General features: G+C 48.7%; 1 protein-coding gene across 1 annotated transcript; it reads left to right on the top strand.

Moving 5' to 3' along the window:
* The first annotated feature begins 35,753 nt into the window (after positions 1–35,753).
* Positions 35,754–69,294, top strand: LOC140720436 (uncharacterized). Its single transcript, XM_073035287.1, has 10 exons — positions 35,754–35,820; positions 40,273–40,362; positions 44,997–45,176; positions 47,281–47,352; positions 49,741–49,860; positions 62,495–62,611; positions 63,815–64,030; positions 66,859–67,001; positions 68,630–68,694; positions 69,096–69,294. The coding sequence occupies exons 1-10, from the start codon at positions 35,754–35,756 to the stop codon at positions 69,292–69,294; spliced, it is 1,269 nt and encodes a 422-aa protein (XP_072891388.1).
* Positions 69,295–72,089: the final 2,795 nt, after the last annotated feature.

Raw genomic sequence — 72,089 nt, 5'->3', positions numbered from 1 at the left:
TCAATAGATACGGGTCAAATTCGACCTGGAGCAGCCTCAATGTACGATCATTTGTAGCACCTGTACAGAAGTATAAAACTTAAGGGTGTTTTTACTGTTGTCAAATGTCAGAACGGGTCAAACGTGACCGGCACAGTATGTAAGGGTTAAAAACAATCTGCGGTGCAGAGGGATTTGGGAGACTTCGTTCAGCTTACCCAAAAGTTTAACCTGCAGCTTGAGCCGGTGGTGATGAAGGCAAATACGATGACAGCATTCATTTCGAGAGGACTGGGACGTAAAAGCAAGGACGTCATTCTCAGGCTTAATACGTCACGGGCGAGGTCACATTTGGAGTTCTGTGAGCAGGTCTCGATCGCTTATCTCACAGGGGATGTGAGACATTGTAGAGGTTTCACGGGAATGATAACGGGATTGGACGTCGTATTATAGGAGGAGAATTTGACTGCTCCGGGAGACAGAACACCCACACACAGCGATTCAGGAACAGCTTCTTTCCCTACCCCATCACATCTTTCAATGCATCAACAAGAACTCGACATTTCTGCGGCGTTTATTAATATTTGCAAATAACATTAATGGTACATCTTTGCGCCGTACCGATGCTTCATAAGAACAATTTCCAGGGGTTATAAGCTTCAGATAATAATTGAAATAGCAATTCCGCTGGAAAACATCCGATAGGGTGTTAAGGACACTTGGCACGCTGGTCTTCACCAATCAGGGCACCGAATACAGGAGTCGGGAGGTTACGTTGCCTTGGTACAAGACGTCGGAGAGACCGCCCTGCTTTAGAAAAAAATGTCAGTGAACTGGATATATTGTACAGGGAGTTCTAAGGGGATATTGCCGAAACTCGGAGGACTGAGTTATGGTGGGAGGGAGGGAAGGTTGGGACATTATTCCCTGGAGCGTAGTTATAACCTTACAGATTTCCACAAACCTGAGAGGGGCAAAGACAGAGGGAATGCGCACAGACTTTCACTCAGGGTTGGGTTGTCAAGAACCAGACGGCACAGGATTGAGGTGAGAGTGGATGGAAAGCAGAAAGAGAGGGAAAGATCAGGGAGACCGAGGGTTTAGAAAGAACGGGGAAGGGAGGTAGAGAGTGCCTGGGGGAAGGAAGGGAAGAGAGTTGTAAGAGGTGGGTAGAGGGAGCAGAGAAAGTGCGTGCGGAGAAAGTTCGAGAGAATAAGGGAAGCTGAGGGGTAGAGAGGAAGGTCGAGGGAACTAGGAAGAGCGGGACAGAGGTAATAGCGAGAACGAAGGAGATAGACGGCGAGAGGGGTTTGTCGGTGTCTGGTGGGGAGAATATGATGGCGACAGAGGAGGAGATGTATGAGGGAGGGGCAGAGAGGGTGCGGAGCGAATTTGAAAGGATTTAGGAGTGATAGTGAAGGAGAGAGAAAGAGGAGAAAATGTGGTGGGTCACTTGATTCATGTCAACTCCACTGGCTGTTGACAGAGATCCTGGATCTTTTCAGGAACATCCAGGAACAAAGGTGCTGACTTCTCGCAGATGAAACGCCGGACACGATCACAAGGGCTACCTCTTACGTACGACTCGCAGTATATGCAGACGGACGGCCCCGGGGGCTCATTGTACAGGAGGGCCAAACCCACAGTCCTATCCAAGAGAGTTAAACAGTTTCAACAGAGACAAAACAGCTCCAGCAGAGAACCCGAGCCGAGACCGTCCACAAGTTAATCCCATGAAATCGTTCTCTCCTAACAGCCTGTGTCACTCCCCAAACTCATCCCACTGAACCATTCTCTGCTCACGGCCCCGTGCCGGTACCCAGACAAATACCCAGTTCCAATGTATCCCCACAGCCCTTTGTCCCCCAATCTAATCCCACCGAACCGTTTCCTCACCACAGTCCTCAGTCAGTCCCCATATGAATCGAACAGGTCCACCTTCTCCCCTCTGATCTGTCTCAGGCCCCGAACAAACCCCATTGTCCCACCGTCTCACCGCAGAGTTATGACTGTCTCGAAATGAATCCCGCTGTTCCACACTCTTCCCTCAGCCCAGTGACGGACCCAGATTAATCCCGTTGCCCCTTCCTCAACCCAGAGCTTCCTGTCTGTCTCCTAACATTTCCCACTACACTGCGCTCTTCCCTCAGCCTCTGGTCCGTCTCCAGGCTTACACCACTGGCACCCTCTCCCCCACATCCTTGCGTCAATTCACAAACTAATCCCGTTAACCCACTGTGTGCCACCGCCCTGTATCGATCTCCAAACAAATCCAGTTTTCCTTCTCCCGCCCCTCAGAACTAAGTCACTCACTAAACTAATCCCAGTGTTGTTCCCTCTCCTCACAGCCCGGCGAATATCTCCAAAATAACCCCACTGGTGCGCTGTCTTCAGCGATATGCGTCAGTACCAGAATAATTCCTGTGTACTGATCTTTCGCCGCTGCACCTGCCAGTTTCCGAAATATTCCCACTGTCCTGTCCTTCCCCGACAGACACGTGTCGGTCCCAAAATGTTCCCATTGTTCCATCCCACCCCATTGAATCACACAACCCTATACCTACGTCAATCTACAAACAAATCCCAAAGCCCCTCCCTGTTCCCACAAAACCATTTCATTAAGTAAACAAACCCCATCCCACACCCCAGTGATCAGTCCAAATCTCATCCGACTTCGCATTTTCCAATCCAGTATGAACGGGTTTTATACAAAACTCTGTGCGATACAAAGCTCTGGGAAAATAAATTTATTTCATTAATGCCAAGAATTGAAAATTATCTGCGTAGCTTCTGTCCGTTGATTACAACAGGAATCTGTGATGGTTGATTCACTCTGTGTCTGACCCCGGGAGTGTGTGATAGGACGGTGTGGACGGAGCTTCACTCTGTGTCTGACCCCGGGAGTGTGTGATGGGTCGGTGTGGACGGAGCTTCACTCTGTGTCTGACCCTGGGTGTGTGTGATGGAAAAGTGCGAAGGGAGTTTCGCTCTGTGTCTGACCCTGGGTGTGTGTGATGGAAAAGTGTGAAGGGAGATTTGCTCTGTGTCTGACCCCGTGAGTGTGGGCTGCGAGTGTATGGTGGGTATTCCTTCTGTGTTTGATTCCGGGAGTGTGTGATGGCACGGTGTGGAGGGAGCTTCCCTCTGTGTCTGACCCCGGGAGTGTGTGATGGGATAGTGTGGAGGGAGATTCACTCTGTTTCTGACCCCAGGAGTGTGTGATGATTCCTGTGTTACTGTGGGATCTTCTCGTGCTGTGACACATACCGCTTCATCCCTTGAATTGATTTCCAGCAGCCTTGAATCACGGTTCGAACATTCTTGAATCGATTTGCGGAAAGATGTTTCAAACTTGGATGCGTAATAACACCGATCTTTATTTGTGACCCAGTCCTCGGAACACGTTTGCTCTGAAAATCAGGAACAAGGAACGGTGACACACCCGGCTGACACACAGAGTAAATTTCCTTCCATGCAGTCCCATCACGCACACCTGAGGTCAGGCACAGAGTGAATCTCCACCAACACCGTACCATCGCACAAATTACAAGGATCAGGCGGAGTGAAGTTCCCTCCAAACCATCCATCACGCACTTCCGGTGTCAAGACACAGAGTGAATTTCGTACCACACTGTCTTATCGCACACGCCCGGGGAGAGACACAGAATCTCTAGTCAGGCACCGATTAAGGCTACCTCTACCCTTCCGCTGAAACACTCTCAAACTGATGCTCGCTCCACACCGTCCTATCATACACTCGGTGTGTCAGAAACAGAGCGATGCTTCCTCCACACCGTCACATCACAGACCCCTAGATCAAACACGGAGTGAAGCTCACTCCACTGCGCCTCGTCACGGAGCCTTTGGATCGGACCCAGAGTGAAGTACCCTCCACACTCTCCCATAGCACACCCCCGGGGTCAGACACAGAGTGAAGCTCTCTCTCTCTCTCTCTCTCTCTCTCTCTCTCTCTCTCTCTCTCTCTCTCTCTCTCTCTCTCTCTCTCTCTCTCTCTCTCTCTCTCTCTCTCCTCTCCACGGCCCCATCAGACGCACATGGTTTCAGACTGCACATTGCTCACTGTCAAATGATACGCTCTTGCGGACAGACATAGAGTGAAGCTCCCTCCACACCGTCCCATCACACAGAACTGACATTAGACACAGAGCGGATCCCCATCCAGGCACGCGTCAACGTTCTGGGTGTCAGACAAACACGAGACAAGCACTCACCCATCCCCCATAGACTCAGATTTATGTTCCCTGCACACCATCCGATCACACACTCACACGCTCAGACGCAGATTGACTCTCTTTCTCTACGGACCAATCACAGACCCCCGGGGTCAGACGTGGTGCGAAGCTCCCAGCACACTGCCTTTCATTCACGCCGGGGTCAGACGTGAAGTGAGGCTCCCTTCCACACTGTCCCAACACACACTTTAGGAGTCACACACAGAGATTAGCCCATTCTACAAAGCCTCATCACGCATTTCATGTGTCAGCCCCAGAGTGAATCTCTCTCTCCATGGCCACATCACTCATTCCAGCGGTCGGAAGTGGAGTGAACTTTCCTGCACACCGTCCTGTCACACTCTTTCGTGGTCAGATTCTGGGTGTTACTCCTTGTCCACCGTCTCATCACACACTCCCCGGGTCAGACACAGAGTGAATCTCCCTCCACACCGTCCCATCACACACTCCCGGTGTCAGACACAGAATGAATCTCCCTCCACACCGTTTCATCACACACTCCCTGAGTCAGACACAGAGTGAATCTCCCTCCACTCCGTCCAAGCACACACTTCCGGGGTCAGACATAGAGTGAAGCTCCATCCACACCGCCCCTCAGACAATCCCTGGGTCAGCCGGCAAAATTTATATCCCTCCACAGAGTCCAATCACACACAGCCTTGCTCATACACGCTGTGAATCTCTCTCTCCACGGCCCATCACACACTTCAGCGGTAAGACACTGAAAGAAACTCACTCTGCACACACGGCATATGTCAGAGGGAGAGTGATTCTCCCTCTACAGCTTCCAAACACACCACAGAGCCCAGTGTCAGACACAGAGGTTAGCCACCACCACACGGTCTCATCACACACTCCCGAGTCTAACACGAGTCCCCCTCCTTATGTCCCATCGCACTCTCTGGCGAGTCGCAGAATGTAGCTCTCTCTGTACCGTCTGACAACACCTCCTTGTGTTCACACAAGAAGTGAAGTTCCGCCCACACACTCACGGGGCAGACTCCCTCCACAACCTCCAATCACAGACTCCGGTGTCACATAGAATGAAGGTTACTCTGCACTGCCCCATCACAAACTCTTTGAGTCAGACACAGACGCTCTCTCTCCCTACGATCCCATTACACACTCTAGGAGTCAGACACAGAGTGAACCTCCCTCTGCACCGCCCCATTACTCACTCCCGGTGTCAGACACAGAGTGAAGCTCCCTCTGTACCGTCCCGTCACACAGAGTCCCATAACACACTTCAGAGTTCAGACACGGGGTGAAACTCTCTGAGCACTTCCCAACACATGTTCCCGCTGTCAGACACAGAGTGTAGCTGGAGCCATACCGATCGATCAAAGAATCCCCGAGTCAGTTATAGAGCGAAGCTGTAATGTTACGTCTCACAATCCCGTGTTCAGACACAGAGTGAATCCACATCCACAACGTCCCATCACACTCTCCTGGATTCAGTGACAGAGGGAAACTCCCTCCACGCAGTCCAATCACACTCATCGGGTAAAACACAGAGTGAATAATCTCCCATAACATCTCTTCACACACTCCCAATGTCAAGCCCAGAGTGACGCTTCCTCTCTCCATGCCTGCCCTGTGATGAGGAGCGGGTGAAAGAGGGGGATGATGACTCACCTCTTCTGCTGGTCAACAATTCACAGATTTGAGCCTTGGTTTCGTTGACAGATCTGTACTTCGTTTCCATCTCAGTGAACTGGTGACGGAGATCGCTGTGCATTCGTCTTAGAGACTGACGCATCTGTAATACTGAGTGAGATGGTGAAGGGTGTTTAGCGTTTACAGTGACACCTCACGCTACCGAACGGGTCACAGAGAGTGTTGTGTCAGTGTCACGGTGAAGGGTGTCACAGTGAAGGATGTGCTGGTGGCACAGTGTGAGGCGTCGGCGCCACCTTGAGGGGCGTGTCTGTGTCACTCCGAGGGGTATATCAATGCCCTGTTCAAGGTTTTGCTGTTACAATGGTGTCTTTGTCAGTATTGTGATTTTGATTGATTCCCTGTCTCAGCGCGGGGCATGTTCGAGCTGCTGTGGGGGACGAGTCGGGGCTACTGTGATAGGTGTTTCTGTGCAAGACGAGAGGTGTACCGGGTCACAATGAAGTATATTTCGACGTCACGGCGAGAGAAATGTCAGAGTGAGGGGTCTGGTAGTGTCACGGCGGGTGGAGTCGCTGTGTAATGTGTGGGTGCTGGTCTCATTGATAGGAGTGTGTCTGTGTCACTGTGAGAGGCATGTTATGGCCACGGTGTGTGTCCGATTGTCACGCTGAGGTGTGTGTTGGTGTGATGGAGAGGACTATATAGGTGTCATTGTGAACTTAGGTGTCGGTATCATGGTAAGGGGCTTTCCAGTGTCAGGGTGAGGGGTGGGTAATTGCCTCAGTGAGCGGTGCATCGGTGTTATGTTGAGGGGCAATACTGTCTCGGTAAGGGGTGTTACAGTGACGTGTGAGTTTTTATCACGATGCGGCGCGGAGCGGATCACGTTGAGGAGCGTGAAAGTGTCACACTGTACGTTACCTCAGGGTCACGGTGAAGAGCGTGTCGGTGTCACTGTGAGATGTGTTTCGGTGTCGCCTTGATGAGTTTATCAGTGACACGGTCAGGGGCATGTCGATGTTACAGTGAGGGGTGTGTTGCGGTCAGTGTGACTGCCGTGTGTGTATCACAGCGATGGTCGTGTCCGTGTCGCGGTCAGGAGATAATTTGTGTCTCGTTGAACGTCATGACCGTGACAGCGTTGTTAATGTTAATAGTGAATGGCGTGACTGTGTCAGGACGAGTCTTGATTTTGTTACGCTAATGGCCGTGTTTTTATCACGGTTCGGGATGTGTCCTTGTCATGGTGATGGGCTTTAATCGGTGTTACGGTAAGGGGAGTGTCGGTGTCGCTGTGGTTTTTTACAATAACAATTCATTCCACTCTCTTTATTTACTGTCTGACTCCACCCGGAGCCTGTTCCACTCACCGTGGATCGAGAGACCGACCACTATCACGATGAGGGCGGACGTAACTAGGCAGAGTAGGCAGATCAGACGGTACGGTCTATTTCCGATCTTCCCTTTCGACTGTTGTTCATGCGCAGCTATGGAGACACCACAAGATCATGACACCATAAGATATAGTAGCTCAAATAGGACATTCGGGCCATCGAGTCTGTTCCGTCATTCACTCAGGGGCTGATCGAATTCCTCCAGTCATCCGCGCTCCCCTGCTTTCTCCCCAGACCCTTTAAGCCCTAGCTAATCAATAGCCTATCCATCTCTGCCTTAAATGCACCCAGTGACTTGGCTTCACAGCCGCTCGTGGCAACAATTCTCACAGATTTACCACCGTCTGACTAAAGTAATTTATCTGCATCTCCGTTCTAAATGGCCATCCTTTAATCCTGAATTTGTGTCTTCTTGTCCTAGATTACCCTACTATTGAAATTAACTTTGCCATATCTAATCAGTTAATCTTTTAACATTCGGAATGTTTCCATGAGCTCCCCCCCCCCCCATTTTCCTGAACTCCAGGGAATACAGCACCAGAGATGTGCGATACCCTGTAGAGACGGTGTGAATACGCAGAGCCATTTTATCTCGTCTTGGAGAATCCAGGACCAGATCTTACATTTCGAAGCGGAGAGGAGAAAGAAGGAAAGACATTTAACTGGGGAGCCGAGTGACAACCCTTTGTTACCAAGATGGTGTCAGTCCATGGCACAAACTGCCAGAGGTAGTTGCCGAGGCAGATGCATTAGAAACATGGACACGGGATTTGACACGTGACCCCTTCAGAATGGCGTCTTTACTGTGAACTCTGACCTGTCTGTGTTGTGACTCGCAGCTCGCCGGGTCCCGAGACAATGGGAGGATCCTCACTGTCATCTTTCCCAATGTTCTGCTTTTTGTCGGTGGAGGTCTGACGGCCTGGGGAAGAAAGTGAGAGAATGAGAGAGAGAGAAATAGAAGGAGAGACCGGTAAATAATGGGGGAAGGGTGAGGACAGAGTGACAAAAAAGAGTGCCGAAAGAGAGAGCTGAGAGTTAGTGATTGGATGTGAAGGAGAGGTGGAAGTGAGGGTAGAGAGCCAAGGAGACAGAACAGGAGAGTAAGGATGAAAAGGATAAATGGAGTGAGGAGTGAGCGATTGAAGCGATGGGCGAAAAAATGGGAGTGGATGGAGGCGAGAAAGGGGAAAGACAGGGAGAGGAAATAAGTAAAGAGAGTGAGGCGGTGCCGGAAGGGGAGTGAGACTAGTGAGAGAGATAGCGACAGAAAAGGTGAGAGTGGGGATTAGGAGGATAAATTTGGGAGGCAGAGGGGTGCGAGACAAAGGGAGCGATAGAGAAAGGGAGTGAGGTTAAAGAGAGAGGGTTAAGAGCGAGGGGAGAGAGCGTGAGGGAGAGAGAGGCGGGTGAATACAGAGGGTCGAGAGGGTGTGGAGGGGTAGTGGATCGGAAAATTGGGGGAGAGCGAAACAGGATGAACGTGGAGAGAGACAGACAGGAGGGAGCGGAAGTGGAGGGACGAAGTGTCTTATACACTTGTGAGTATAGCACGTGACACATTGAGAGTGACGTCAATAATATGGACTCTGACCTGCTTGCGCTGGTACAATAATCTGATAAAAGCGTGTAGAGTCTATCTTTGAGCCGATGAAGCTTGTTTTCGTATCTTCCCCCGATGTGGGGGAGTATGTGTGGAGAGGGGGTGGCTTGTAAGTCAATTATCCAGGGTCGGTCGCAGTGGTTAGAAACGGGGATGGTGCTGGAGGACTGGCGTATTGCTCATGTGGTTCCATTGTTTAAAAACGGTTCTAACAGTAAACCTAGCCATTATAAGCCTGTCAGTTTGACGTCAGTGGTGGGACAATTAATAGAAGTATTCTTAGAGATGGTATATATTATTATCTGGATAAACAGGGTCTGATTAGGAACAGTCAGCATGGATTTGTGCGTGGAAGGTCATGTTTGACAAATCTTATTGAATTTTGGAAGAGGTCGCGAGTGACGTTGACGAGTGTAAAGCAGTGGATGTTGTCTATATGGACTTCAGTAAAGCCTTTGGCAAGGTTCCGCACGGAAGTTTAGTTAGGAAGGTTCAATCGTTAGGTATTTCCCCATGGGGATGAATAAAGTATCTATCTATCTATCTATCTATCTATCTATCTATCTATCTATCTATCTATCTATCTATCTATCTATCTATCTATCTATTAATATTAAAGTAGCAAAATGGATTCAACAGTGGCTGGATGGGAGATGCCAGAGAGTAGTGGTAGATAACTTTTCGTCAGGTTGGAGTCCGGTGACTAGTGTTGTGCCTCAGGGATCTGTACTGGGTCCAATGTAGTTTGTCATATACATTGATGACCTGCATGATGGGGTGGAAAATTGGATTAGTAAATATGCAGATGATACCAAGGTAGGTGGTGTTATGGATAATGAAGTAGGTTTTCAAAGCTTGCAGTGACATTTAGGCCAGTGAGAAGACTGGGCTGAACGATTGAAGATGGAGTTTAAAGCTGATAAGTGTGAGGTGCTACATTTAGGTAGGAATAATCAAAATAGGATATACATGATAAATGGTAGGCCATTAAGAAACGCAGAATAGAGTGATCTAGGAATAATGGTGCATAGTTCCCTGAAGGTGGAATCTCATGTGGATATGGTGGTGAAGAAAGCTTTTGATATGCTGGCCTTTATAAATCAGAGCATTGAGTATAGGAGTTGGGATGTAATATTAAAATAGTACAAGACATTGGTGAGGCCAAATTTGGAGTATTGTGTAAAGCTGTTGACACCGAATTATAGGAAAGATGTCAACAAAATAGAGTGAGTACAGAGGAGATTTATTGGAATGTTACCTGGGTTTCAGCACCTAAGTTACTGGCAAAGGTTGAGCAAGTAAGGCCTTTATTCTTTGGAGAATAGAATGTTGAGGGGGGACTTGATAGAGGTATTTAAAATTATGAGGGGAATGGATAGAGTGGACGTGGATAGGCTTTTTCCTACTTTGAAAGTAGGGGAGATTGAAAACAAGAGGACGTGAGTTGAGAGTTAAGGGGCAAAAGTTTAGGGGTAACACGAGGGGAGATTTCCTTACTCAGAAAGTGGTAGCTGTGTGTAACGAGCTCCCAGTAGAAGTGGTAGTGGCAGGTTCGGTACTGTCAGTTAATGTAAAATTGGTTAGGTATATGGACAGGAAAGGAATGGAGGATTATGGGCTGAGTGCGGGTCGGTGGGACTAGGTGAGAGTAAGCGTTTGGCACGAACTAGAAGGCTCCGAAATGTCCTGTTTCCGTGCTGTAGTTGCTATATGGTTATATATGGAGTCTTTATTACGGTAGCTGCATTAGCGACGCAGCGGGAAGTGTGGATAGAGTCCGTGGATTTGGGCCTGTTTGATCTGCTTGATGCAGGCTGACTGAGAACAAAGTGCCATAAATGACTGTTTGCCACTTGCTGGTCAGAGGACAATAAATGGATGCTGGCCTGGAGCAGAGCCAATGAAATCTTTTAAAGGTCAGACACGTGACCTGTAGCCAATGACACTGGAATTCAACAGGTGAATTTTTAAGAAATTAATATAAAACAAACGCTTCTACTCTGCTGGCGAGTGTAACTCTACGTGAGACCAACTATCGTGGATGTGGAGAACCCCAGGGACCCGTGGAGATTCTGACGCGGCTACGATGAACATGTGGCCAGCAGCAGAAACTCGCTTTCAACTGGTGAAATCTTTTCTGTTCTCCGACTGTGCATGGAAGGTCAGGGTGAGTTAGCCGGTGTGAACTCAAGGTATTTAGTGTATAAATTCACGTGCTTGATAAATTAGATAATCAAGACACTTGTCGGTAAATACGAGTCTGATCATTATTACAAGAGGGGACTCTTGTAACACATTGAACGGGAAAGAGTGCAGATGGAGATTTGCGAAAATACTGTCGGGACTCGATGGAGGGGTTACAAAGCGAGGTTAGGAAGGTTGGGGCAATATTTCCTGGAGTGCAGGAGTGGCGTTTCAGATGCATTTAAAGCCACGAGGTGCAGAAACAGTGTGAATACGCAGAGTCATTTGCTATCGTCTTGGAGAATCGAGGACCAGAGCTCGCAGGTCTATGCTGAGAGGAGAAACATGCAAACACATCTAATTGTGGAGCCGATTAACAACCTAATGTTAACCAGATGGTGGCCAGTCCATGGCACAAACTGCCAGAGGTAGTGGTCGAGGTAGATGCATTAGAAACTTGGACACTTGGGGGTATGCCACGTGACCCCTTCAGAATGGCGACGCTACTGTGAACTCTGACCTGTCTGTGTTGTGACTCGCAGCTCGCCGGGTGCCGAGGCAATGGGAGGATCCTTGCCGTCATCTTTCCCAATGTTCAGCTTTTTGTCGGTGGAGGTCTGACGGTCTGGGGAAGAAAGTGAGAGAATGAGAGAGAGAGAGAAATAGAAGGAGGACAGACCGGTAAATAAAGGGGGAGGGGTGAGAACAGAGACAAGAATATAGAGTGCGGAAAGAGAGGGCTGAGAGGTAGGAATTGAAGGTGAGAGAGAGGTGGAAATGAGGGGAGAGAGCCGAGTAGACAGAGCAGGAGAGTGAGGATGAAAGGGATAAATGGAGTGAGGAGTGAGCGATTGGAGCGATGGGCGAGAAGATGGGAGCGAATGGGGGCGAGAAAGGGGAAAGACAGAAAGATGGACGGAGTAAAGGGAGCGAGTTGATGCCTGACGGGGAGTGAGACTGGTGAGAGGGATAGCGAAAGAGAAGGTGAGTGTGCGGATTGGGAGGATAAATTTGGGAGGCAGAGGGTTGCGAGACAAAGGGAGCGAGAGAGAAAGGGAGAGAGCATGTTAAGAGAGAGGGGAGAACGTGAGGAAGACAGAGGCTTGGTGAATAGAGAGGGCGAGAGGGTGAGGAGGAGGAGGTGTGATCGGAAAATTAGGGGACAGCGAGAGGAGATGAACGGGGACAGAGAATGAGATAGGAGGGTGCGGAAGTGGAGAGACGAAGTGAGGGGAGTGAGGGAAAGAGTGCGCGAGGACAGCGAGAGCTGTAGAGAGTAGGAATGTGAAAGAGAGAGCAGAGAGTGTGGGGAAGGGGAGAGTGGGTAAAGGGAATTAGATAGGTGGGAAATGGCAATAGAGAGAGCAGTAGGCGTAGAAGGGGAGAGATGTGGAAAAGACAGAGAGAAGGTTTGGGAAAGGGGAGGAAGCGTGAGAGGAAGGGTGAGAGAAAGGAAAAAGTGGGCCAGAGAGGAAGAATAGAGGATGAGAGAGGATTAGCGTGTGAGAGATGGCGGAGAAAAGGGAGGCAGTGGAGAGAAAGGAGAGAGAGGGATGAGACAGTGGGGTTAGAACCGGGAGAGTGATGTACACATTTTACAAAGTTAACGTTCCTCACTGCCCTTGTAACTCTCCTCCCACCTCACCACTCCTCCCAAGGATCTTTCCTGCTCACCGGTCATGCCACAGCACCCCCTGCCCTCACACCACGTCCCCCCCACCACACAGCGTTCCCTCCTCAGCGTCCCGAGTTTAAACCCCTCTCACAGTACTCCCACCACACCACAAATCCAGGTGTTTGTGGGAGGGATCCCTGTATCAGAGAGTGTGTGAAGCTACCTCCTCACCTCCGCATCACAGACTACCGGGGTCAGACAGAGTGAAACTCCCGCTAAACTCTCACATCTTCACACTCCCGGGGTCAGACACAGTCCTGTTACCCATTCCCTGGATTAGACAGAGAGTGAATCTCCCTCCATCGTCCCATCACACAGTCCAGATTTCTGACACAGAGTGAATCTCCCTCCACACCGCCCATTACACACTCCGGGGTTCGGACACAGAGTGATGTTCTATCTACATCGTCACATCACACACTCCCGGGATCAGAAAGAGATTGAGCTCCCTCCGTCTCTGCCCCACTCACTTCTCGATGAAAACCGTGACTCCGGTTTAACGAGCTGCACATTCACGTAAGTCTCGCTGTGGTCCATCCTTTCGAGGATCCTCTGTGTCTCTGAGCTCAGCGAGGGGAAGTAACCGTTGTCAGAGGAAGCCCGTGTTGAGACGGGGATCAGACCGACTCAGACAAACACCAGATGAGCAGCTGATAAATAGAGGAGCCGTGAGCAGAGGGAGGAAGAGCTGGGGAAGACGAAGATTGAGGGTGCGAGAAGAGTTGGTCTGGACCGCTGAGAGTGGGGAGAGGGGTGAGGGGGAGGTCAGGGTTTGGCGGATAGAGAGACGTGGGATACTGGGTCAGAAAGGGGGAGCGCAATAAATAAGGGGATGGCGAGAGGTCGGGAGAGAGAAGAGTGTGGATTCCTACAGACAAATTAGGGTACAGCGTGAGAAAACGGGGGGCGAACTAACTGGGGAAAGCAGGAGAAGGAGAAGAGAGAGAGAGAAACGGACAGGGAGTGGCAACGGAAGAGGGGGCGGAAAGAAAGCGCTGCAGGGAGGGAGGAGAGATGCAGGGAAGGGACGATTGAGGGAGATGAAATTCTGAAAGTTGGAGGGACATAGGAAGAGAGGAAGGGAGAGAAAAAGGAATGGAACAAGGGAAGAGTGAGGCATGATTAGTGAACAGGGAGGGAAAGACGGACGGATATATTGTCACTCATTTAGAGCCTTTTTTGTCAGAGTTTTGCTCCGAATACCCCACCCCAACCCCAACCTCCAGTTGATTCCTGGTTTGAGCGTCAGCGCTCCCATTGCTCTGCTTATCGCCGGGGCTTCAGACCCTCTGTGCTCTGGAAACCACGTCCCCGGGACAACCCGAAACACCCACCAAGGTAGACGAACCCCCTCCCTCCGAGATGACGTCAAAACAATTTATTGCCATTTTCAGTCTGTGTAGTATAACCATATTACCAGAAACAATTACAACACGGAAACAGGCCATCTCGGCCCTTCTAGTCCGGGCCGAACTGCTTACTCTCACCTAGTCCCACTGACCCACGCACAGCCCGTAACCCTCCATTCCTTTCCTGCCCATACCTATCCAATTTTGCTTTAAGTGATAATACCGAAACTCCCTCTACCACTTCTACTGGAACCTCATTCCTCACAGCTCCACTCTCTGAGCAAAGAAATTCCCCCTCGTGTTACCCTTAAACTTTTGCCTCCTAACTCTCAAATCATGTCCTCTTGTTTGAAACTCCCCTACTTTCAATGGAAAAGGTCAATCTACGTCAACTCTATCTATCCCCCACATAATTTCAGATACCTCTATGAAATCCCCCCACAGCCTTATACGCTCCAAGGAATAAAGACCTAAATTGTTCAATCTCACACTTATCAGCATTAAACTCCATCTGCCATCGATCAACCCACTCTTCTAACTGCCCTAAATACCTCTGCAAACTTTGAAAACCTACCTCATTATCCACAACGCAACCTACCATAGCATCATTTGCAGATTTACTAATCCAATTTACCAGCCCATCATCCGGATCATTAATGTATATGACAAACAACATTGGACCCAGTACAGATCCCTGAGGCACAACACGAGTAACTGGCCTCCAACGTGACAAACAGTTATCCAACACTACTCTCAGGCATCTCCCATCCAGTCACTGTTGAATCAATTTTTATACTTCAATATTAATACCTAACGATTGAACTTTCCTAACTAACCTTCCGTGCGGAACCATTTAAAAGACCTTACTGAAGTCCATATAGACAACATCCACTGCTTTACCCTCGTCAACTTTCCTCGTAACCTCTTCAAAAATTCAATAAGATTTGTCAAACATGACCTTCCACGCACAAATCCATGTTGACTGTTCCTAATCAGACACTGTCTATCCAGATAATTCTATATACCATCTCTAAGAATATCTTTCCATTAATTTACCCACCATTGACGTCAAACGTACAGGCCTATAATTGATAGATTTACTCTTAGAAACGTTTTTAAACAATGTAACCACATGAGCAATACGCCAATCCTTCGGTACCAACCCCGTTTCTAATTACATTTGAAATATTTCTGTCAGAGCCCCTCCTATTTCTTCACTAATCTCCCTCAAGGTCCGAGGGAATATCCTGTCAGGATCCGGAGATTTATCCACATTTATATTCCTTAAAAGCACCAGTACTTCCTCCTCTTTAATCGTCATAGTTTCCATAACTTCTGTACTTGTTCCCCTTGCATTACACAATTCAATATCCTTCTGCTTAGTGAATACCGAAGAAAAGAAATTGTTCAGAATCTCCCCCATCTCTTTCGGCTCCACTCTGATTCTCTAAGGGACCAATTATATCCCTCACTATCCTTCTGCTATTAATATAAATGTAGAAACCCTCCGGATTTATTTTCACCTTATTTGCCAAAGCAACCTCATATCTTCTTTTAGCTTTTCTAATTTCTATCTTAAGATTCTTCTTACATTCTATATATTTCTCGATCACCTCATTTACTCCGTGCTGCCTATATTTATTGTGGATATCCCTCTTTTTTTCTAATCAATTTTCCAATATCCATAAAAAACCTTGGCTCTCGCAAACTTTTAACCATTCCTTTCAACCTAACAGGAACATAAAGATTCTCTACACTCAAAATTTCACCTTTAAATGACCACCATTTCTCTATTACATCATTCCCATAAAACAAATTGTACCAAACCTCTCCTTTAAAATCCTTTGGCATCGCCTCAAAGTTAGCCTTTCTCCAATCAAAAATCTCAACCCTGGGTCCAGTCCTATTCGTCTCCATTAATTATATTGAAACTAATTGCATTGCGATTAGTGGACCCGAAGTGCTCACCAACACATACCTCCTTCACCTGACCTATTTCATTCCCTACAAAAGATCCAACACTGCCGCTTCTGTAGTTGGTACCTCTATGTATTGCTGCAGAAAACTATCATGCACACATTTTACAAATTCCAATCCATCCATTCATTTACAGTATGGGCTTCCCAGTCCATGTGTGGAAAATTAAAATCTCCCACAATTACGACCCTGTGCTTACTACAAATATCTGCAGTCTCGTTACAAATTTGTTCCTCCAATTCTCGCTCCCCATTAGTTGGTCAATAATACACTCCTATAAGTGTTACTACGCCTTTCCCATTCCTCAATCCCACCCAAGTAGGTTCCTTAGAAGAGCTCTGCAATCTATCCTGCGAGAGCACCGCTGTAATATTTTCTATGACAAGCAACGCAACACCTCGCCGTTGTGTCCCTCCCATTCTATCACTCCCGAATCTACGAAATCCAGGAATATTTAGTTTCCAATCACACCCGTCCTGCAAACATATTTCACTAAAAGCTACAACATCATATTTCCAGGTATGAATCCATGCTCAAAGCTCATCCACCTTTCTTTTACTATGTTCCTAGCACTAACATAAATGTATTTAAATTTTCTCCACCTCTTCATCTCTGTTTATCTCTAACAGTACAAAGAACTTTACTGTCTTCTTTTTCTTCCTTCTCCCATACATCCGTTCCTACACTTTGGTACCCCTCCCTCCCATATCTAGTTTAAATCCACTGGAGCCTCTCTAGAAAACCTAACTACAAGAACATTTGGCTCCCTCCAGTTCAGATGTAAACCGTCCCGCCGGAACAGGTCGCAACTTCCATGGAAAACTGCCCAATTATCTATAAACCTGAAGCCCTGCCTCCTGCACCATGTCTTCAGCCACCAGTTGATCTGCACTATCTTAGTATTTCTAAACCCACCTGCACGTGGCACTGGTAGCAATTCTGAGATTGTTATCCTGTAGGTCCTGCACTTTATCTTGGCACGTAGTTCCCTGAACTCACCTTTCAGGACCTCCTCACGCTTCCGACCCACGTCATTGGTGCCTACATGGACCCCGACGTCTGGTTGCTCACCGTCCCTCTTGAGACTACAAATAAACCTGACATTTAGTTATGGAAGTTTACAGGAAACTAACACACGCTGCGCGGTGTCTGAGGTTTGACTCTCTTCACCCATTGGTACATAAGCTGGGGGTTGTCAGTATTTCAGAGAAGTATTGAAAGCGTGCGGCTACACTGACTGGGCCGGCATGCACAGAAAAATATATACATTGCAGTGACATCAACCCAGCAGTGGGAGTTCAGGGGCTCTCTTTAAAACACTCCATCCCCTTCTGTCTATAACTTCGCTTTCTGCGTCCCTCACTCTCCCCTCATTATCTCCCTATTTCTTTCCCATCAATGCCTCTAATCGGCTTCAATTTGGCTCCTCTCTCCAGCTCTCTCCTTTTTCCTCCACTCCCATCTCTCTCCTCTGCCTTTCTATCAAACTGCCTCCTTACTAAGCCTTCTCTTTTTGTCTCCCCATCCTCTCGACCCCACTTTGCCTCTTCCCGCTCACTCGCGCTCACCGGGAACGTTCACCGGACTGAAATGTGACCGGGCCAATTGTACCGTTCCCAGGAAAGGCGCCGCTCACTGGGCAGTGGGGATTAGTTACATCCTCCACAGTAATTAAGGGGAGAGGTGAAAGGAATTGGGGCTTTGGAAATGGAGGCGGGGGGGAGTTGCTAAGGGGGCAGGGCTGCGGAAAGCGTTGTTCTCAAGGGTGTGTGTGTGTGTGTGTGTGTGTGTGTGTGTGTGTGTGTGTGTGTGTGTGTGTGTGTGTGTGTGTGTGTGTGTGTGTGTGTGTGTGTGTGTGTGTGTGTGACTCGCGGGGTCAGACACAGAGTGAATCTCCCGCCACACCGCCCCATCGCACACTCCCGAGGTCAGACACAGTTTGACGATCACTCGACACGGTCCCATCACACACTCCCAGTTTCAGACACAGAGTGAACCTGCCGCATCACAGTCCGATAACACAGTAACGGATTCAGAAACATCGCGAATCTCCCTCATCATTCCCTTTCACCAATCACCAGTACTTCAACGTTCCTGTAGTCTCCAACAGTGCGTCTGTGTTAAAGATAATGAGTGTGTGTGAGACCAGAGGTAGAACTGAGTTGGGAGTAGTAGGAGAAGGCGTGCTGTGGATGGGTGGTGAGTTTGCAGTCACTGGGAGGAAATGGTGTGAAACCACACGACCGGCCTGTACACGCAGAGACGCAGAGAAGCTGAGAACCAAGAGATCGATATCCGGTTGAAGAGAGCAGAAATAACACCAACAGTGTGGAGGGTGCTTCAACATGTGTCTAACCCGGGGAGTGTGTGATGGGTCGGTGTGGAGAGAGCTTGTGAGGTCTCCATCTGTCTGTCAGTTTCTCTCTCTGAGGGTTTTGAGATAACTCCTTAACTCAGTCTTCTGGGCTGATGTCACTGCCATTTTTATTTTTTGCTGTCTGTATGACGGCCCAGTCATTGTAACCGCACGCTTTCAATACTTCTCTGAAATACAAAGAACCCCCAGCTTATGGTCCAATAGGTGAAGAGAGTCAAACCTCAAACACCGCTCAGCGTATTTCCTGTGATCTTCAATATCTAAATATCAGGTATCTTTGAAAAGTGCTGCAGTATTAAAAGTCAACTTGTTGCTCTGAGATTTCCTCGATGGGAGGGGGCTCGGTTACTTCGGTGGGTGTTGCGGGTCTATCCTATGGCCGTGGGTTCAAGTGCACAGATGGTCTGAATCAACTGGAGTTTGGGATAGGGAATGGGGGAGGGGGGTTGGTTGCAAATCTCTCGGACAATAAAGGCTCTGCATGAGTGACAATATATCCGTCCGTCTTCCCATCCCTGTACACTCGTCATCCCTCACTCTTCCCCCTCTTCCATTACTTTCTCTCTCCAATCTTCTCTTCCTATGTCCTTCCAACTTCCATATTCCATTTCCCTCTGACGTCCCCACCCTGAGTTTCCCCTCCCTCTCTCCCTTAGCCCTCCCTCTCCGTTTCTATCTCTCTCTCTTTCTCCTGCTTTCCTCCATTAGCTCGCTCTCTCTTTTCTCACTCTCTCCCCTAATTTCTCTCCAAGAATCTACCCTCTCTATTTCTACCCTTCTCTCCTCATTCTCAACCCACTTCTCGCCCTCCCCTTCTTTCATTCTGGTCCCACTTTATGACCAGGAATCCCACGCCTCTCTTTACGCCAAACCCTGACCTCCCCCTCACTCTCCCCTCCCTCTGTGTCTCCCCACTCGCACTTCCCCCCGCCGCTCTCATCTCTCCAGACCACCCCTTCTCGCACCCGCAATCTCAATCCTGCCCGGCACTTCCGCCCCCTGCTCTCGGCTCCTCTGTTGGTCAGCTGCTCATCCGGTGTTTGTTTGTGTCGCTCTGAGCCCCTTGTCAAAACGCTCTTCCTCTGACAACAGTTTCTTCCCCTCGCTGAGCTCAGAGATGCAGAGGATCCTCGACGGGATGGACGACAGCGCGGCTTACATAAATGTGCCACTCGAAAAACAGGACTCATCGTCTCCAGCGGGAGGTGAGTGCGGCAGAGACAGATGGAGGGAGTTTGAATTTCTTTCTAACTCGGAAATTGTTAATGGGACGGTGTTGAGGGAGCTTCACTCAGTGTCTGACCACGCTATTGTGTGATGGTACGGTTTGGAGGGAGATTCACTGTGTCTGACCTTAGGAGTGTGTGATGGGGCGGTGTAGATGGAGCTTCAGTCTGTGTCTGACCGCGGGACAGTGTACTGCGACGGAGTGGAGGGAGCTTCACTCTGTGTCTCACACCGGCAGTGTGTGATGTGACGGTGTGGAGGGACATTCACTCTCTGTCTGACCCCGGGAGTGTGTGATGGGACGGTGTGGAGATTGATTCGCTCTGTGTCTGACTCCGAGAGTGTCTCATTGAAAGATAGAAACATAGAAACATCGACAACCTTCAACTCAATATCGGTCCTTCGGTCGACAAGGTTGTGCGAAGTACGTCCTTATATTAGTAATTACTAGGCTCATCTACTATTTCACTCAGCTCCATGTACCTATCTAAAAACCGTTTAAAAGACACTACTTTATCCGCCTCCACCACCGTTACCGTCAGTCCATTCCACCCACTCACCACTCTGCTTAAAAACACTTTCCCCAGATATCTACTGTGTAACCATTCCCCATCGCCTTAAACCTGTGTCCTCTTGTGGCAACCTTTTCAGCCCTGGGGGGGGGGGGGGGAACAAAAAACAAAACCTCTGACTGTGAACAAGTTCTTATCTACTCATTAACTTGTAGACCTCTATCGGGTCACCTCTCATCTTCCTACACTCCCAAGTAGAAGAGGCCTAGTTCAATCAACCTATTCACATAAGGCATGCTCCCCAATCCAGGCAACATCCTTGTAAGTGTCCTCTGCACCATTTCTATGGATTCCACATCCTTCCTGTCGTACGTCCACCTGAAATGAACACAGTACTCCAAATGGGGTCTGACCGGGTTCCTATATAGCTGCAACATTTCCCCTCGGTTCCTTAATGCAATTCCACGACTGATGAAGGCCAATACACCATACGCCTTTTTAACCACAGAGACAACTTTCGCAGCTCCTTTGAGCATCCTATGGATTCAGACCCCAATATTACTCTGATTCTCCACAGCGCCAAGAGTCTTAACATTAATATTACATTCTGCCATCATATTTGACCTACCAAAATGAACCAGCTCACACGTACCTGGGCTGAACTACATCTGCCAGTCTTCTGCCCAGTGTTGCATCCTATCAATGTCCCGCGGTTACCTACGACAGCTCTCCATACCATCCACAACATCTCCAAGCTTTTTGTCAGCAGCAAAATTACAAACCCGGCCCTCCACTTCTTCATCCAGGTAAGTTATAAACATCATAAAGAGTATGGGTCCCAAAGCAGATCCTTGAGGCACTCCACTGGTGACCGACCCAAATGCAGAAGATGATCCTTCGATAACCACTCCTTCCTTCTTTGGGCAAGCCAGTTCTGGATCCACAAAACACGGTCACGTTGGACACCATGCCTCCTTACTTTCACAATAAGTCTTGCATGGGTTACCTTATCAAATACCTTGCTTAAATCCGTTAAAATCCATCTACAGCTCTTCCTTCATCAAAGTGTTCAGTCACATCCTCAAAAAGTCACATCCTCCTGGGACGGTGTGCATGGAGTTTCACTCTGTGTCTCAACGGGGGACTGTGTAATGGAACAGAGTGGAGGGATCGTCACTCTGTTTCTGTTCAGGGGCGTGTGTGATGGGAACGTGCGGAGGAAGCATAACTTTCTGTCTGATCCGGCGAGTGTGTGATGGGTCGGTGTCGAGGGAGCTTCACTCTGTGTCTGACGACGGGAGTGTGTGATGGGACGGTGTGAGGGAGCTTCACTCTGTGTCTGACGACGGGAGTGTGTGATGGGACGGTGTGAGGGAGCTTCACTCTGTGTCTGACGACGGGAGTGTGTGATGGGACGGTGAGAGGGAGATTCACTCTGTGTCTGACGCCAGGAGAGTGTGATGGGTCGGTGCGCAGGGAACATCATCCTGTTTCTGGCCCCGGGAGTGTGTGATGGGACGGCATGGAGGGAGATTCACTCTGTGTCTGACCCCGGGAGGGTATGATGGGACGGTGTGGAGGGAGATTCACTCTGTGTCCGACCCCGGGAATGTGTGATGGGTGGGTGTGCATGGAGTTTCACTCTGTGTCTCACCGCGGGACTGTGTAATGGAACGGAGTGGAGGGATCGTCACTCTGTTTCTGTTCACGGGCGTGTGTGATGGGACCGTGCGGAGGAAACATAACTTTCTGTCTGATCCGGGGAGTGTGTGATGGGACGGTGTCGAGGGAGCTTCACTCTGTGTCTGACGCCGGGAGTGTGTATGGGGACGGTGCGGAGGGAGATTCAATCTGTGTCTGACCCCGGGAGTGTGTGATGGGACGGTGTGGAGGGAGATTCACTCTGTGTCTGACCCCGCGAGTGTGTGATGGGTCGGTGTGGAGGGAGATTCACTCTGCGTCTGACACCGGGAGTGAGTGATGGGACGGGATGTAGGGAGATTCACTCTGTGTCTGACCCCGGGAGTGTGTGATGGGACGGTGTGGAGGGAGATTCACTCTGTGTCTGACCCCGGGAGTGTGTGATGGGATGGTGTGGAGGGAAATTCACTCTGTGTCCGACCCAGGGTGTATGGTATACGAGAGTGTGGAGCGAGATTCTCTCTGTTTCTGACCCAGGGAGTGTGCGATGGGACAGTATGGAGGGAGCTTGACTCTGGTGTTGATATATCTTTTTCTGTGCATCTGACACACAGCTCCTCCTCGTGAATTTAAATCAGAGTTAGGACAATGTTGCCATCTCTGGAAAATCGGACATAGGATCCATGACTCTCTCTCTCTGCTCAAAGTCCATTACATCCGCCGGTAGACCGACACAGAATGCAGATCTGTTCACACCGGCCCATCACACATTCCTGGCGTCAGTTGTAAAGTGAAGATCCATTCTGCACCGTCTAATCAAATAATCCTGATATCAGACATACAGAGAATTTCCGAACGCACTCTCCCAAAACACAATCCAGGGATCAGACAAGAGTCAAGATCCCAAGATACAATCGGAGCACATACAAACTGCTTTAGAGACAGAATAAAGTTGTTTCCGTATCGGTCCATCAAATAATCCTGGGGATAGATTCAAAGTGTAGATCTTTCCATACCGTCCCATCACACACTGCCGGGATCAGAGACAGAGTGAAGCCCCCTCCACACCGTCCCATCACACACTCCGGGGTCAGACACAAAGTGAATCTCCTTCCGCACTGTCCCATCACACATTCCCAGTGTCAGACACAGAGTGAATCTGCCGCATCACAGTCCGAATACACAGTAACGGATTCAGAAATAGAGCGAATCTCCGTCTTCACTCCGTCTCTCCCTCTCACCAATCAGCAGCACTTCAACGTTCCTGTAGTCTCCAACAGTGTGTCTGTCTCAGAGATAATAAATAGTGTGAGACCAGAGATAGAACAGAGTTGGGAGTAGGAGGAGAATGCGTGCTGTGGATGGGTGGTGAGTTTGCAGTCACTGGGAGGAAATGGTGTGAAACCACACGACCGGCCTGTACACACAGAGACGCAGAGAAGCTGAGAACCAAGAGATCGATATCCGGTTGAAGAGAGCAGAAATAACACCAACAGTGTGGAGGGTGCTTCAACATGTGTCTAACCCCGGGAGTGTGTGATGGGTCGGTGTGGAGAGAGCTTGTGAGGTCTCCATCTGTCTATCAGTTTCTCTCTCTGAGGGTTTTGAGAGAACTCCTTAACTCAGTCTTCTGGGCTGATGTCACTGCCATTTTTATTTTCTGCTGTCTGTATGACGGCCCAGTCATTGTAACCGCACGCTTTCAATACTTCTCTGAAATACTAAGAACCCCCAGCTTATGGTCCAATAGGTGAAGAGAGTCAAACCTCAAACACCGCTCAGCGTATTTCCTGTGATCTTCAATATCTAAATGTCAGGTATCTTTGAAAAGTGCTGCAGTATAAAAAGTCAACTTGTTGCTCTGACATTTTCTCGATGGGAGGGGGCTCGGTTACTTCGGTGGGTGTTGCGGGTCTATCCTATGGCCGTGGGTTCAAGTGCACAGATGGTCTGAATCAACTGGAGTTTGGGATAGGGAATGGGGGAGGGGGGTTGGTTGCAAATCTCTCGGACAATAAAGGCTCTGCATGAGTGACAATATATCCGTCCGTCTTCCCATCCCTGTACACACGTCATCCCTCACTCTTCCCCCTCTTCCATTACTTTCTCTCTCCAATCTTCTCTTCCTATGTCCTTCCAACTTCCATATTCCATTTCCCTCAGACGTCCCCACCCTGCGTTCCCCTCTCTCTCTCCCTTAGCCCTCCCTCTCCGTTTCTATCTCTCTCTCTCTTTCTCCTGCTTTCCTCCATTAGCTCGCTTTCTCTTTTCTCACTCTCTCCCCTAATTTCTCTACAAGAATCTACGCTCTCTATTTCTACCCCTCTCTCCGCATTCTCAACCCACTTCTCGCCCTCCCCTTCTTTCATTCTGGTCCCACTTTATGACCCAGAATCCCACGCCTCTCTTTACGCCAAACCCTGACCACCCCCTCACTCTCCCGTCCCTCTGTGTCTCCCCACTCGCACTTCCCCCCGCCGCTCTCATCTCTCCAGACCACCCCTTCTCGCACACGCAATCTCAATCCTGCCCGGCACTTCCGCCCCCTGCTCTCCGCTCCTCTGTTGGTCAGCTGCTCATCCGGTGTTTGTTTGTGTCGCTCTGAGCCCCTTGTCAAAACGCTCTTCCTCTGACAACAGTTTCTTCCCCTCGCTGAGCTCAGAGACGCAGAGGATCCTCGACGGGATGGACGACAGCGCGGCTTACATGAATGTGCCACTCGAAAAACAGGACTCATCGTCTCCAACGGGAGGTGAGTGGGGCAGAGACGGATGGAGGGAGTTTGAATTTCTTTCTAACTCGGAAATTGTTAATGGGACGGTGTTGAGGGAGCTTCACTCTGTGTCTCACACCGGGAGTGTGTGATGGGACGGTGTGGAGATTGATTCACTCTGTGTCTGACTCCGAGAGTGTCTCATTGAAAGATAGAAACATAGAAACATCGAAAACCTTCACATCAATATCGGTCCTTCGGTCCACAACGTTGTGCGAAGTACGTCCTTATATTAGTAATTACTAGGCCCACCTACTATTTCACTCAGCTCCATGTACCTATCTAAAAACCGTTTAAAAGACACTACTTTATCCGCCTCCACCACCGTTACCGTCAGTCCATTCCACCCACTCACCACTCTCTGCTTAAAAACACTTACCCCAGATATCTACTGTGTAACCACTCCCCATCGCCTTAAACCTGTGTCCTCTTGTGGCAACCATTTCAGCCCTGGAGGGGGGGAGAACATAAAACAAAACCTCTGACTGTGCACAAGATCTTATCTTCTCATTACCTTGTAGACCTCTATCGGGTCACCTCTCATCTTCCTACACTCCAAGTAGAAGAGGCCTAGTTCAATCAACCTATTCTCATAGGCATGCTCCCCAATCCAGGCAACATCCTTGTAAGTGTCCTCTGCACCATTTCTATGGATTCCACATCCTTCCTGTCGTACGTCCACCTGAAATGAACACAGTACTCCAAATGGGGTCTGACCTGTGTCCTATATAGCTGCAACATTTCCCCTCGGTTCCTTAATGCAATTCCACGATTGATGAAGGCCAATGCACCATACGACTTTTTAACCAAAGAGACAACTTTCGCAGCTCCTTTGAGCATCCTATGGATTCAGACCCCAATATTACTCTGATTCTCCACAGCGCCAAGAGTCTTAACATTAATATTACATTGTGCCATCATATATGACCTACCAAAATGAACCAGCACACACGTACCTGGGCTGAACTACATCTGCCAGTCTTCTGCCCAGTGTTGCATCCTATCAATGTCCCGCGGTTATCCACGACAGCCCTCCATACCATCCACAACATCTCCAAGCTCTTTGTCAGCAGCAAAATTACAAACCCGGCCCTCCACTTCTTCATCCAGGTAAGTTATAAACATCATAAAGAGTATGGGTCCCAAAGCAGATCCTTGAGGCACTCCACTGGTGACCGACCCAAATGCAGAAGATGACCCTTCGATAACCACTCCTTCCTTCTTTGGGCAAGCCAGTTCTGGATCCACAAAACACGGACACGTTGGACACCATGCCTCCTTACTTTCACAATAAGTCTTGCATGGGTTACCTTATCAAATACCTTGCTTAAATCCGTTAAAATCCATCTACAGCTCTTCCTTCATCAAAGTGTCGCATCCTCCTGGGAATGTGTGCATGGAGTTTCACTCTGTGTCTCACCGCGGGACTGTGTAATGGAACGGAGTGAAGGGATCGTCACTCTGTTTCTGTTCAGGGGCGAGTGTGATGGGACCGTGCGGAGGAAGCATAACTTTCTGTCTGATCCGGGGAGTGTGTGATGGGACGGTGTCGAGGGAGCATCACTCTGTGTCTGACGCCGGGAGTGTGTGAGGGGACGGTGTGGAGTGAGCTTCACTGTGTGTTTGACGACGGGAGTGTGTAATGGGACGGTGTGAGGGAGCTTCACTCTGTGTCTGACGCCAGGAGAGTGTGATGGGACGGTGTAGAGGGAACATCACCCTGTTTCTGGCCCCGGGAGTATGTGATGGGTCGGTGTGGAGGGAGATTCACTCTGTGTCTGACCCCGCGAGTGTGTGATGGGTCGGTGTGGAGGGAGAGGCAATCTGTGTCTGACCTTAGGAGTGTGTGATGGGGCGGTGTAGATGGAGCTTCAGTCTGTGTCTGACCGCGGGACAGTGTACTGCGACGGAGTGGAGGGAGCTTCACTCTGTGTCTCACACCGGCAGTGTGTGATGTGACGGTGTGGAGGGACATTCACTCTCTGTCTGACCCCGGGAGTGTGTGATGGGACGGTGTGGAGATTGATTCGCTCTGTGACTGACTCCGAGAGTGTCTCATTGAAAGATAGAAACATAGAAACATCGACAACCTTCAACTCAATATCGGTCCTTCGGTCGACAAGGTTGTGCGAAGTACGTCCTTATATTAGTAATTACTAGGCTCATCTACTATTTCACTCAGCTCCATGTACCTATCTAAAAACCGTTTAAAAGACACTACTTTATCCGCCTCCACCACCGTTACCGTCAGTCCATTCCACCCACTCACCACTCTGCTTAAAAACACTTTCCCCAGATATCTACTGTGTAACCATTCCCCATCGCCTTAAACCTGTGTCCTCTTGTGGCAACCTTTTCAGCCCTGGGGGGGGGGGAACAAAAAACAAAACCTCTGACTGTGAACAAGTTCTTATCTTCTCATTAACTTGTAGACCTCTATCGGGTCACCTCTCATCTTCCTACACTCCCAAGTAGAAGAGGCCTAGTTCAATCAACCTATTCACATAAGGCATGCTCCCCAATCCAGGCAACATCCTTGTAAGTGTCCTCTGCACCATTTCTATGGATTCCACATCCTTCCTGTCGTACGTCCACCTGAAATGAACACAGTACTCCAAATGGGGTCTGACCGGGTTCCTATATAGCTGCAACATTTCCCCTCGGTTCCTTAATGCAATTCCACGACTGATGAAGGCCAATACACCATACGCCTTTTTAACCACAGAGACAACTTTCGCAGCTCCTTTGAGCATCCTATGGATTCAGACCCCAATATTACTCTGATTCTCCACAGCGCCAAGAGTCTTAACATTAATATTACATTCTGCCATCATATTTGACCTACCAAAATGAACCAGCTCACACGTACCTGGGCTGAACTACATCTGCCAGTCTTCTGCCCAGTGTTGCATCCTATCAATGTCCCGCGGTTACCTACGACAGCTCTCCATACCATCCACAACATCTCCAAGCTTTTTGTCAGCAGCAAAATTACAAACCCGGCCCTCCACCTCTTCATCCAGGTAAGTTATAAACATCATAAAGAGTATGGGTCCCAAAGCAGATCCTTGAGGCACTCCACTGGTGACCGACCCAAATGCAGAAGATGATCCTTCGATAACCACTCCTTCCTTCTTTGGGCAAGCCAGTTCTGGATCCACAAAACACGGTCACGTTGGACACCATGCCTCCTTACTTTCACAATAAGTCTTGCATGGGTTACCTTATCAAATACCTTGCTTAAATCCGTTAAAATCCATCTACAGCTCTTCCTTCATCAAAGTGTTCAGTCACATCCTCAAAAAGTCACATCCTACTGGGACGGTGTGCATGGAGTTTCACTCTGTGTCTCAACGGGGGACTGTGTAATGGAACAGAGTGGAGGGATCGTCACTCTGTTTCTGTTCAGGGGCGTGTGTGATGGGAACGTGCGGAGGAAGCATAACTTTCTGTCTGATCCGGCGAGTGTGTGATGGGTCGGTGTCGAGGGAGCTTCACTCTGTGTCTGACGACGGGAGTGTGTGATGGGACGGTGTGAGGGAGCTTCACTCTGTGTCTGACGACGGGAGTGTGTGATGGGACGGTGTGAGGGAGCTTCACTCTGTGTCTGACGACGGGAGTGTGTGATGGGACGGTGAGAGGGAGATTCACTCTGTGTCTGACGCCAGGAGAGTGTGATGGGTCGGTGCGCAGGGAACATCATCCTGTTTCTGGCCCCGGGAGTGTGTGATGGGACGGCATGGAGGGAGATTCACTCTGTGTCTGACCCCGGGAATGTGTGATGGGTGGGTGTGCATGGAGTTTCACTCTGTGTCTCACCGCGGGACTGTGTAATGGAACGGAGTGGAGGGATCGTCACTCTGTTTCTGTTCACGGGCGTGTGTGATGGGACCGTGCGGAGGAAACATAACTTTCTGTCTGATCCGGGGAGTGTGTGATGGGACGGTGTCGAGGGAGCTTCACTCTGTGTCTGACGCCGGGAGTGTGTATGGGGACGGTGCGGAGGGAGATTCAATCTGTGTCTGACCCCGGGAGTGTGTGATGGGACGGTGTGGAGGGAGATTCACTCTGTGTCTGACCCCGCGAGTGTGTGATGGGTCGGTGTGGAGGGAGATTCACTCTGCGTCTGACACCGGGAGTGAGTGATGGGACGGGATGTAGGGAGATTCACTCTGTGTCTGACCCCGGGAGTGTGTGATGGGACGGTGTGGAGGGAGATTCACTCTGTGTCTGACCCCGGGAGTGTGTGATGGGATGGTGTGGAGGGAAATTCACTCTGTGTCCGACCCAGGGTGTATGGTATACGAGAGTGTGGAGCGAGATTCTCTCTGTTTCTGACCCAGGGAGTGTGCGATGGGACAGTATGGAGGGAGCTTGACTCTGGTGTTGATATATCTTTTTCTGTGCATCTGACACACAGCTCCTCCTCGTGAATTTAAATCAGAGTTAGGACAATGTTGCCATCTCTGGAAAATCGGACATAGGATCCATGACTCTCTCTCTCTGCTCAAAGTCCATTACATCCGCCGGTAGACCGACACAGAATGCAGATCTGTTCACACCGGCCCATCACACATTCCTGGCGTCAGTTGTAAAGTGAAGATCCATTCTGCACCGTCTAATCAAATAATCCTGATATCAGACATACAGAGAATTTCCGAACGCACTCTCCCAAAACACAATCCAGGGATCAGACAAGAGTCAAGATCCCAAGATACAATCGGAGCACATACAAACTGCTTTAGAGACAGAATAAAGTTGTTTCCGTATCGGTCCATCAAATAATCCTGGGGATAGATTCAAAGTGTAGATCTTTCCATACCGTCCCATCACACACTGCCGGGATCAGAGACAGAGTGAAGCCCCCTCCACACCGTCCCATCACACACTCCGGGGTCAGACACAAAGTGAATCTCCTTCCGCACTGTCCCATCACACATTCCCAGTGTCAGACACAGAGTGAATCTGCCGCATCACAGTCCGAATACACAGTAACGGATTCAGAAATAGAGCGAATCTCCGTCTTCACTCCGTCTCTCCCTCTCACCAATCAGCAGCACTTCAACGTTCCTGTAGTCTCCAACAGTGTGTCTGTCTCAGAGATAATAAATAGTGTGAGACCAGAGATAGAACAGAGTTGGGAGTAGGAGGAGAATGCGTGCTGTGGATGGGTGGTGAGTTTGCAGTCACTGGGAGGAAATGGTGTGAAACCACACGACCGGCCTGTACACACAGAGACGCAGAGAAGCTGAGAACCAAGAGATCGATATCCGGTTGAAGAGAGCAGAAATAACACCAACAGTGTGGAGGGTGCTTCAACATGTGTCTAACCCCGGGAGTGTGTGATGGGTCGGTGTGGAGAGAGCTTGTGAGGTCTCCATCTGTCTATCAGTTTCTCTCTCTGAGGGTTTTGAGAGAACTCCTTAACTCAGTCTTCTGGGCTGATGTCAATGCCATTTTTATTTTCTGCTGTCTGTATGACGGCCCAGTCATTGTAACCGCACGCTTTCAATACTTCTCTGAAATACTAAGAACCCCCAGCTTATGGTCCAATAGGTGAAGAGAGTCAAACCTCAAACACCGCTCAGCGTATTTCCTGTGATCTTCAATATCTAAATGTCAGGTATCTTTGAAAAGTGCTGCAGTATAAAAAGTCAACTTGTTGCTCTGACATTTTCTCGATGGGAGGGGGCTCGGTTACTTCGGTGGGTGTTGCGGGTCTATCCTATAGCCGTGGGTTCAAGTGCACAGATGGTCTGAATCAACTGGAGTTTGGGATAGGGAATGGGGGAGGGGGGTTGGTTGCAAATCTCTCGGACAATAAAGGCTCTGCATGAGTGACAATTTATCCGTCCGTCTTCCCATCACTGTACACACGTCATCCCTCACTCTTCCCCCTCTTCCATTACTTTCTCTCTCCAATCTTCTCTTCCTATGTCCTTCCAACTTCCATATTCCATTTCCCTCAGACGTCCCCACCCTGCGTTCCCCTCTCTCTCTCCCTTAGCCCTCCCTCTCCGTTTCTATCTCTCTCTCTCTTTCTCCTGCTTTCCTCCATTAGCTCGCTTTCTCTTTTCTCACTCTCTCCCCTAATTTCTCTACAAGAATCTACGCTCTCTATTTCTACCCCTCTCTCCGCATTCTCAACCCACTTCTCGCCCTCCCCTTCTTTCATTCTGGTCCCACTTTATGACCCAGAATCCCACGCCTCTCTTTACGCCAAACCCTGACCACCCCCTCACTCTCCCGTCCCTCTGTGTCTCCCCACTCGCACTTCCCCCCGCCGCTCTCATCTCTCCAGACCACCCCTTCTCGCACACGCAATCTCAATCCTGCCCGGCACTTCCGCCCCCTGCTCTCCGCTCCTCTGTTGGTCAGCTGCTCATCCGGTGTTTGTTTGTGTCGCTCTGAGCCCCTTGTCAAAACGCTCTTCCTCTGACAACAGTTTCTTCCCCTCGCTGAGCTCAGAGACGCAGAGGATCCTCGACGGGATGGACGACAGCGCGGCTTACATGAATGTGCCACTCGAAAAACAGGACTCATCGTCTCCAACGGGAGGTGAGTGGGGCAGAGACGGATGGAGGGAGTTTGAATTTCTTTCTAACTCGGAAATTGTTAATGGGACGGTGTTGAGGGAGCTTCACTCTGTGTCTCACACCGGGAGTGTGTGATGGGACGGTGTGGAGATTGATTCACTCTGTGTCTGACTCCGAGAGTGTCTCATTGAAAGATAGAAACATAGAAACATCGAAAACCTTCACATCAATATCGGTCCTTCGGTCCACAACGTTGTGCGAAGTACGTCCTTATATTAGTAATTACTAGGCCCACCTACTATTTCACTCAGCTCCATGTACCTATCTAAAAACCGTTTAAAAGACACTACTTTATCCGCCTCCACCACCGTTACCGTCAGTCCATTCCACCCACTCACCACTCTCTGCTTAAAAACACTTACCCCAGATATCTACTGTGTAACCACTCCCCATCGCCTTAAACCTGTGTCCTCTTGTGGCAACCATTTCAGCCCTGGAGGGGGGGAGAACATAAAACAAAACCTCTGACTGTGCACAAGATCTTATCTTCTCATTACCTTGTAGACCTCTATCGGGTCACCTCTCATCTTCCTACACTCCAAGTAGAAGAGGCCTAGTTCAATCAACCTATTCTCATAGGCATGCTCCCCAATCCAGGCAACATCCTTGTAAGTGTCCTCTGCACCATTTCTATGGATTCCACATCCTTCCTGTCGTACGTCCACCTGAAATGAACACAGTACTCCAAATGGGGTCTGACCTGTGTCCTATATAGCTGCAACATTTCCCCTCGGTTCCTTAATGCAATTCCACGATTGATGAAGGCCAATGCACCATACGACTTTTTAACCAAAGAGACAACTTTCGCAGCTCCTTTGAGCATCCTATGGATTCAAACCCCAATATTACTCTGATTCTCCACAGCGCCAAGAGTCTTAACATTAATATTACATTGTGCCATCATATATGACCTACCAAAATGAACCAGCACACACGTACCTGGGCTGAACTACATCTGCCAGTCTTCTGCCCAGTGTTGCATCCTATCAATGTCCCGCGGTTATCCACGACAGCCCTCCATACCATCCACAACATCTCCAAGCTCTTTGTCAGCAGCAAAATTACAAACCCGGCCCTCCACTTCTTCATCCAGGTAAGTTATAAACATCATAAAGAGTATGGGTCCCAAAGCAGATCCTTGAGGCACTCCACTGGTGACCGACCCAAATGCAGAAGATGACCCTTCGATAACCACTCCTTCCTTCTTTGGGCAAGCCAGTTCTGGATCCACAAAACACGGACACGTTGGACACCATGCCTCCTTACTTTCACAATAAGTCTTGCATGGGTTACCTTATCAAATACCTTGCTTAAATCCGTTAAAATCCATCTACAGCTCTTCCTTCATCAAAGTGTCGCATCCTCCTGGGAATGTGTGCATGGAGTTTCACTCTGTGTCTCACCGCGGGACTGTGTAATGGAACGGAGTGGAGGGATCGTCACTCTGTTTCTGTTCAGGGGCGAGTGTGATGGGACCGTGCGGAGGAAGCATAACTTTCTGTCTGATCCGGGGAGTGTGTGATGGGACGGTGTCGAGGGAGCATCACTCTGTGTCTGACGCCGGGAGTGTGTGAGGGGACGGTGTGGAGGGAGCTTCACTGTGTGTTTGACGACGGGAGTGTGTAATGGGACGGTGTGAGGGAGCTTCACTCTGTGTCTGACGCCAGGAGAGTGTGATGGGACGGTGTAGAGGGAACATCACCCTGTTTCTGGCCCCGGGAGTATGTGATGGGTCGGTGTGGAGGGAGATTCACTCTGTGTCTGACCCCGCGAGTGTGTGATGGGTCGGTGTGGAGGGAGAGGCAATCTGTGTCTGACCCCGCGAGTGTGTGATGGGTCGGTGCGGAGGGAGATTCACTCTGTGTCTGACCCCATGGGTGGAGATGGATCGGTGAGGAGTGAGATTCACTCTGTGTCTGACCCCGGGTGGGTGTGATGGGACGGTGTGGAGGGGGATGCAACTCTGTGTCTGACCCCGGGAGTGTGTGATGGGCCGGTGTGGAGGGAGATTCACTCTGTGTCTGACCCCGGGAGTGTGTGATGGGTCGGTGTGGAGGGAGATTCACTCTGTGTCTGACCCCGGGAGTGTGTGATGGGTCGGTGTGGAGGGAGATTCACTCTGTGTCTGACCCCGGGAGTGTGTGATGGGTCGGTGTGGAGGGAGATTCACTCTGTGTCTGACCCCGGGAGTGTGTGATGGGACGGTGTGGAGGGAGATTCACTCTGTGTCTGTCCCCGGGAGTGTGTGATGGGACGGTGTGGAGGGAAATTCACACTGTGTCCGACCCAGGGGGTATGGGATGCGAGAGTGTGGTGCGAGATTCTCTCTGTTTCTGACCCAGGGAGTGTGCGATGGGACAGTATGGAGGGAGCTTGACTCTGGTGTTGATATATCTTTTTCTGTGCATCTGATACACAGCTCCTCCTCGTGAATTTAAATCAGAGTTAGGATAATGTTGCTTTCTCTGGAACATCGGACAAAGGATCCGTGACTCTCTCTCTCTGCACAAAGTCCATTACATCCGCCGGTAGACCGACACAGAATGCAGATCCGTTCACACCGGCCCATCACACATTCCTGGCGTCAGTTGTAAAGTGAAGATCCATTCTGCAGCGTCTAATCAAATAATCCTGAGATCAGACATACAGAGAATTTCCGCACACACTCTCCCAAAATACAATCAAGGGATCAGACAAGAGTCAAGATCCGAAGATACAATCGGAACACATACAAACTGCTTTAGAGACAGAATAACGTTGTTTCCGTATCGGTCCATCAAATAATCCTGGGGATAGACTCAAAGTGGAGATCTTTCCATACCGTCCCATCACACACTGCCGGGATCAGAGACAGAGTGAAGCCCCCTCCACACCGACCCATCACACACTCCCGGGGTCAGACACAGAGTGAATCTTCTCCACACCGTCCCAACACACAGTCACAGGGTCGCACTCAGAGTGAATCTCCGTCAGCACTGTTCCATCACACACTCCGGGGTCAGACACAAAGTGAATCTCCTTCCGCACTGTCCCGTCACACATTCCCAGTGTCAGACACAGAGTGAATCTGCCGCATCACAGTCCGAATACACAGTAACGGATTCAGAAAGAGAGCGAATCTCCGTCTTCACTCCCTCTCTCCCTCTCACCAATCAGCAGCACTTCAACGTTCCTGTAGTCTCCAACAGTGTGTCTGTCTCAGAGATAATAAATGGGTGTGAGACCAGAGATAGAACAGAGTTGGGAGTAGGAGGAGAATGCGTGCTGTGGATGGGTGGTGAGTTTGCAGTCACTGGGAGGAAATGGTGTGAAACCACACGACCGGCCTGTACACACAGAGACGCAGAGAAGCTGAGAACCAAGAGATCGATATCCGGTTGAAGAGAGCAGAAATAACACCAACAGTGTGGAGGGTGCTTCAACATGTGTCTAACCCCGGGAGTGTCTGATGGGTCGGTGTGGAGAGAGCTTGTGAGGTCTCCATCTGTCTGTCAGTTTCTCTCTCTGAGGGTTTTGAGATAACTCCTTAACTCAGTCTGCTGGGCTGATGTCACTGCCATTTTTATTTTTTGCTGTCTGTATGACAGCCCAGTCATTGTAACCGCCCGCTTTCAATACTTCTCTGAAATACTAAGAACCCCCAGCTTATGGTCCAATAGGTGAAGAGAGTCAAACCTCAAACACCGCTCAGCGTATTTCCTGTGATCTTCAATATCTAAATGTCAGGTATCTTTGAAAAGTGCTGCAGTATAAAAAGTCAACTTGTTGCTCTGACATTTCCTCGATGGGAGGGGGCTCGGTTACTTCGGTGGGTGTTGCGGGTCTATCCTATGGCCGTGGGTTCAAGTGCACAGATGGTCTGAATCAACTGGAGTTTGGGATAGGGAATGGGGGAGGGGGGTTGGTTGCAAATCTCTCGGACAATAAAGGCTCTGCATGAGTGACAATATATCCGTCCGTCTTCCCATCCCTGTACACTCGTCATCCCTCACTCTTCCCCCTCTTCCATTACTTTCTCTCTCCAATCTTCTCTTCCTATGTCCTTCCAACTTCCATATTCCATTTCCCTCAGACGTCCCCACCCTGCGTTCCCCTCTCTCTCTCCCTTAGCCCTCCCTCTCCGTTTCTATCTCTCTCTCTTTCTCCTGCTTTCCTCCATTAGCTCGCTCTCTCTTTTCTCACTCTCTCCCCTAATTTCTCTACAAGAATAAACCCTCTCTATTTCTACCCCTCTCTCCGCATTCTAAACCCACTTCTCGCCCTCCCCTTCTTTCATTCTGGTCCCACTTTATGACCCAGAATCCCACGCCTCTCTTTACGCCAAACCCTGACCTCCCCCTCACTCTCCCCTCCCTCTGTGTCTCCCCACTCGCACTTCCCCCCGCCGCTCTCATCTCTCCAGACCACCCCTTCTCGCACCCGCAATCTCAATCCTGCCCGGCACTTCCAGCCCCCTGCTCTCGGCTCCTCTGTTGGTCAGCTGCTCATCCGGTGTTTGTTTGTGTCGCTCTGAGCCCCTTGTCAAAACGCTCTTCCTCTGACAACAGTTTCTTCCCCTCGCTGAGCTCAGAGACGCAGAGGATCCTCGACGGGATGGACGACAGCGCGGCTTACATGAATGTGCCACTCGAAAAACAGGACTCATCGTCTCCAACGGGAGGTGAGTCGGGCAGAGACGGATGGAGGGAGTTTGAATTTCTTTCTAACTCGGAAATTGTTAATGGGACGGCGTTGAGGGAGCTTCACTCAGTGTCTGACCACGCTATTGTGTGATGGTACGGTTTGGAGGGAGATACACTGTGTCTGACCTTAGGAGTGTGTGATGGGGCGGTGTAGATGGAGCTTCAGTCTGTGTCTCACACCGGCAGTGTGTGATGTGACGGTGTGGAGGGAGATTCACTCTCTGTCTGACACCGGGAGTGTGTGATGGGACGGTGTGGAGATTGATTCACTCTGTGTCTGACTCCGAGAGTGTCTCATTGAAAGATAGAAACATAGAAACATCGAAAACCTTCACCTCAATATCGGTCCTTCGGTCCACAACGTTGTGCGAAGTACGTCCTTATATTAGTAATTACTAGGCCCACCTACTATTTCACTCAGCTCCATGTACCTATCTAAAAACCGTTTAAAAGTCACTACTTTATCCGCCTCCACCACCGTTACCGTCAGTCCATTCCACCCACTCACCACTCTCTGCTTAAAAACACTTACCCCAGATATCTACTGTGTAACCATTCCCCATCGCCTTAAACCTGTGTCCTCTTGTGGCAACGATTTCAGCCCTGGGTGGGGGGGGGGGGGAACAAGAAACAAAACCTCTGACTGCGCACACGATCTTATCTTCTCATTACCTTGTAGACCTCTATCGGGTCACCTCTCATCTTCCTACACTCCCAAGTAGAAGAGGCCTAGTTCAATCAACCTATTCTCATAAGGCATGCTCCCCAATCCAGGCAACATCCTTGTAAGTGTCCTCTGCACCATTTCTATCGATTCCACATCCTTCCTGTCGTACGTCCACCTGAAATGAACACAATACTCCAAATGGGGTCTGACCGGGTTCCTGTATAGCTGCAACATTTCCCCTCGGTTCCTTAATGCAATTCCACGACTGATGAAGGCCAATACACCATACGCCTTTTTAACCAAAGAGACAACTTTCGCAGCTCCTTTGAGCATCCTATGGATTCAGACCCCAATATTACTCTGATTCTCCACAGCGCCAAGAGTCTTAACATTAATATTACATTCTGCCATCATATTTGACCTACCAAAATTAACCAGCTCACACGTACCTGGGCTGAACTACATCTGCCAGTCTTCTGCCCAGTGTTGCATCCTATCAATGTCCCGTGGTTACCTACGACAGCTCTGCATACCATCCACAACATCTCCAAGCTTTTTGTCAGCAGCAAAATTACAAACCCGGCCCTCCACTTCTTCATCCAGGTAAGTTATAAACATCATAAAGAGTATGGGTCCCAAAGCAGATCCTTGAGGCACTCCACTGGTGACCGACCCAAATGCAGAAGATGACCCTTCGATAACCACTCCTTCCTTCTTTGGGCAAGCCAGTTCTGGATCCACAAAACACGGTCACGTTGGACACCATGCCTCCTTACTTTCACAATAAGTCTTGCATGGGCTACCTTATCAAATACCTTGCTTAAATCCGTTAAAATCCATCTACTGCTCTTCCTTCATCAAAGTGTCGCATCCTCCTGGGAATGTGTGCATGGAGTTTCACTCTGTGTCTCAACGCGGGACTGTGTAATGGAACAGAGTGGAGGGATCGTCACTCTGTTTCTGTTCAGGGGCGTCTGTGATGGGACCGTGCGGAGGAAGCATAACTTTCTGTCTGATCCGGCGAGTATGTGATGGGACGGTGTCGAGGGAGCTTCACTCTGTGTCTGACGCCGGGAGAGTGTGAGGGGACGGTGTGGTGGGAGCTTCACTCTGTGTCTGACGACGGGAGTGTGTGATGGGACGGTGTGAGGGAGCTTCACTTTGTGTCTGACGACGGGAGTGTGTGATGGGACGGTGTGGAGGGAGATTCACTCTGTGTCTGACGCCAGGAGAGTGTGATGGGGCGGTGTGCAGGGAACATCACCCTGTTTCTGGCCCAGGGAGTGTGTGATGGGACGGTGTGGAGGGAGATTCAATCTGTGTCTGACCCAGGGAGTGTGTGATGGGACGGTGTGGAGGGAGATTCACTCTGCGTCTGACACCGGGAGTGAGTGATGGGACGGTATGTAGGGAGATTCACTCTGTGTCTGACCCCGGGAGTGTGTGATGGGACGGTGTGGAGGGAGATTCACTCTGTGTCTGACCCCGGGAGTGTGTGATGGGACGGTATGGAGGGAGATTCACTCTGTGTCTGACCCCGGGAGTGTGTGATGGGATGGTGTGGAGGGAAATTCACTCTGTGTCCGACCCAGGGTGTATGGTATACGAGAGTGTGGAGCGAGATTCTCTCTGTTTCTGACCCAGGGAGTGTGCGATGGGACAGTATGGAGCGAGCTTGACTCTGGTGTTGATATATCTTTTTCTGTGCATCTGACACACAGCTCCTCCTCGTGAATTTAAATCAGAGTTAGGATAATGTTGCCTTCTCTGGAAAATCGGACATAGGATCCGTGACTCTCTCTCTCTGCTCAAAGTCCATTACATCCGCCGGTAGACCGACACAGAATGTAGATCTGTTCACACCGGCCCATCACACATTCCTGGCGTCAGTTGTAAAGTGAAGATCCATTCTGCACCGTCTAATCAAATAATCCTGATATCAGACATACAGAGAATTTCCGAACTCACTCTCCCAAAACACAATCCAGGGTTCAGACAAGAGTCAAGATCCCAAGATACAATCGGAGCACATACAAACTGCTTTAGAGACAGAATAAAGTTGTTTCCGTATCGGTCCATCAAATAATCCTGGGGATAGACTCAAAGTGGAGATCTTTCCATACCGTCCCATCACACACTGCCGGGATCAGAGACAGAGTGAAGCCCCCTCCACACCGTCCCATCACACACTCCGGGGTCAGACACAAAGTGAATCTCCTTCCGCACTGTCCCATCACACATTCCCAGTGTCAGACACAGAGTGAATCTGCCGCATCACAGTCCGAATACACAGTAACGGATTCAGATAGAGAGCGAATCTCCGTCTTCACTCTCTCCCTCTCACCAATCAGCAGCACTTCAACGTTCCTGTAGTCTCCAACAGTGTGTCTGTCTCAGAGATAATAAATAGTGTGAGACCAGAGATAGAACAGAGTTGGGAGTAGGAGGAGAATGCGTGCTGTGGATGGGTGGTGAGTTTGCAGTCACTGGGAGGAAATGGTGTGAAACCACACGACCGGCCTGTACACACAGAGACGTAGAGAAACTGAGAACCAAGAGATCGATATCCGGTTGAAGAGAGCAGAAATAACTCCAACAGTGTGGAGGGTGCATCAACATGTGTGTAACCCCGGGAGTGTGTGATGGGTCGGTGTGGAGAGAGCTTGTGAGGTCTCCATCTGTCTGTCAGTTTCTCTCTCTGAGGGTTTTGAGATAACTCCTTAACTCAGTCTGCTGGGCTGATGTCACTGCCATTTTTATTTTTTGCTGTCTGTATGACCGCCCAGTCAGTGTAACCGCACGCTTTCAATTCTTCTCTGAATTACTGACAACTCCCAGCTTATGGTCCAATAGGTGAAGAGAGTCAAACCTCAAACACCGCTCAGCGTATTTCCTGTGATCTTCAATATCTAAATATCAGGTATCTTTGAAAAGTGCTGCAGTATTAAAAGTCAACTTGTTGCTCTGTCATTTCCTCGATGGGAGGGGGCTCGGTTACTTCGGTGGGTGTTGCGGGTCTATCCTATGGCCGTGGGTTCAAGTGCACAGATGGTCTGAATCAACTGGAGTTTGGGATAGGGAATGGGGGAGGGGGGTTGGTTGCAAATCTCTCGGACAATAAAGGCTCTGCATGAGTGACAATATATCCGTCCGTCTTCCCATCCCTGTACACTCGTCATCCCTCACTCTTCCCCCTCTTCCATTACTTTCTCTCTCCAATCTTCTCTTCCTATGTCCTTCCAACTTCCATATTCCATTTCCCTCAGACGTCCCCACCCTGCGTTCCCCTCCGTCTCTCCCTTAGCCCTCCCTCTCCGTTTCTATCTCTCTCTCTTTCTCCTGCTTTCCTCCATTAGCTCGCTCTCTCTTTTCTCACTCTCTCCCCTAATTTCTCTACAAGAATCTACCCTCTCTATTTCTACCCCTCTTTCCGCATTCTCAACCCACTTCTCGCCCTCCCCTTCTTTCATTCTGGTCCCACTTTATGACCCAGAATCCCACGCCTCTCTTTACGCCAAACCCTGACCTCCCCCTCACTCTCCCCTCCCTCTGTGTCTCCCCACTCGCACTTCCCCCCGCCGCTCTCATCTCTCCAGACCACCCCTTCTCACACACGCAATCTCAATCCTGCCCGGCACTTCCGCCCCCTGCTCTCGGCTCCTCTGTTGGTCAGCTGCTCATCCGGTGTTTGTTTGTGTCGCTCTGAGCCCCTTGTCAAAACGCTCTTCCTCTGACAACAGTTTCTTCCCCTCGCTGAGCTCAGAGACGCAGAGGATCCTCGACGGGATGGACGACAGCGCGGCTTACATGAATGCGCCACTCGAAAAACAGGACTCATCGTCTCCAACGGGAGGTGAGTGGGGCAGAGACGGATGGAGGGAGTTTGAATTTCTTTCTAACTCGGAAATTGGTTAAGGGACGGTGTTGAGGGAGCTTCACTCAGTGTCTGACCACGCTATTGTGTGATGGTACGGTTTGGAGGGAGATACACTGTGTCTGACCTTAGGAGTGTGTGATGGGGCGGTGTAGATGGAGCTTCAGTCTGTGTCTGACCGCGGGACAGTGTACTGCGACGGAGTGGAGGGAGCTTCACTCTGTGTCTCACACCGGCAGTGTGTGATGTGACGGTGTGGAGGAAGATTCACTCTCTGTCTGACCCCGGGAGTGTGTGATGGGACGGTGTGGAGATTGATTCGCTCTGTGTCTGACTCCGAGAGTGTCTCATTGAAAGATAGAAACATAGAAACAGCGAAAACCTTCACCTCAATATCCGTCCTTCGGTCCACAACGTTGTGCGAAGTACGTCCTTATATTAGTAATTACTAGGCCCACCTACTATTTCACTCAGCTCCATGTACCTAACTAAAAACCGTTTAAAAGACACTACTTTATCCGCCTCCACCACCGTTACCGTCAGTCCATTCCACCCACTCACCACTCTCTGCTTAAAAACACATACCCCAGATATCTACTGTGTAACCACTCCCCATCGCCTTAAACCTGTGTCCTCTTGTGGCAACCATTTCAGCCCTGGGGGGAAACAAGAAACAAAACCTCTGACTGTGCACAAGATCTTATCTTTTCATTACCTTGTAGACCTCTATCGGGTCACCTCTCATCCTCCTACACTCCCAAGTAGAAGAGGCCTAGTTCAATCAACCTATTCACATAAGGAATGCTCCCCAATCCAGGCAACATCCTTGTAAGTGTCCTCTGCACCATTTCTATGGATTCCATATCCTTCCTGTCGTACGTCCACCTGAAATGAACACAGTACTCCAAATGGGGTCTGACCTGTGTCCTATATAGCTGCAACATTTCCCCTCGGTTCCTTAATGCAATTCCACGATTGATGAAGGCCAATGCACCATACGACTTTTTAACCAAAGAGACAACTTTCGCAGCTCCTTTGAGCATCCTATGGATTCAGACCCCAATATTACTCTGATTCTCAACAGCGCCAAGAGTCTTAACATTGATATTACATTCTGCCATCATATTTGACCTACCAAAATGAACCAGCACACACGTAGCTGGGCTGAACTACATCTGCCAGTCTTCTGCCCAGTGTTGCATCCTATCAATGTCCCGCGGTTATCCACGACAGCCCTCCATACCATCCACAACATCTCCAAGCTCTTTGTCAGCAGCAAAATTACAAACCCGGCCCTCCACTTCTTCATCCAGGTAAGTTATAAACATCATAAAGAGTATGGGTCCCAAAGCAGATCCTTGAGGCACTCCACTGGTGACCGACCCAAATGCAGAAGATGACCCTTCGATAACCACTCCTTCCTTCTTTGGGCAAGCCAGTTCTGGATCCACAAAACACGGTCACGTTGGACACCATGCCTCCTTACTTTCACAATAAGTCTTGCATGGGTTACCTTATCAAATACCTTGCTTAAATCCGTTAAAATCCATCTACAGCTCTTCCTTCATCAAAGTGTTTAGTCGCATCCTCAAAAAGTCACATCCTCCTGGGACGGTGTGCATGGAGGTTCACTCTGTGTCTCACCGCGGGACTGTGTAATGGAACGGAGTGGAGGGATCGTCACTCTGTTTCTGTTCAGGGGCGTGTGTGATGGGACCGTGCGGAGGAAGCATAACTTTCTGTCTGATCCGGGGAGTGTGTGATGGGACGGTGTCGAGGGAGCATCACTCTGTGTCTGACGCCGGGAGTGTGTGAGGGGACGGTGTGGAGGGAGCTTCACTGTGTGTCTGACGACGGGAGTGTGTGATGGGACGGTGTGAGGGAGATTCACTCTGTGTCTGACGCCAGGAGAGTGTGATGGGACGGTGTCGAGGGAACATCACACTGTTTCTGGCCCCGGGAGTATGTGATGGGTCGGTGTGGAGGGAGATTCACTCTGTGTCTGACCCCGCGAGTGTGTGATGGGTCGGTGCGGAGGGAGATTCACTCTGTGTCTGACCCCATGGGTGGAGATGGATCGGTGAGGAGTGAGATTCACTCTGTGTCTGACCCCGGGAGTGTGTGATGGGACGGTGTGGAGGGCGATGCACTCTGTGTCTTACCCCGGGAGTGTGTGATGGGTCGGTGTGGAGGGAGATTCACTCTGTGTCTGACCCCGGTAGTGTGTGATGGGTCGGTGTGGAGGGAGATTCACTCTGTGTCTGACCCCGGGAGTGTGTGATGGGACGGTGTTGAGGGAGATTCACTCTGTGTCTGTCCCCGGGAGTGTGTGATGGGACGGTGTGGAGGGAAATTCACTCTGTGTCCGACCCAGGGGATATGGGATGCGAGAGTGTGGTGCGAGATTCTCTCTGTTTCTGACCCAGGGAGTGTGCGATGGGACAGTATGGAGGGAGCTTGACTCTGGTGTTGATATATCTTTTTCTGTGCATCTGACACACAGCTCCTCCTCGTGAATTTAAATCAGAGTTAGGATAATGTTGCCTTCTCTGGAAAATCGGACAAAGGATCCGTGACTCTCTCTCTCTGCACAAAGTCCATTACATCCGCCGGTAGACCGACACAGAATGCAGATCCGTTCACACCGGCCCATCACACATTCCTGGCGTCAGTTGTAAAGTGAAGATCCATTCTGCACCGTCTAATCAAATAATCCTGATATCAGACCTACAGAGAATTTCCACACACACTCTCCCAAAACACAATCCAGGGATCAGACAAGAGTCAAGTTCCGAAGATACAATCGGAGCACATACAAACTGCTTTAGAGACAGAATAAAGTTGTTTCCGTATCGGTCCATCAAATACTCCTGGGGATAGACTCAAAGTGTAGATCTTTCCATACCGTCCCATTACACACTGCCGGGATCGGAGACAGAGTGAGGCCCCCTCCACACCGTCCCATCACACACTCCCGGGGTCAGACACAGAGTGCATCTTCTCCACACCGTCCCATCACACACTCCTGGGGTCAGACACAGAGTGAATCTTCTCCAAAACATCCCAACGCACAGTCACAGGGTCGCACTCAGAGTGAATCTCCGTCAGCACTGTTCCATCACATACTCCGGGGTCATACACAGAGTTAATCTCCTTCCGCACTGTCCCATCACACATTCCCAGTGTCAGACACAGAGTGAATCTGCCGCATCATAGTCCGAATACACAGTAACGGATTCAGAAAGAGAGCGAATCTCCGTCTTCACTCACTCTCTCCCTCTCACCAATGAGCAGCACTTCAACGTTCCTGTAGTCTCCAACAGTGTGTCTGTCTCAGAGATAATAAATGGGTGTGAGACCAGAGATAGAACAGATTTGGTAGTAGGAGGAGAATGCCTGCTGTGGATGGGTGGTGAGTTTGCAGTCACTGGGAGGAAATGGTGTGAAACCACACGACCGGCCTGTACACACAGAGACGCAGAGAAGCTGAGAACCATGAGTTCGATATCCGGTGGAAGAGAGCAGAAATAACACCAACAGTGTGGAGGGTGCTTCAACATGTGTCTGACCCCGGGAGTCTGGGATGAGACGGTGTGGAGAGAGCTTGTGAGGTCTCCACCTGTCTGTCAGTTTCTCTCTCTGAGGGTTTTGAGATAACTCCTTAACTCAGTCTTCTTGGCTGATGTCACTGCCATTTTTATTTTTTGCTGTCTGTATGACGGCCCAGTCAGTGTAGCCGCACGCTTTCAATACTTCTCTGAAATACTAAGAACTCCCAGCTTATGGTCCAATAGGTGAAGAGAGTCAAACCTCAAACACCGCTCAGCGTGTGTTGGTTTCCAATGATATTCAATATCTAAATGCCAGGTTTCTTTGAAAAGTGCTGCAGTAGAAAAGGTCAACTTGTTGCTCTGAAATCTCCTCGGTCGGTGGGGGCTCGGTTACTTCGGTGGGTGTTGCGGGTCTATCCTATTGCCGTGGTTTCAAGTGCACAGATGGTCTGAATCAAGTGGAGGTTAGGAAAGGGAATGGGGGAGGTGGTTGTTTGCAAATCTCTCGGACAATAAAGGCTCTGCATGAGTGACAATATATCCGTCCGTCTTCCCATCGCTGTACACTCGTCATCACTCACTCTTCTCCCTCTTCCATTACTTTATCTCTCCCATCTTCTCTTCCTATGTCCTTCCATCTTCCATATTCCATTTCCCTCAGACGTCCCCTCTCTCCTCCCTCTCTTCCTTAGCCCTCCCTCTACGTTTCTATCTCTCTCTCTTTCTCTTGCTTTCCTCCATTAGCTCGCTCTCTCTTTTCTCACTCTCTCCCCTAATTTCTCTCCAAGGATCTACCCTCTCAATTTCTACCCCACTCTCCCCATTCTCAACCCACTTTTCGCCCTCCCCTTCTTTAATTCTGCTCCCACTTTCTGACCCCAGTATCCCACGCCTCTCTTTACGCCAAACCCTGACCTCCCCCTCACTCTCCCCTCCCTCTGTATCTCCCCACTTGCACTTCCCCCCGCCGCTCTCATCTCTCCAGACCACCCCTTCTCGCAACCGCAATCTCCATCCTGTCCGGCACTTCCGCCCCCTGCTCTCGGCTCCTCTGTTTGTTAGCTGCTCATCCGGTGTTTGTTTCTGTCGCTCTGAACCCCTTGTCAGAACGCTCTTCCTCTGACAACAGTTTCTTCCCCTCGCTGAGCTCAGAAACGCAGAGGATCCTCGACAGGAAGGACGACAGCGCGGCTTACATGAATGTGACACTCGAAAAACAGGACTCATCGTCTCCATCGGGAGGTGAGTAGGGCAGAGACGGATGGAGGGAGTTTGAATTTCTTTCTAACTCGGAAATTGGTAATGGGACGGTGTTGATGGAGCTTCACTCTGTGTCTGACCGCGGGAAAGTGTACTGCGACGGAGTGGAGGGAGCTTCACTCTGTGACTCACACCGGCAATGTGTGACGGGTCGGTGTGGAGGGAGATTCACTCTGTGTCTGACCTTAGGACTGTGTGATGGGACGGTGTAGATGGACCTTCACTCTGTGTCTGACCCCGGGAGTGTGTGATGGGACGGTGTAGATGGACCTTCACTCTGAGTCTGACCCCGGGAGTGTGTGATTGGACAGTGTGGAGGGAGATTCACTCTGTGTCTGACCCCGGGATCGTGTGTGATGGGACAGTGTGGAGGGAGATTCACTCTGTGTCTGACCCCGGGAGTGTGTGATGGGACGGTGTAGATGGACCTTCACTCTGTGTCTGACCCTGGGAGTGTGTGATGGGACGGTATTGACATTGATTCACTCTCTGTCTGACCCCGGGAGTGTCTCATTGAAAGATAGAAACATAGAAACATCGAAAACCTTCACCTCAATGCCGGTCCTTCGGCCCACAACGTTGTGCCAAATACGTCCTTACAGTAGTAATTACTAGGCTCACCGACTATTTCACTCAGCTCAATGTACCTATCTAAAAACCGTTTAAAAGACCCTACCTTATCCGCCTCCACCACCGTTACCGTCAGTCCATTCCACCCACTCACTACTCTGCGTAATACCACTTAGCCCAGATATCTACTCTGTAACCACTCCCCATCGCCTTAAACCCGTGTCCTCTTGTGGCAACCATTTCAGCCCTGGGGGGAAACAAAACAAAAAAAAAACCTCTGACTGTGCACACGATCATCTCTTCTCATTACATTGTAGACCTCTATCGGGTCACCTCTCATCCTCCTACACTCCAAGTAGAAGAGGCCTAGTTCAATCAACCTATTCTCATAAGGCATGCTCCCCAATCCAGGCAACATCCTTGTAAGTGTCCTCTGCACCATTTCTATGGATTCCACATCCTTCCTGTCGTACGTCGAGCAGAAATGAACACAGTACTCCAAATGAGGTTGACCTGTGTCCTATAAAGCTGCAACATTTCCCCTCGGCTCGGAAATTCAATTCCACGATTGATGAAGGCCAATACACCATACGGCTTTTAAACCACGGAGACAACTTTCGCTGCTCCTTTGAGCGTCCTATGGATCCAGACACCAATATCCATCTGATCCTCCACAGCCCCAAGAGTCTTACAATTAATGTTAAATTCCGCCATCATATTTGACCTACCAAAGTGAACCAGCTCACAAGTACCTGGGCTGAACTACATCTGGCAGTCTTCTGCCCAGTGTTGCATCCTATCAATGTCCCGCGGTTATCTACGACAGCCCTCCACACCATCCACAACATCTCCAAGCTTTTAGTCAGCATCAAACTTACAAACCCTCCCCTCCACTTCTTCATCCAGGTAAGTTTTAAACATCATAAAGAGTATGGGTCCCAAAGCAGATCCTTGAGGCACTCCACTGGTGACCGACCCAAATGCAGAAGATGACCCTTCTATAACCACTCCTTCCTTCTTTGGGAAAGCCAGTTCTGGATACACAAAACACGGTCACGTTGGACACCATGCCTCCTTACTTTCACAATAGGTCTTGCATGGGTTACCTTACCAAATACCTTGCTGAAATCCGTTAAACTCCATCTACTGCTCTTCCTTCATCAAAGTGTTTAGTCACATTCTCAAAAATTCACATCCTCCTGGGACGGTTTGGATGGAGCTTCACACTGTTTCTCACTGCGGGATGTGTAATGGAATGGAGCGGCGGGATCGTCACTCTGTTTCTGTGCACGGGCGTGTGTGATGGGAACGTGCGGAGGAAGCATAACTTTGTGACTGACCCCGGGAGTGTGTGATGGGAACGTGCGGAGGAAGCATAACTTTGTGTCTGACCCCGGGAGTGTGTGATGAGACGGTGTGGAGGGAGCTTCACTCTATGTCTGACCCCGGGAGTGTGTGATGGTACGGTGTGGAGGGAGCCTCACCCTGGTTCTGACTCTTACTGTTATACCCCCAGATGAACCTGATGTATCGTACGTGGAAATTCATTTCAAGACCCTCTCTGTTCCCCGTGTCCGGACAGGTGGAGGTCAGTTTCAAGTCTGAGGCAATGCTTGCGAGACTGGATGAGATGTGAGCTCTATGGGAGAGTCGGTGAGGAGGGAGCGCTCTGGGAAGGGTCGGGCAGAGCAACAGGCGGACCGGTTTTGAGGGAGGCCTGAGGAAAGGGATGAGGAGTTTCTCTGGGTGGGGTCGGTGCAGAGTATGCCATGAGATGTTTTGTGTGGTGGGAGAACGGTGCAGACGGTTAAACTGTGGGCGCTGGGGAGGGAGAGCTGTGTAGTGGGGAGGGGGTGGTGCGAGAGCAGGGAGTGCTATGGCATGGACGCTGAGCAGGAAACACCTTGGAGGAAAGGCAAGTAGTGAGGTGAGTGGCAAGAGGCGGTGAGGAACGGGAACTTTGTAAAATGTGTACAACACTCCCTTTTCTAACCCACTCTCTCATCACTCTCTCGCCTCTCTCTCTCCTGCTTGCCTCCCCCACCCCCCAACATATCTCAAACGCTAATCCTCTCTCATCCACTTTTCTTCCTCCCTGGCCCACGATTTCCTTTTATAACCCTCCCTCTCACGATCTCTCCCCTTTCCCAAACCTACTCTCTGTCTTTTCCACATCTCTCCCCTTCTACGCCACCTGCTCTCTCTGTTGCCATTTCCCCTCTATCTACTTCTCTTTCCCCACTCACCCCTTTCCCACACTCTCTGCTCTCTGTCTATCACACTCGCCCTCTCTACTGCTCTCGCTATCCTTGTGCACTCTTTCCCTCACTCCGCTCATTGCGTCCCTCCACTTCCGCTCCCTCCTATCTCAGTCTATCTCCCGGTTCACCCCCACTTCCTCTCCCCCAAAGATCGCGCTCTCTCCCACTTTTACCCTCCCATCACTCACCCCTTCTCTCCCCGACTCTGTCGCTGTCTCATTCATCCCTCTCCATGTAACCAGATAAGCATATAACAATTACAGCACGTTAACAGGCCATCTAGGCCCTTCTAGACCGTGCCGAACGCTAAATCGCAACTAGCCCCACCGACCTGCACTCAGCCCACAACCCTCCATTCGTTTCCTGTCCATATACGTATCTAATGTTACTTTAAATGACAATATGGAACCAGCCTCTGCAACATCTACTGCAAGATCATTCCACACAGCTAACACTCTCTGAGTAAAGAGATTTCTCGCCCCCCCCCCGTGTTACCCCTCAACTTTTGCCTCCTATCTCTTATTTCATGTCCTCTTGTTTGAATCTCCTCTACTCTCAATGTAAAAAGCATATCAACGTCAACTCTATCTATCCCCCTCATAATTTTGAATTCCTTTATCAAGACCCCCTCCACCTTCTACGCTCCAGGAAGAAAGGCCTAATTTGTTCAAACTTTCTCTGTAACTTAGGAGTTAAAACCCTTCCTATTTCCTACCAAAATGTAACACCTCATACTTAACAGCATTAAACTCCATCTGCCATCTTTCAGCCCATTCTACTAACTTGCCTAAATCTCTCTGCAAGCTTTGAAAACCTACTTCATTATCCACAACGCAACCCACTTTAGTATCATCTGCATACTTACTAATCCAATTTACCACCCCATCATCCAGAACATTAATGTATATGACAAACAACATTGGACCAGGTAGTGTACCCTGAGGCACACCAGTAGTCACCGGCCTCCAACCTGACATAGTTCACCACCACTACTCTCTGACATCACCCATCCAGCCACTGTTGAATCCAGTTTACTACTTCAATATTAACACCTAAAGATTAAAACTCCCGAACTAAACCTCCATGCAGAACCTTGTCAAAGGCCTTACTATTGTCCATATAGACAACCCAACTGCTTTACCCTCGTCAACTTTCGGAGCAAACTCTTCAAAAAATTCAGGAAGGGTTGTCAAACATGACCTTCCACGCACAAATCCATGTTGTCTGTTCCAAATCAGTGCTCCGTCACCTGACCAATCATTCCCTAACAGGAGATCCAACACTGCACCCACTTCACACATCACCTCACACCCTATTCTCCCTCCATCAGTCTCTCTACACTTTCTCACCCTGTTCTCTCTCCCCTCCATTCTTTCCGATATTCCCGCGTATATGCCTCATCTATCACCCTGTTGCACCCTGCCATCCGTCCCAATCACGCTGTATTTCCTGTGTGGTCTTCCCTCTCAAACCTCTCTCCCTCAACTCTCCATGCTTCTCGGCCCTTTCTCTCTCCCTCAACTCTCCCTGCCTCTCCTCACTTTTTCTCTTCCTCAACTCTCCCTGACTCTCGGCCCTTTCTCTCTCCCTCACTTATCCCTCTCTCTCCCTTCGCTTTCTACCCCTCTCTCTGCCCTCTCTTCGACCTCAAACCCCATTCTCTACCGGTCTCTCCTCCTTCTATTTCACTCTCTCACATTCTCTTTCTTTTCCAGACGGTCTAACATCCACCTACTCAGTGCTGAACCTTCGGAACGACGAAATTCGCATCGATGATTATGAAGATCCTCCCAGCGCCTCGGGTCCCGCCGAACTGTCAGTGACTGCACAAGCAGGTCAGAGTTCACATTATTGACGTCACTCTGAAGGTATCAAGTGCTACACCCACAAGTGCATCAGTTATAATACATCTGCATTGACCGCTTCCTGTGGCAGCGCGTTGTCACGTGTCGCAGATTAAATCGCTTTCTGCTAATCTCTGACATGTGCGCTTTGGTCCTCGCTTCTCCAGGCCCAGAAAAAAAAAAATGACAGTGCGCATTCACGTTGTCAGTGCCCACTTAGTCTTATACACCTCTGTAAGGTCAGCCCTCCGTTCCAAAGCCTGACTGATCTCCATACCGGAGTTCCGCGAGTCCTGGAAACATCCTCAAAAGTCTCCCTCTGCTCTCTTCCCAGCTCAGTGGCATCTTTCCTACAGCAGGGCGACCAGAACTGAACACCGTACTCCAAGTGCGGCCTCAGCGACGACTTGTGCAACTGCAACGTGACCCCATTAACCCTGTACTCGGTATCCTGACTGATGAAGGCGAGCGCGTCAGGTGCCTTCTTTACGCTGTCGCCTATCTCTGACTTCACCGGGGCGCCCGGTCCCTCTGTTCTACAGCACACCCCAGGGTTCCTGCGGAAAACTTTGAAAGTTATACCCTGGTTTCCCTTCCTGAAATATGATAGGCCATACTTCTACTGCTTGGTCCTCTTCCCTTGCTAATCGAGATCCAACAGTAAGAGATAACTGACTCCACTGTTTAACACGCCACAAACGTTAATGTCGTACCAACCGTGTCTTGTATCATCTGCTAAGAATGGACGATATATTTGACAATGACGACTGATCCCATCACCCAGCCCCTGGCGAACACCGCTAGTGACGGGCTTTCTGTCTGAGAATCGAAATTCAACCCTAAATCATATAGCTATATATAACCATGTAACAGCTACAGCATGGAAACAGGCCATCGCGGCCCTTCTAGTCTGTGCCGAACGCTTACTCTCACCTTGTCCCACTGACCCGTACTCAGCCCATAAGCCTCCATTCCTTTCCTGCCCATATACCAATTCAATTTTACTTTAAATGGCAATATCGAACTTGCGTCTACCACTTCTACTGGAAGCCCGTTCCACACAACTACCACTCTCTGAGTAATGAAGTTCCCGCTTGTGTTACCCCTATACTTTCGCCCCTGAACTCTCAACTCATGCCTCTTGTTTGAATCTCTCCTACTGTCAATTTAAATACCCCTATCGTTCCCCCTCAACCTTCTACGCTCCGAGGAATAAAGACCTAACTTGTTCAAACTCTCTCTGTAACTTAGGTGCTGAAACCCAGGTAACATTCTAGTAAATCTCCTCTGTACTCTCTCTAATTTGTTGACATCTTTCCTATAATTCGGAAACGAGGACTGTACACAATACCCCAAATTTGGCCTCACAATTCCTTGAACAATTTTAACATTACATCCAAACTCCTATACTCAATGGTATGATTTATAAAGGCCGACATACCAAAAGCTTTCTTCACCACCCTATCCACATGAGATTCCAACTTCGGGGAACTATGGACAATTATTCCTAGATCACTCTGTTCTACTGCATTCCACAATTCTTCACCACTTACCGTCTATGTTCTATTTTCATTATTCTTAACAAAATGCATCACCTCACACTTATCACCATTAACAGTAGTTCTGACTGGAAGGTGTGGAGTGAAGTTCAGTCTGTGTCTGACTCCGGGAGTATGTGATGGGATGATGCGAAGGGAGATTCACTCTGTTCTGCTGCATTCCTCAATGCCCTTCCATTTACCATGTATGTCCTATTCGGACTATTCCAACCAAAATGTAGCACCTCATACTTACCAGCATTAAACTCCATTTGCCATCTTTCAGCCCATTCTTCTAACTTGCCTAAATCTCTCTGCAAGCTTTGAAAACCTATTCCATTATTCACAACGCAACCCACTTTAATATCACCTGCATACGTACTAATCCAATTTACCACCCCATCATCCAGATCATTAATGTATATGACAAACAACATTGGACCAAGTAGTGAACCCTGAGGCACACCATTAGTCACCGGCATCCAACCTGACATAGTTAACCACCACTACTCTCTGACATCACCCATCCAACCCCTGTTAGACCCATTTTAATACTTCAATATTAATACCTAACGATTGAACATTCTTAACTAACCTTCAGTGTGGAACCTTGTCAAAGGCCTTACTGAACTCCATATAGACAACATCCACGGCTTTACTCTCGTCAACTTTCCCAGTAACCTCTTCAAAAAATTCAATAAGATTTTTCAAACATGTTCTTCCACACACAAATCTATGTTGACTATTCTTTATCAGACACTGTCTATGCAGGTAATTATATATACAATCTCTTAAAATACTTTTCATTAATTTACCCACAACTGACGTCAAACCTACAAGCCTATAATTGCAAGATTTACTCTTAGAACCGTTTTTATACAATAGAAGCACATGAGCAATACGCCAATCCTCCGGCACCATCCATGTTTCTAATGACATTTTGAAATATTTCTGACAGTTCCCCTGCTATTTCTACACTAAATTCCCTCATGACCCTTGGGATAATCCTGTCAGGAACAGGAGACTTATCCACTTTTATATTTTTTTAAAGCGCCAGTACTTCCTCTTCTTTAGTAATCATAGTTTCCATAACTGCCCTACTTGTTCCCTTCAGCTTACACAATTCAATATCCTTCTCCTTAGTGAATACCGAAGAAAATAAATTGTTCAAAACCACCCCCATATCTCTTGGCTCCACGCGTAGCTGTCCACTCTAATTATCTAAGGGACCAATTTTATCCCTCACTATCCTTTTTGCTATTAATATAACTGCAGAAAACCTTTGGTTCCTTCTCACAGTATTTGCCAATGAAACCTTATAGCTTTCCTAATTATTTTCTTAGGATTATTTTTACATTATTTATATTTTTGGAGCACATCATTTGCTCCATGCTGCCGATGTTTATTGTAGATCTTTCTCTTTTTCCGAAACAGTATTCAAATATCCCTTGAAAACCACGTCTTTCACAAACTGTTTACTGTTCCTTTAATCCGAACAGGAACATTAAAATGCTGTACCCTCTAAATTTCACCTTTAAATGACCTCAATTTCTCTATTACATCTTTCCCATAAAACAAATTGTTGCAATCCACTCGCTCTAAATCATTTCTCATGTCCTGAAAGTTAGCCTTTCTCTAATCAAAAATCTTAACCCTGGGCCCAGAAATATCCTTATCCATAATTACATTGAATCTAATGGCATTGTGATCACTGGACCCGAAGTGCTCCCCAACACATACCTCCGTCACCTGGCCTATGCTATTTCTTAAAGGGAGATCCAACACTGCCCCCTGCTCCAATCCTTCAGACTCGCATTTATCCTCCACCTCATTCCATTCCATCTCTCACTTCCGCGTGGCACTGGCAGTAATCCCGAGATTACTACCTTTGAGGTCCTTCTACTCAACACCCTTCTTAACTCCCTTTGTTTTCCTTTCAGGAACTCTTCCCTTGTTCTCTCAATGACATTTGTACCTACATGTACCACGACATCTGGTTCCTCACCCTCCCATTTCAGGAAACCTTGGACACGATCAAAAACATCCCGGACCCTGGCACCAGGGAGGCAAACTATTATCCGGGTCTCCTGACTGCGTCCACAGAATCGCCCAACTGACCCCCGAACGATCGAATCCCCTTTTACTACTGCCTTCCTCTTGCTTTCCCTACATTTCTGAGCTGCTAGGCCGGACTCTCTGCCGGAAGCACGGCCACATTTGCTTCCCCCAGGTTGGCTGCCCCCCCCCCAACAGTACTTAAAACAGGAATACTTATCTTCAAGAGGTACAGCCACTCGTGTACTCTCTAGTACCTGACCCTTCTCCTTCCCTCTCCTAACCGTGACCCACTTGTCTGCCTCCCAGTGCCTTGTGCGATCACCTGGCCAGACGAAGGTCATCGAGCTGCAGCTCCAGTTCCCTAACACGGCCCCTTAGGAGCTGCAGCTCGGCGCACCTGGCGCAGATATGCACGTCCGGGAGGCTTGGAGACTACAGGACCTCCCCCATTCGACACCTAGAACACCAAGCTGCCATCACACTCATAATTCCCCCTTTCCTCAAATAACACGCAAAATTGAAAACTAAACCTACCTTGCCTCGCCCATTTCTGCCTAAGACCGTTGAGCCAAAGCCCTTAAGTTTCACTCTGCTCCCGGCTCACTCCGCTGCCCGCTGTATAAGGCTGCGTTCCTTTTAAATATTCCTCGCTTCACTGCCCGACGTCACAGCCCTGCGCAATCCCGCCTCTCTTAAACCAAATAAGAAGAAAAACAATCAAAGTGGCTCCATCAGCACTCCCGTTCTGATTCTGAGACTTTCTTTTCGAAATTCGTAGACTTACTTCTTCAAATGTACGGCAGAAATGTGGCAAATGTTGAGGGAATATTCGCATGGCCGAGTTGCGTTCCAATGAGACAGGGAAAGTGTGGTATGGTACAGGAACCGTGGCATAGAAAGGCTCTTCAGGATCTCGTCATGAAGAACAGAGAAGCTTACGGAAGGTTTAGAAAACTAGGTGATATTATCCAGGTCTCTGAACTGTGCACAATACTCCAAGTGGTTCCTGATCAGGTTCATATATAGCTGTAACATTGCCTCTCGGTTATTGAATTCAATGGCATGGTTGATGAAGGCTAATATACCTAATGCCTACTCAATGACAGAGACAACATGCGCAACTCGCAACTGCTTTGAGCGTCCTATGGAATTGGGTTCCAAGATCCCTCTGATCCTCCACACGACCAAGAGTTTTACCATTAATGCTATATTGTGCCATCCTTTTTGACCTACCAAGATGAACCAACTGACACTTATCTGGGCTGAACTCCATCTGCCACATCTTCGTCTAGTATTGCATCCTATGGATCTCTCATTATACCCTCTGACAGCCCTCCACACTATCCAAAACATCCCTATCCTTCGTTTCATCGTCGTTTACCAGCCCACCCTTCAAGCTTCTCATCAAGTTCATTTGTAAAACACACGAAGATAAGGGGTCCCTGAACAGATCTTTGAGGCACACCACAGGTGACCAACCTTCCTGCAGAATATAGCTCGTCTAAAACCACTCTTTGCCTTCTGTTGGAAAGCCAGTTCTGGATCCACAACGCAACGTCTCCTTGGATCCCATGCGTCCTGACGTACTCAGTAAGCCTTGCATGGAGGCCGGTGACCAGTGGTGTGCCTCAGGCGTCTGTTTTCGGAACGCTTCTCTTCGTTACTTTGATAAATGCCCTGGATCAGGAAGTGGTGTGATGGGTGAGTAAATGTGCTGATGACACAAAGGTTGGGGGTTTTGTTAACAATATGCAGAGCTGTCAGAGGTTGAAACGGGACATTGATAGGGTGCAAAACTTGGTGGAGAAGTGGCGGGTGGAGTTCAAACGTGATAATAGACAATAGATTTTCAAAGGCCTTCTGAAAATCGAGGTACACTACATCCACTGGATCTCCCTCGTCTAACTTCCTGGTTACATCCTCGAAAAACTCCAATAGATTAGTCAAGCATGATATGCCCTTGGTAAATCCATGCTGGCTCGACCCAATCCTATCACTGCTATCTAGATATGCCACTATTTCATCTTTAGTAATGGACTCTAGCATCTTCCCTACTACTGATGTTAGTCTGAGAGGACGATGGTTCTCTGTTTTCTCCCTCCCCGCCTTTCTTAAAAAGTGGGATAATATTAGCCAATCTCCAATCCTCAGAAACTGATCCTAAATCTAAGGAACATTGGAAAATGTTACCAATGCATCTGCAAATTCCAGAACCACCTCCTTCAGTACACTAGGATGCAGACCATCTGGACCTGGGGATTTGTCAGCCTTCAGTCCCATCAGTCTACTCATCACCGTTTCCTTCCTAATGTCAATCTGTTTCATTTCCTCTGTTACCCTATGTCCTTGGCCCATCCATACATCTGGGAGATTGCTTGTGTCTTCCCTGGTCTTATATAAGCGGGATAAGCGTGAGGTAGTCCATTTATCTCGGTCTAATATGCAGGCAGAATATAGTGTTAATTGAAACTCTCTTGGCAGTGCGGAGGATCAGAGGGATCTTGGGGTCCGTGCCCAGAATTCTATCTCCTTTAAACTAACATTGTAGAGGGACGGGACAGACACGTTAGGAAAGCGTTTAATTGGAGTAAGGGGAAATATGAAACTATCTGGCAGGAACTCGGAATCAACTCCTGAAAAACCAACTAAGGGAACTGGAGCTGGAGCTGGATGAACTTCGGATCATTCGGGAGGCAGAGGCAGAAATAAACAGGAGTTAAAGGGAGATAGTCACCCCTAGGAGTCAGGAGAGATGTAGCTGGGTGACTGACAGGAGAGGGAAAGGGAATAGACAGAATGAGCAGAGCACTCCTGTGGCCGTTCCCATCAACAATAAGTACACAGTTTTGGATAATGTTGGTAGCGACAACCTACCAGGTACAAGTTGCAGTGCATGCGACTCTGGCACCGAGGCTTGACGCTCAGCTCAGAAGGTAAGGAGGGAAAAGAGGAGAGCAGTAGTGATATGGGAGTCGGTAGTTAGGGGGACAGATAAGAGGTTCTGTGGAAGAGATCGAGAATACCGGATGGTCTGTTTCCTCCCTGGTGCCAGGGACCGCCATATCTCGTATCAAGTTCTCAGTATTCTCAAGCGGGAGGGTGAGCAGCCGGATGTCGCGGTCCATGTAGGGACCAATGACATGGGAAAGAAGAGTGAGGAGGTCCTGAAAGATGAGTTTAAGGAGTGACGCGCCAAGTTAAAGGACAGGACCTCCAGGATAGCAATCTCAGGATTGTTACCAGTGCCATGTGCTGGTGGGTTTAGAAATAGTAAGATAGTGCAGATCAACACGTGGCTGAAGACATGGTGTAGGAGGGAGAGCTTCAGATTCATAGATAATTGGGCAGTTTTGCAGGGTAGGTGGGACCTGTTCTGGCGGGACGGTTACATCTGAACTGGAGGGGGACAAATATTCTTGCAGTCAGATTTGCTAGACAGGCTCCAGTGGATTCAAACTAGAGGCCAGTGGGGAGGGGAACCAGAGTTTGGGAACAGATGTATTCGAGAAGGAAGAAAAAGAAGATAGCAAAGTTGTTTGCACAGTTAGTGATAAACAGAGAGTAAGAGGTGGAGTATTTTGTAAATACATTTACTTTAAAGCTAGGAGCATTGTAAGTAAGGTGGATGAGTTTAGAGCATGGATTGTACCTAGAAATATGATGTTGTCGCTATTAGCCAAACATGGTTGCAGGAGGGTTGTGATTGGCAACTAAATATTCCTGCATTTCGTTGCTTCAGGTGTAATAGAATCATAGGGACAAGAAGGGGAAGTGGTCAGAGAAAATATTACAGTGGTGCTCTGGCAGGATAGATTAGAGGGCTCGTCTACGGAGACTATTTGGTTGGGGTTGTTGATGGGAAATGTGTAGTAACGTTTGTAGGGGCGTATTATACAACAACTAATGGGGAGCTAGAACTGCAGGAGCAAATTTCTAAGGAGATAGCAGATATTTATGGTAAGAAAGGGCTGTGATTGTGGGAGATTTTAATTTTCCACACATAGAATGGGAATCCCATTCTGTAAAACAGCTGGATGGTTTGGAGTTTGAAAAATGTGTGCAGGATGATTTCTTACCGCAATACATAGAGGTACCAACCAGAGGAGGGGCAGTTTTGGATCTGCTGTTAGGAAATGAGTTTGGTCATGTGTCGGAGGTAGGTGTTGGGGAGAACTTCGGGTCCAGTGATCACAATGCCATTAGTTTCAATACAATTTTGTAGAGGGATAGGACTGGAACCAGGGTTGAGATTTTTGATTGCAGAAAGGTTAACTTTGAGGAGATGCGAAAAGATTTAGAAGGAGTGGATTGGGGCAATTTGTGTAATGGGAAGATATAATAGAGAAATAGAAGTCATTTAAAGATGAAATTTTGAGTGTACAGAATCTTTGTGTTCCTGTTCAGTGGAAAGGATAGGTTAACATTTGAGAGAACCGTGGTTTTCAAGGGATATTGGAAACGTGGTTTGGAAAAAAGAGGGAGATCTACAATAAATACAGGCAACAATAAATACAGGAAGCATGATGCAATAAGGTGCTCTAGGAATATAAAGAATGTAAATAGAATTTTAAAAACAAATTAGAAAAGGTAAAAGAAGATACAAAGTTGCTTTGGCAAGTAAGGTGAAACTAAATCCAAAGGGTTCTTCAGTTACATTAATAGCAAAAGTATAGTGAGGGATAAAAATGGTCCCTAGAGAATCAGAGTGGACAGCTATGTGAGGAGCCAAAAGAGAACAATTTCTTTTCTTCGGTATTCACTAAGGAGAAAGATATTGGTTGTGTAATGTAAAGGGAACAATTCGGGTAATTATAGAAACTATGATAATTAAAGAAGAGGAAGTACCTGCGCTTTTACGAAATATAAAAGTGGATAAATCTCCTAAACCTGACAAGATGTTCCCTATCACCTTGAGGGAGATTAGTGTAGAAATAGCAGGGACTCTGACAGAAATATTTCAGATGTCATTAGAAAAGCGGATGATGCGGGGAATTGGCGTATTGCTCATGTTGTTCCATTGTCTAAAAAGTGATCTGAGAGTAATCCTAACAATTATAGGCCTGTACGTTTGACGTCATGTTGGGTAAATTAATGAAGTGTGTTCTTAGAGATGGTATATATAATTATCTGGGTAGACAGTGTCTGATTAGGAACAGTCAACATGGATTTATAGTGGTTGTTGTATATATGGACATCACAAGGATCGGCACGGAAGGCTGGTTAGGGAAGTTCAATCGTTAGGTATTAATATGGGAGTAGTGAAATGGATTCAACAGTGGCTGGATGGGAGATGCTAGAGGGTAGTGGCGGATAATTGTTTGTCAAGTATGAGACTGGTGACTAGTCGTGTGTCCCAGGGATCTGTACTGTGCCTCGGGGATCTGTAATTTCATGGTGTGGTAAATTGGAGAGGATACTAAGATAGGTGGCGATGTGCATAACGAAGTACGTTTTCAAAGCTTGCTGAGAGATTTAGGCCAGTTAGAAGATTGGGCTAAAAGATGACAGATGGAGTTTAATGCTGATAAGTGTGAAGTGCTACATTTTCGTAGGACTAATCAAAACAGGGCATACATGGTAAATGGTAGGGCATTGAAGAATGTAGTAGAACAGAGTGATCTAGTAATAATGATGCATAGTTCCCTGAAGGTGGAATCTCATGTGGATAGAGTGGTGAAAAAAGCTTTTGGAACGCTGGCCTTTATAAATCAGAGCACTGAGTATAGGAGCTGGGATGTAATGTTAAAATTGTACAAGGCATTGGCGAGGCCGAATTTGGAGTATTGTGTACAGTTCTGATCACTGAATTATAGGAAAGATGTCAACAAAATAGAGAGAGTGCAGAGGAGATTTACTAGAATGTTACCTAGGTTTCAGCACCTAAGTTACAGGGAAAGTTTGAACAAGTTTGCTCTTTATTATACGTAGCGTAGAAGGATGAGGTGGGACTTGATAGAGGTATTTAAAATTACGAGGGGGATAGATGGAGTTGACGTGGATTGGCTTTTTCCATTGAGAGTAGGGGAGATTCAAACAAGAGGACATGAGTTGAGAGTTAGGAGGGAAAAGTTTACTGGTAACACGAGGGGGACTTTCTTTACTCAGAGAGTGGTAGCTGTGTGGAACGAGCTTCCAGTAGAAGTGTTAGAGGCAGGTTCGGTATTGTCATTTAAAGCAAAATTGGATAGGTATATGTACAGGAAAGGGCTGGAGGGTTATGGACTGAGTGCAAGTCGGTGGGACTCGGTGAGAGTAAGCGTTCGGCACGGACTAGAAGGGCCGAGATGGCCTGTTTCCGTGCTGTGATTGTTATATGGTTATATTGATAAGGTTGAAAGCGTGCGGAGAAGGTTTACAAGGATGTTGCTAGGACTTGAGAAACTGAGGGGAGATTTGATAGAGGTGTATAAAATTATGATGGGTATAGATAGAGTGAATGCAAGCAGGCTTTTTCCACTGAGGTCAGGGGAGAGAAAAAACCAGAGGACGTGGGTTAAGGGTGAAGGGGGAAAAGTTTAAAGGGAACATCGGGGGGGGGGGGCTTCTTCACGCAGAGAGTGGTGGGAGTGTGGAATCAGCTGCCAGATGAAGTGATGAATGCGGGCTCACTTTTAACATTTAAGAAAAACTTGGACGGGTACATGGATGAGAGGGGTATGGAGGGATATGGGCCAGGTGCAGGTCAGTGGGACTAGGCGGAGAAATGGTTCGGCACAGCCAAGAAGCTGAACTTTATAAATTAGTTCATTGAATCAGATATAGGAGTGGGATGTAATGATAAATTTGTAAAAGGCTTTGGTAAAGGCCAAATTTGGAGTATTGTGTGCATTTATGGTCACCGAATTATGGGGAAGTTGTCAACAAAATGTAGAGAGTACAGAGGAGATTTACTAGAATGTTACCGGGGTTTCAGCACCTAAGTTACAGGGAAAGGTTGAACAAGTTAGGTCTTTATTCTTTGGAGCGTAGAAGGTTGAGGTAGGACTTGATAGAGGTATTTAAAATTACGAGGGGGACAGATGAAGTTGACGTGGATTGGCTTTTTCCATTGAGAGTAGGGGAGATTCAAACAAGAGGACATGAATTGAGAGTTAGGAGGGAAAAGTTTACTGGTAACACGAGGGGGACTTTCTTTACTCAGAGAGTGGTAGCTGTGTGGAACGAGCTTCCAGTCGAAGTGTTAGAGGCAGCTTCGGTATTGTCATTTAAAGCAAAATTGGATAGGTATATGTACAGGAAAGGACTGGAGGGTTATGGACTGAGTGCAAGTCGGTGGGACTCGGTGAGAGTAAGCGTTCGGCACGGACTAGAAGGGCCGAGATGGCCTGTTTCCGTGCTGTGATTGTTATATGGTTATATTGATAAGGTTGAAAGAGTGCGGAGAAGGTTTATAAGGATGTTGCTAGGACTTGAGAAACTGAGGGGAGATTTGATAGAGGTGTATAAAATTATGATGGGTATAGATAGAGTGAATGCAAGCAGGCTTTTTCCACTGAGGTCAGGGGAGAGAAAAAACCAGAGGACGTGGGTTAAGGGTGAAGGGGGAAAAGTTTAAAGGGAACATCGGGGGGGGGGGGGCTTCTTCACGCAGAGAGTGGTGGGAGTGTGGAATCAGCTGCCAGATGAAGTGATGAATGCGGGCTCACTTTTAACTTTTAAGAAAAACTTGGACGGGTACATGGATGAGAGGGGTATGGAGGGATATGGGCCAGGTGCAGGTCAGTGGGACTAGGCGGAGAAATGGTTCGGCACAGCCAAGAAGCTGAACTTTATAAATTAGTTCATTGAATCAGATATAGGAGTGGGATGTAATGATAAATTTGTAAAAGGCTTTGGTAAAGGCCAAATTTGGAGTATTGTGTGCATTTATGGTCACCGAATTATGGGGAAGTTGTCAACAAAATGTAGAGAGTACAGAGGAGATTTACTAGAATGTTACCGGGGTTTCAGCACCTAAGTTACAGGGAAAGGTTGAACAAGTTAGGTCTTTATTCTTTGGAGCGTAGAAGGTTGAGGGGGGACTTGATAGAGGTATTTAAAATTATGTGGGGGATAGATAGAGTTGACGTTCGTAGGCTTTTTTCCATTGAGGGTAGGGGAGATTCAAAGAAGAGAACATGTTGAGCGTTAAGAGGCAAAAGTTTAGGGGGTAACACGAGAGGGAACTTCTTTACCCAGAGAGTTGCGGCTGTGTGGAACGAGCTTCCAGTAGAAGTGATAGAGGCAGGTTCGATATTGTCATTAAAAAAATGGATCGCCATATGGACAGGAAAGGAATGGTGATGACTGGATGTGTGCAGGTCGGTGGGACTGAGAGTAAGCTTTCAGCACGGACTAGAGGGGCCGAGACGGCCTTGTTCCGTGCTGTAATAGGTGTATGTTTATATGGTTAATTGGTAACAGCTGATTGCAGGAAAATATACAGCAGGAATGTCGCAAATGTATCTTTGTGCAAGATACCAGAAAGGTGATCTTGTGTGCGCCTTATTTTTAATAGAATATGCTGACATTACAGAAGGTCCAGAGAGATTCACGAGAATGATTCCGGGAATGAAAGGGTTACCGTATCAGGACAGTCTGGCAGCTCTCGGGCTTATTCCCTGACGTTCAGGAGTTTGGGGGGGTGGGGGGAATTTATAGAAACGTTAAAAAGCCTGAAGAGAGTAAATATTGGAAGTTATTTCCAATGGTAGGATAGTCTAAGGCAAGAGGACACAAATTCAGGATTTAAGGATGTCCATTTAGAACGGAGATGCAGAGAAATTACTTTAGTCAGACGGTGGTAAATCTGTGGAAATTGTTGCCACGTGCGGCTGTGGAGGCCAAGTCATTTGGGGCATTTAATGCACAGAGAGATGGGTTCTTGATTAGTCAGGGAATCAAAGGGTATGAGACGAAGGCATGGGAGTGGGGATGACTGGAAGAATTGGATCAGCCCATGATTGCACGAGTGAGTAGACCCGATGGCCCGAATGGCCTACTTCTGCCACTTTATCTTATGGTCTCATGGTCTTGTGGTCTCGCCACAGCTGCGCATGAACAGGAGTCGAAAGTGAAGATCGGAAATAGACCGTACCGTCTGATCTGCCTACTCTGCCTAGTTACGTCCGCCCTGATCGTGATAGTGGCCGGATTCTCGATCCATGGTGAGTGGAACGGGCTCCGGGTGGAGTCAGACCATAAATAAAGAGAGTCGAATGTATTGTTATTGTAAAACACCACAGTGACCCCGACACGCCGCTTACCGTAACACCGACTAAAACACATCACCACAACACGGACACACCCCTAACCGTGATAAAAACACGGCCTTTACCGTAACTCAATCAAGACTTGTCCTGACACAGTCACGACATTCACCATAACATCAACAACGCTGTCACGGTCACGACCTTCAACGAGACACAGATACACTCCTAACCGCGACACTCACACAACTATCGCCGTGACACACACGTGGCAGTCACACTGACCGCAAAGCACTACTCACTGTGAAATCGACATGCCCCTGACCGTGTCACTGATAATCTCCTCAAGGCGACACCGAAACACACCTCACAGTGACACCGACACTCTCTTCACCGTGACACTGAGGTACCGTACACCGTGACACCTTCACGCTCCTCAAAGTAATCCTCTCCACACCACATCGTGACAAAGACTCACACGTCACTGTAACACCCCTTACCGAGACAGTATCACCCCATAACACCGATGTACCGCTCACTGAGGCAATTACCCACCCCTCACCCTGACACAGGCAAACACCTGAACGTGATACAGACACCTAAATTATCAATTACACCAACATAGTTCTCTCCGTGACACCGACGCAAACCTCATCGTGAACTCTCACACACACCGTGGCCATGATATTTCTCTGACCGTGACAGAGACATGTCCCGCTCCATGAGTTCAGCACACCCCACACCATGACACAGATTCTCCTCATACCGTGACACCACAACGCCCATCAGACTGACTTTTTCCTCGCCTTGACATCGAGATACACTTTATTGTGATCCGGTATACCTTTGGCCAGGACACGTAAACTGCCACAATGTGGCACAGACAAGTTCCTCAGTAACTCGAGCATGCACCGCACGATACTGCCGCAGACCCCCATGGTAAAAACAAAACATTCACCAGAACATTGATATACCCCTTAGCGTGACGCAAACACGCCCCTCACTGTGGCGCCGAAGCCTTTCACTGTGCATGAGGCACATCCTTCACTGTGACACCCTTCACCGTGGCACTGACACAAAACTCTCTGTGACACGTTCGGCTGCGTGACGCTGACTAACGTGTCACTGCAAACACTAAACTTCCCTCACCATCTCTCTCAGTGTCACAGATTCGTCAGTCTAAGATCATCTCCGACCGAAGTTACAATGAGTTAAACTCAGACCTTCAATCCAAGCTTTCTGCTCTCAACTCTAATCTGTCCGATCTTAAACGAATGCACAGCGATCTCCGTCACCAGTTCACTGAGATGGAAACGAAGTACAGATCTGTCAATCAAGCCAAGGTTCAAATTTGCGAATTGTTGACCAGCAGAAGAGGTGAGACATCATTCCCCTCTTTCACACGCTCCTCATCACAGGACAGGCATGGAGAGAGGAAGCATCACTCTGTGCTTGACATCGGGAGTGTGTGAAGAAATGGTATGGAGGGTGATTCAATCTGTGTTTGACCCGGCGAGTGTGTGATGGGGCTGCGTGTAGGAAGTTTCCCCCTATCACTGAATCCAGGAGTGTGTGATGGGACGCTGTGGAGGGAGATTCACTCTGTGTCTGACCCCGGGTGTACGTGATGGGACGGTGTGGATGGAGATTCACTCTGTGTCTGACCCCGGGAGTGTGTGATGTGACAGTGTGGAGGGAGATTCACTCTGCGTCTGACTCCGGGAGTGTGTGATGTGACGGTGTGGAGGGAGATTCACTCTGTCTCTGACCCCGGGAGTGTGAGGCTATGGGCGGAAATTTGCTTTGTGTGAGAACAGAGAGGGGTGTGATGGGATGGTGTGGAGAGCTTCACTCAGGATGTGTGTGATGGGACGTAAGGAGGGATAATCACACGGTGTTAGACTCGGGAGTGTGTGATGCGACCGTGTGGAGCCAGCTTCCCTCTGTGTCTGACACTTCGCTCTGTGGTGTGTTGAGAAGCTGTAGAGGTCGAATCACTCTGGCATTTGGAGTTCGGCCTGAGGGAGTTTCCTTCCGTGTCTGACCGCTGGAGTGTGTCATGGTGCCTTGGAGAGAGAGATTCACACTGGGTCTGACGAAGGGTGTGTGTGTGATTGGACGTTGCTAAGTGAAATAAATACTGTCCTCCGAACCAGGGATTGTGTGATAACACGGTGAAGAAGGAGTAACATCCTGAATCTATCCCGGTGAGTACGTGATGGGACGGTGTGGAGCGAGATTCACTCTGTGTCTGACCCCGGGAGTGTGTGATGGGACGGTGTGGAGCGAGATTCACTCTGTGTCTGACCCCGGGAGTGCGTGATGGGACGGTGTGGAGGGAGATTCACTCTGTGTCTGTCCCGGGGAGTGTGTGATGGGACGGTGTGGAGGGAATTTCACTCTCTGTCTGACCCCGGGAATGTGTGATGAGACGGTGTGGAGGGAGCTTCACTCTGTGCCTGACCCCGGGAGTGTGTGATGGGACGGTGTGGAGTGAAATTCACTCTCTGTCTGACCCCGGGAGTGTGTGATGGGACGGTATGGAGGGAGACTCACTCTGTGTCTGACCCCGGGAGTGTGTGATGGGATGGTGTGGAGGGAGCTTCACTCTGTGTTTGACCCCGGGAGTGTGTGATGGGATGGTGTGGAGGGAGATTCACTCTGTGTCTGACGCCGGAATTGTGTGATGGGATGGTGTGGAGGGAGCTTCACTCTGTTTCTGACCCCGGGAGTGTGTGATGGGACGGTATGGAGGGAGCTTCACTCTGTGTCTGACCCCGGAAGTGTGTGATGGGATGGTGTGGAGGGAGATTCACATTTTTTCCGACCCCAGGAAAGTGTAACGGGACGGTGTCAGTTTTGTCCGGCCATGGAGGTTAGTGATGGAACGGTTTAGAGGGAGGTTACCTCCGTGCCTGATCTTAGTGCAATATACATAACATACAACAATTACAGCAGGGAAACTGGCCATCTCGGCCCATCTAGTCGGTGCCGAAAGCTTACTCTCACCTAGTCCCGCCTTCCTGCAGTCCGCTCATAACCCCCCAGTCTTTCCTGCCTATATACATACCGATTTTTTTTTTAACTGATAAAATCTAACCTGCCTCTACCACTTCTATTGGAAGCTCGTTCCACACAACCACCACCCTCGAAGTAAAGAAATTCCCTCTCGTGATGTCCCTAAACTTTTGCCCCTTGACAGTCAACTATTGTTCTTTTGTTTGAATCTCCCATACTCTCAGTGGAAAAACCCTATCCACGTCAACTCTATCTATCCACCTCAGAATTTTAAGTACCTCTATCATGTCCCCCCTCAACCTTCTGCGCTCCAAAGAATAAAGTCCTAACTTGTTCAGCCTTTCCCTGTAACTTAGGTACTGAAACCCAGGTAACATTCTAGTAAACCTTCACTGCACTCTCTCTATTTTGTCGACATCTTTCCTATAATTAGGTGACCAGGACTGTACACATTACCTCCAATTTGACCACACCAATGCCTTCTACAATTTTGACATTTCATCCTAACACCTATACTCATTGATCTGATTTATAAAGGCCAGCATACCAAAAGCTTTCTTCACCACTCCATCCACATGAGATTCCACCTTCAGGGAACTATGCACCATTTACCTAGATCTCTCCTTTCGACTGCATTCCTCAATGCCCTACCATTTACAATTTATGTCCTATTTTCATTATACATTCCAAGATTTAGCACCTCACACTTATTAGCATTTACAGTACTTGTGAATGGAAGGTGTGAAGGGAGCTTCATTCTGTGTGTGACTCCGGGAGTATGTGGTCGGATGGTGCGGATAGGGATTCACTCTATCTCTGTCTCAGAGAGTGCGTGATGGGACGGTGTGGACTGTGCTTCACACTGCATCTGACCCCGGGAGTGTGTGATGGGACGGTGTTGAGGGAGCTTCAATCTGTGTCTGACCCTAGGGGTGTGTGATGGGACGGTGTGGAAGGAGCTTAACTCTGTGTCTGATCCCGGGAGTCTGTGATGGGACGGTGTGGGAGGAGCTTTACACTCTGTCTGACTGCAGGAATGTGTGTCAGGATGGTGTGAAAGCAGCGCCATCTGCCCTCCGAAACCGGGATGACAGGCTCTGGACGGAGATTGATTTTTTTCCTGATTCCAGCTAGTGCAATGGGAGGTCTGGAGGTAGATTCACTGTTCCTTTGTTCCTGATTTGCAGAGCAAAAGTGTCCTCAGAACTGGATCGAAAATGACGTTCGGTGTTATTTTATATCCACCTTGGAGAAATCTTATGATGGGGCGAGGGATCATTGTTCAAACATTGATGCAAGGCTCCTCGAAATAAATTCAAACCAGGAAAAGGTGAGAAGAAGAACAAGAACCTCCCGGGCTCTAATATAGATTCAATCATTCCACACCGTTCCATCACACACTCACGGTGTCAGACACGGAGTGAATCTCCCTCCGCAACGTCCCATCACACACTCCCGGGGTCAGAAACAGAGTGAATCTCACTCCCCACAGTCCCATCACACACTCCAGGAGTCACACACAGAGTAAACTCCCTCCACAGCGTCCCATCACACACTCCCGGGGATAGACACAGGTAAAACTCCCTCCACACCGTCCCATCACACACTCTCGGGGACAGACACAGAGTGAAATTCCCTCCACACTGTTCCATCACACACTCCCGGGGACAGACGCAGTGTGCATCTCTCTCCACACCGTCCCATCACACACTCCTGAGGTCAGACACCGAGTAAAACTCCTTCCACACCGTCCCATCACACACTCCCGGGGTCAGACACAGAGAAAAACTCCCTCCACACTGTCCCATCGCACACTCCCGGGGACAGACACAGAGAAAAACTCCCTCCACACTGTCCCATCGCACACTCCCGGGGACAGACACAGAGTGAATCTCTCTCCACACTGTCCCATCACACACTCCCGGGGATAGACACAGATTAAAACTCCCTCCAAACCGTTCCATCACACACTCCCGGGGACAGACACAGAGTATAACTCCCTCCACACCGTCCCATCACACACTCCCGGAGTCACACACCGAGTGAATCTCCCTCCACACCGTCCCATCACACACTCCCGGGGATAGACACAGGTAAAACTCCCTCCACACCGTTCCATCACACACTCCCGGGGTCAGTCACAAGTCAACCTCCCTCCACACTGTCCCATCACACACTCCTTGGGTCAGACACAGAGAGAATCTCCCTCCACACCGACGCATCACACACTCCTGGGATCACACATGAGGTGATACCATCTGCGTCCCTTCTCTTCACATTTTCCCCGAAGTCAGGGATGGAAAGAGGCTTCATGTAACCATCAGGTTCGATCAGCATGCGTTTGTTTGGGAGTCACGATGGGGGGGGGGGGTGGTTGGAGTGGGGGTGGAGTGCGCTAGTGCCTCTGACCCGGACAATCTGAGGGATCTCGTTTGTATTGATGTGCTGCCCGGGTTCAAGTCATTCCCACGACAATGCATCATTTGCAATGAAACGATTGGGCTTTATGATTCTTCATTTGACTATTGATGTAGTATAGCAAAGAAATAGAAAAAGGTCCCATTTTAACGGAACATGCTGACGAGTTCGTTGTTGCTCCCTGTCTAATCCGCTCCTCGGAGCTCACTGTTTTCCTGTCGTCCGTTCTCCATCGATTTCCCCCGGGCGTGGTCGACTGCCGACCCCATTCCAAGTCCGCTCAGACCGGCAGTCTACGATTACCCCGTTTTGGCATCGTCTGTCTCCATCTTCTGCCGAACAAAAGCCCGCGAATCCCTCGCTCTCGGGCTCAGAGGAAAGAGAAACCCTCCCATCATGGGACGCCACACATTCCAAAGCCCCCGGTTATCTCACGTCATAACACAAACACACTGCTGCTACAGAGAAACCATTACATTAGCAGTGAAACATTTCCCAGGGCGTTCAATTCATATTAATAGAATGGATTTAATTTCACAGGAATTTGTTTCCACATCTATCGGCTATGCATACAGAACTTACTGGATTGGAAAATGCAGAGACGGGTGAGGTTTGCACTGTTACAGGTCGGTGGTGTCGCAGTGACACGAGGCCGTGAGGAGAGATTCGGGCAGTGGGATTAGTTCGGAGTCTGACACGAGGACATGGGGCAGTGGGATAGGTTTAGTGACTGACAGAGGGCGGTGGGGATTAGTTTGTTGACTGATGCGGGGTTGTCATGAGAGGGTGGGGAAGTGGGATTAATTTGGGAACTGACTCTGTATTGTAGAGGAGAGCGGCAAAGGGCTTGGGGCTGTGGGAAGAGCGCGGTATCATGGGATTAGTTTAGAGGCTGACAAGGGACTGTGGGGAGAACACAGATTAGTGGGATTAGTTTGGCGACTGTCTCCAGTGGTCTGTTGGATCTGTTTTGACTCTGTTGACATTGTCTAACTCTCTTTGATAGGAATGTGGTCTCTTATCTTTTGTACAAGATGTACTATGGATCGCCCAGCTGCAGTAAGTGCGGCTCTTACAGTCGGAGTTACAGTTGCAACAGTAAATACAGATTCATCTGCGAGAAGTCTGCACATTTATACCCGGATATTCCAGAAGAGATCCAATTTCTCTGTCAACAGTCGGTCGGGCCGAATACAATAAACTGATTACACCCCACTTCTCTCCAATCAATCTACCCCTCTCTCAAACCCGCATCCTTGCATCCCCTCCCACCCTCCCTTCCCCTCCCTCCTACCCTAGATTCCTCCTCTGCTAGATTCTCTCCCCCAATACTCTCCGTCTCCACACCTCGACCACTCTTCTCCATTCCAGGCCCCAAACTCCCCCGATCCCCCCTTTTACTCTCACTTTCTACTCCTCTTCTCTTCCTCCCCTTCTCGGCATTTCATTCCGCTTCTCCCAATTTCTCTTCCCTTCACCCCGACTCCATTATCAGCCTCTCCGCTCTCCGTTCTCTTTACACACTCTCACCTCAATTCTGTGCAGTCTGGCTCACAATTCCCCAACCCAAGGGAAAAAGACTGCGTTCGTTCACACTATCAGTGCCACTGATGGCTTCATACCCACGCTCCAAGGAACTAAGTGCCTTCTCTCCGTATCTCAGGACCTCGATACACGGCAACATCCTCGTAAATCTCCCTCTGTACTCTTCCCAGCTCAGTGGCATCTTTCCTACAGGAGGGCGAACAGAACATAACACCGACCTCCAAGTGCGGCCTCACTGAGGTCGTGTACAACTCGAACCCGACCTCAGCACGGAACAAAGATGTACAATTAACGCAAATTGGGAAAACTAATAAATACTGCAAAAAATGTGAATGCCCAGAGAGTGTTTAAGTGTTCACGGAGTGTTCTCAAACTGATGGCGGAGTGGAAGCAACTGTTTGTAAATTGTTGAGTTCTCAGGCGCCTGTACCCCCTCCCCGATGGTACAGATGAGCACAGGGCATTTCCCGGCTTGAGGGGGTCCTCGCTGATGGATGTGGTCTTCCCGAGACATTCCTTCTTGAACATGTCCTCGATGGAGCGGAGGGTTGTGCCCGTGATGGGATTGGCTGAGCGTTGAACCCGCTGCAGCCTCTGGCGACCCTCTGCGTTGCAGCCTCCACACCAGGCGGCGATGCGACAAGTCAGAACGCTCTCCACAGTACATCCCGAGAAATTTGCGAGTCTTCGATGACAGACCACACTCCCACAAACTCCTAACGTCTGTAACGAGAGAGAGAGGGGTGATGCTGAAGGCAAATTACAAACAAGAATCTAGAAATGGATCTCCTACGGTTGAGCACCGAGTGCTCGGCGCGAGGCCTTCTCCGACAGACATTCCATGAAGGAATGTTGACAGGCAATAATTGTCAGTTTATGCCCTAAGCGGAAGGTGACAGCTAACCACACTCTGGGGAATGGGACTGACGAAACCTTGATGCCTGCCGCTGTTCAGTCGGGAACGTGGCAACCTCTTCGTGTTTTAATGAATGTGTTATCTGTACCCAGATGGATTCAACATTCTGCTCCGTAGAATTTATATCGGCTCTTACTATCGCCCTGATCCCGTCCTTAATTAAGAGCGCTACCACCTCCTTGAACATCCTGCTTATCTGCCGATATTCCCTGATATCCTTGGATATCGAATTCCCAATCCTCTCCACCCTGCAACCACGTCTCTATAATGGCCACTACATCATTCCCAGTTGCACTGATTTGTGCCACACGTTCATCGATCTTATTTGAGGCAGTATAGACATTCAGATAAAGGGCTTTTACACTCATTCTGCTTTTTAGAATAATGTCACCTTTCTCTTTTCACACTTGAATTTTCTTCGCTTCACTTCACTCCACTCTTACACAATATTCGAGACAACAGGAACGCTGGAGTGCTGGCGTTTGCTGAGGGGAGAGTGGGAGATGGAGAGACTTTATCCCGTCCTTTCAATATTCGATAATTTTCTATGAGATCCCCATGCAATCTTCTAAATTGCAGTAGGTGCAGGCCCAAAGCTCCCAGACCCTCCTCATATGTTAACTCCTTCATTCCCGGATTCGTCCTCGTCAACGTTCTGTGGAGTCGCTCTAAATACAACACATCCTTTATGTTGCCCAGATCTGCTGACAGATTCCATTTGAATTTAATACCGAAGAGGGTGAGATTCTCGAGTCCCTATGAGATAGCTTTTTGGAGCAGCTCGTTGTTTGAGGTCACAAGGGTGTCAGCTATTCCGGATTGCGTGCTGTGCAATGAGCCAGATTTTGTTAGCGAGCTTAAGGTAAAAGTCGCCTCAGAAGAGTGATCATAGTATGGTCGAATTCACCCCGAATTTGACAAGCAGAAGCTAAAATTGGAGAACCTGCAAAGGAGGATCGTGAAAATGAATCGAGGTATTAATAGTTTGTCATGTGAAGAGCTTTTGATGGCTCAGGGTCTGTATCCACTGGAATTCAGAAGAGGTTACATTGCCTCTCCCGCCATCTGAAATATCCTATGCACATTCTCTCTAAAAAGTCCTTTAGCTTTCGATAAGTTCCAACGCAGTCACCCTTTATTCTTCTGTATTCCGGTGAGTGCCGACCTGGAGGCAGAAAACGCTCCTCATCTGACAGCACTTTCAATCCCGGAATCACTCTCATGACCCCCCTTTGAACCCTCTGCAACCTAAGTGCATTTTTCATTACATTAGCGGTCCCAAGTCACTCACAACGTTCCAAATGAGTCTTCATCAGTGCCCTATAAAGCCTTAAGATTGTATTCTTGCTTTAATAGTCCTTTCGCTATGAATGCAAACATCCCGTTCTCCTTCCTCAGCTTGCAGGTTAACCCTTACCAGGATTCCCAATGTCCTTTGCAACATTTCTTTTAACATTCTCTCCATTTAGAAAACAGACGAGGCTTTTACCAAAGCGTATGACTGTACACTGCCCCACACTGTTTTCCACCTGTCTCTTG

The sequence above is a fragment of the Hemitrygon akajei genome, unplaced genomic scaffold (genome assembly GCF_048418815.1).
Source record: "Hemitrygon akajei unplaced genomic scaffold, sHemAka1.3 Scf000042, whole genome shotgun sequence".
Classification (NCBI taxonomy): Eukaryota; Metazoa; Chordata; class Chondrichthyes; order Myliobatiformes; family Dasyatidae; genus Hemitrygon; species Hemitrygon akajei.
Note: the sequence above shows the minus strand (reverse complement) of the source record. Positions and strands in the feature narration are given on the sequence as shown.

Coding starts and splice junctions, on each gene's coding strand:
- LOC140720436 (XM_073035287.1), top strand. CDS start 35,754: ATGGACGACAGCGCGGCTTACATGAATGTGCCACTCGAAAAACAGGAC. Junction 49,861..62,494: donor GTCAGTGACTGCACAAGCAG/GTCAGAGTTCAC, acceptor GTCTCGCCACAG/CTGCGCATGAACAGGAGTCG. Junction 64,031..66,858: donor ATTGTTGACCAGCAGAAGAG/GTGAGACATCAT, acceptor CCTGATTTGCAG/AGCAAAAGTGTCCTCAGAAC.